Below are 72,089 nucleotides of genomic sequence, written 5' to 3'. Positions count from 1 at the left end.
CACGATACATTTATTTACTACTTGAATGCACTGATCCTAAGGCTGTGGTGGAAAACGTTCAAACGGTTCTCGTTTTGCCCCTTGTATGGCTTGGTCAAATGAGAGAGCTCACACACTGACATCCCACGGAGAACTCATTTTAAACAGCCAAACTGACCTCAGAGTTATGGCTATGGGATGTGGGTAAGGGCTATTATCCTCCATACTAACTACTCCCTTGAAGTGACGGAGGGGGAGACAGGGTGACTGTGAAATCAGATTTCCTCTGCCGCGCTGATACCCCTGCAATCTCATGGTTTACCAAATTATAGTGCTCTTGCATTACTTCATTATCCATGTCCCACAAACACATATGGACCCACATGCACATTTCTTTTTTTATTCTCACACTCGAATGAGTGAAGTAAGAGTTTAGAAGAGGGGAAAGAAAATATACAGTCAGGGAGAATCTGTAGCAATTATATCAACACCTAAAGAGGACTTATTTTATGACTTGTCCTCATTAATTGGTAGGTCTCTAAATATCCCATGAAACTACTCAATTAAAGAAAACTAAATATTTGAAAGCTTCTGCGTATTCAAATATGCTATTGCTCATGTTTGTGTAACTAAGCTTTGGTGAAAACATACCTCGCCAGCCAAGCAGCCCAATGACAGCACAAATGCCAGCAAGCCATCAAGTCGGCAAAGACACACGCTCGCACACACACACACACACACACACACACACTCACACAGCCACAGAGACGTTAGGACAGACGTAACAGGCTCCTGTAGCAAAGGTACATTCTGCTCTTGTGGCGACTTAATAAATAGACATGTTTTCTTCACACTGGAAAACATTGCATCGAGCCAAGCAGCACTCACCACTTTCAATCCTACCCACCCATGAAATGTAATGTTTATGGCAGCAGATATAGACAATTCTGTAGGGACGGGGCTGAAGCGTACACAAGTCAGAACCTTAAAATACCAGCACTATTTGCTATATATACTGTGGAGAAAATACTACCTGAGCAGAGAATGAAGGAGCCCTCCCTTTGTGTGTGTGTGTGTGTGTGTGTGTGTGTGTGTTATTTGTTTACACAGCCAGACCTACCCGACTGTACCTCTTTAATGCATTTAATTGTGCACCACAGGCTAGGTACAATCAATCAAAATTACAAAAAAAATACAAACAAAATGTATCTTATACTCTACTCTAAGTGGTGAGCCACCAGATTTCTGGATTTTAAAATGGAATTTCTTTGGGGGGTTGTTAGAAATGGGAGCCAAATGACACTTTACAGTGTCTCGCCACACTAAGGATTAAATGATTGCCACAGGTGTTAAAGCATCCAGCGATTACACATTTGCATTTTAGGTCTTCCAAGACCCAATGTGGAATCTCCTTGCAAGGTACCTTTCAGCTTCCTCAAAGTGCTCTCCTTCCTCACAGTGGAAAGGACATTGCGTTCTGTTCCAGGACTATTAGGAGAACAGAGTTTCCATCTGTAGCCACACGTTAAGACAATTTTAATGGGGACATTTGCTTTGGATTGGTCATCGTTGTTTTTGTAAGGCTACCTGGTGCCACTGCGAGGCATTGGAAAGCTTTATTAGTGTGTGTTGCTAACCTGCCTAACCAAAGCATCCTACAAGACTTTTATTATTTTTCGTATTCGTATTTGGCAACATCTGATTCAACAGGAGTAAATTAAAAGCTGAAGGGGACGGTGACAGAGCACGTGCAAGCCAACCTCAGGTTGGTCTTTAATAGATGAAGAGAATTCCATCCATCCATTGTCAAACCGCTTATCCTGCACACAGGGTCGCGGGGGGGCTGGAGTCCATCCCAGCCAACTTCGGGCGATAGACAGGGTACACCCTGGATTGGTAGCCAGCCAATCGCAGGGCAACACAGAGACACACAACCATTCACACTCACATTCACACAGCTACGGGCAATTTAGAGTCACCAATTAACCTGATCCCCAGAGCATGTCTTTGGACTGTGGGAGGAAGCCGGAGAACCCGGAGAGAACCCACGCAGACACGGGGAGAACATGCAGACTCCACACAGAAAGGCCACTGGGTGGAATCGAACCCAGGACCTTCTTGCTGTGAGGCAACAGTGCTAACCACCACGCCACCGTGCCACCGTGAAGAGAATTGCTGAATTTAAATAATTATCTGGAATATAATCTGGAATAGTATTGCTACGCCTCCTGCAACCAACTGTGTTTAAAAAAGGAACATTATATTATCTATGGGGCGCTGTTTGTAAAATGTCGCATGTTCTAAAATCCTGCGCAGTTTTGCTACATTTAGCATTATCATTTGAACAAAAAATGTAAATTTGTGCAATAACATTTCCAAGGATAATGTTTGGTAGTAACACAAAGTTGTTAAATAATATAAATGTTAAATGTAAATATTAAATGTTATATCTAAATGTTAAATCTAAATGTTAAATGTAGATCTAAATGTTAAATGTAGATCTAAATGTTAAATATTCACTCTACATATCAACTGAACATTACAATATTTACGGTAATTCACGCCGCGGCAAGACAAGCTGGCAAGTCCGGATGAATGAGCTCTTGTTATAGAGCAGGGGTGTCAAACTCATTTTAGGTAGGGGGCCATACGCTGTCCACATTGAAGTCATGTGGGGGGGGGGAGGGTTCACTGACACGGAACCATCCGCGCCCGTGCCCCCTTCACTGTCAAATTTACATTTAACACTTAACATTGAGATTAAACATTAAGATAGGACATTTAAAATTTACATATAGATTTAACATTTAGATTTACATTTAACATTTATATTATTTAACAACTTTATCCTTGGAAAAGTCATTGCATTAATTTACATGAATTTCTCTCTAAATGTTTGAAAAAGTGACATATGAATATTGTCATGCTTTTTTGTGCATATGATAATGCTAAATGTAGCAAAACTGCACAGGATTTTAGAACGTGCGACATTTTACAAACGGCGCCCCATAATTAACAACACAAGGTAGTGGTGGTTGATGGAAATGCCAATGCTTCAAAAAAGAATGAAAGACTTTTGTATTTAATTTAATAATATTATTTTAAACAACACGTGTGCAATTAATTACAAGATTACCAAAGGTTTCACCAAGAGTGCTCTTGCTTTTTAAACCCCACGGCCCTGTATTTAGGTGATGATTAGTTGACCCGTCTGCCCCCGCTATCCACAGCATCCCCTCAACGGTCCAGGCCGATGAGCAGATGGCTCCGCTTCACCTCCTTCTGGCTCTCGTTCTTCAGGTCGGCAAACACCTGCCTGAAGAAGTGCGGGTTGGAGTTGATCTGGAGCATCTTCACGCTCATCAGGTTGATGATTGAAAGGCAGCGGTAACCGAAGATCTCCTTGGAGCTCTTCACCAGGAAGGGCTTGAGAGGGTAGGAGATCTCGTTGCCCATGTAGGAGTAAGACAGGTAGAGGCAGGTGAGGAGCACGACCTGCAGCTTGTGCTCCGTGGCCACCTCGGAGGAGACCACGTCCCGGCACAGCATGTAGACGACGACCACGTTTGCAGGGGTGATAAACTCCTTGTCCTGCCACCCCTTGAGCAGCAGGGAGCAGTCCACGCTGCGCAGCCACAGCACTGGGTCGGTGGGGGAAAGGTACTTCAGCCTGTAACAGCGCCGGCACAGAAACTCTGAGACAGCGCAGTAGCTCGCTGGTGGAGGCCTGTACAATCACCCTTTTGGGGGCCCCGGGGACTGTGTTGGAGTTGGTCAGAGGGGCCTTCTTGACGGACGTCACCACGTTGTTGGAGGCCTTGGTAAGAGCCGGGGTGCTCTGGTCCTGGGCGAAGGTCGCACGACTGCGACTTCTGGATTTTGTATTACATACTTCGCTTTTCTGTATCCACGTGAGCCGTTGCAAATGGACAGCAGACTTTGCATAGCTTCTGGTAGCGTTTTGGTTGCACTGATTATTCCGATGATGAAATCTCCTGAGCAACAACAAACTTTTGTACAGGTTTAAAGTTAAATCAAGAAACCAATAACACCCCTGTGTCATTAGGGAAAGTGGAAAAGAGTGAGTCCAGATTATGAATCTAAAAGCATTCTTTAACTAGGCACAGGACTATAAAATGTGCAACAACATACCCCTATTTAGCTATATAACATATAAAGGCCTCTGCAGATGAGCACGTTCACACTTATATATTTCAATCATTTTCTGTGTCAATGGAGCTTGGTTCTTGATCCAACCTGAAGAAAGAGGCCAATTCCTTTCAAGTGAACCCATGTTAAACTGGGCCGAGCCCAAAGCCTGATTCTAAACCACTGGAGTCCTGGACATTAAATGAGATCAACTTGTAAAAGCAGGGTAGGGATTAATATGCAGTTTTTTGCTAGTGGAATCAGGTTCATGTCTATTCATCTTTAGATAAGATGTACAAATATATGCAGCAATTTTCCCGAGCTGGCTGTACTTAAAATTATTGTTTTCTTCTTCATCCACAGGTCCAAAGGGGGCCAATGAACAGATCCAGCATGGCCCCATTAAAATGACTTTACGAAAAAGCAACAATGTGGACACACACATGGCTACATGCAGTTTCACATCATTTATATGACTTGTTTTAAACATTAAACATTTAGTTTGCGCACCAGCTCCTCCCCTCCCGGTTACTTGGACAAACAGTCAGGCACAGACCGATGCAGCCCAGCAAGACAAGAGCTGGTAGAATGGTTTTTGAGGATGAGGAGGAGGAGTAGGAGGAGAAAACAAACAATCTGCAGGAAAGCCAAACGGGCTATCACTCTTGACAAAACAGATGTTGGAGGTCCTCTTCCAACTCCATGTCTGATGGCTTCACATGACTTCCAATGAGGCAAAAAAGGTTAAGCGTGCAGGCCATTGGGTTTTATTAAAATAAGGTTGATTTGTTTAGGCAGACAAGGAGGTACCCAAAAAGACAGGAGGAATACAACAATATACAGAGCAGAATGCACATTACATTGATGGAACTGGAATAGTTTATTTTCATTTCTCTTGTTTCCAAAATGTCTCTATCTAGGGGCTCTGGGGCTCTGAGGCGGTTATTGGGCCCAGCTGTGGTTTGAGCTAGATAATAACACAGACACACACAATGACATAATGCAATTGCTAAGAAGGTGTACTGTTTTCTTCTCCATCGTGTTTAGCATGTTACCATGCTTACATATCTTAAGCAGAAAAGAATGTCATTAGATATACAAGTATGCCATCATAAACCAAAGCATTGGAAGTTTGACCTTATAAAGATGCCAGATAAAAAAGACCAAATATGTCAAATTTCATCCTTGGGGGAACTTCAGAGTATATTTGTAGGCCTACCAAGTATCATGGAGGTCAATCCATTGGTTGTCAAGACGTTGTACTCAAAAAAAAAAGATCTCAACCTCATGGTGGGGCAATGGAAAATGTCCGGAGATTACAAAAATCTGTAGGATTTTTCCTCTGGGGACAAAGAATGTATATTTTGGTATATTTATTTATTATTCGGTCAGGGTCATAGTAGTGGTTCACGTTTGAAGTTAAATAAGAATGGTACTAACATGATGAAAAAAACTCCACTGTGCTTCAGAACAACAAACAGTAGACCTGATCACAGCCTAAATACCCACGCAGACAATAAATACTACACAGACTTGTTGAGCTCACGTCATTAGAGACAAGTCAATGTCTCTAATGACCCAAGTAAGTCAATGCAAGCAGCATGTGTGTGAGTAACCAAAGAAGACTATACTGTTAAGTTATAAGGCGCCAGCGTCCGTCAATTAAGGGACTTACTCTCTTCTAAAGTATGGAGGCCTACTACTCCATCACAACTAGAGGGTGGTTAAGTGTGTTTGTGCTTGCGTGTCGGGCACCATAAGCTCAATCATGTGAGCTGGTTTTCAGACATTTCAGGGTAAATATTAGGGATTTCATTTAACGGTAACACTAAGCAACAAATAGAGTAGAACTTCTTTGGGAGTTTCACGCGCCCACTTTCCCTTTAGAAAGCCTACCATTTGAGACTGCAGAATATTGCGTCAGGGTGTGACTATGGCAGACGGTGGAAATCATAAAAAAATAATAAAACTCCCTATGAGGATTCATAAGACGCCAAAGCTAATAGGGCGACCCAATGGGAAGGAGGGTTTCGAGAGAGCTATCCGGTATGAATCTTACTTTGATCCCGTCGTCTTATCCAGCCCTTCCTCTCCCTCTTTCCTTCTCCACTTCTACCTCATAGGCACCTCATCATCTTGTTAGTGGCTTTTATTTGCCCAACATGTGAAAGACGCAATAGCTGCAGGTCAAAAACCCACCGTTTTTTTGCTCTCCTGGCTTCTCATCCGTAAATGCAGAAGAATATGATATTTCAGGGCAAACTTTCTGCAAATTGTGTCTATATTTCTTTCTTCTAGGGGACACTGTTCTCTTTGCCTTCCCTGTGTTTTTTCCACCGTTCACCTTCTGGTATTGTCCTCCCCCCATCAGACTCTATTATCCTTTCTCCTCATCCTTCAACCTCCTCTTCTTTTGCCCTCTCCCATAGGGTCTCATCTTCTATTTTGCATCAGCCATTCATTATTCTCCACACTCCTTGAATAATGCAGTCCTCGCTGCATCTGCTTCATGATCATAAGATCATAATCTCTGTGCTCAGCATATTATATTAGATGCAACCACTGCAGAGGGATCCTTTCCTGGTTTTCCCCTTGTTCAGCGACAGTCATCACTTAAAGTGAAAACAAATATTTAGGGACACATTTCATGCAGGAAACAATGGCTTAACTCCTAAACATCTATCACCGATGCTCCCCAAAAAAATCTAATGCTTAGGGTTGCGCATTTCGGAGACAACATAGTATCGAAGCAGGGCCTATTACAAGAGGTTTCCCGTAATTACAATTAGGCCTTGGCACTCACCGCGGCTGGTATCAAGAGTCACGTGAGGGCTGTCATTGGCAGGGTAATGTTCACCACAGATTGGAGGTTGGAAAACTTGATTGTCCGATGGACCGTGAAGAACAGCGGTCAGTGAAGCGGATAATATCCATCTCTTGGACAAAGACACAGACACACAACAGTGTTTCTGGTGGAAGAACTGTTCATGTGTATGCGAAGACAACCACAAGTGTCATTTCCAACAATTGGATTATTGTGTAGTTGTTTCTGTGTTATTAGGGTGATGTCCATACAACGATGTTCCTCTTATTCTATGAGGAAGCAAATGTTAATTTACCAAAATGGTTTTCCTTGACGTCTCTCAGCTTTCTTCTGCCTTCAGGGGATATAATTATCCTGCGGAAAAGGTTAAAACGGGGATTACAACAGGTATGTGGGGATTGATTACACGTTGCAGTTAATGTCATGAATTAGCCAAATGTGCCGAGAGTGATTAGGTTCATCTTGACTCATATTTGAATGAGAATCAATTTCATTGAACATTATTATAGTAAATTTAGAAACATTTTCCAAATGACTATCAAAAGCAAAATAGATAGTTTTAGTTTAATCACATCTTGTTCACAACTTGTCTGATTGTCTAAGTTATTGTTTCATGCCCAGGTGTATTTATTCCTGGTGATGCAAAAGGTTCCCAGGTCTCAGCAGTTTACTTTGGTGAGTATGTTGTCTCAACCAATAGAAATGATTGCCCAAACGATGAAAATAGGACATACGTTGTGTATTTTTCTCTTAATAGCCTGCTGTGCCTCTGGATATACGCAGTAAAGGAGATGGCGTAAATATAAACGACCTGACGACCTGCTTAAATTTCAATCTCTCCTCTCCTCGTTTTCTGCTTCTATCTCTGCTGCCAAAAGCTCTTTCTACCAATCCAAAATCGAATCTTCATTTTCTAACCCCAAAAAACTCTTCTCGATCTTCTCCAATCTCCTCGAACCCCCTACCCCTCCTCCCTCTCCACCCTTCTTCCGGGAGACTTTGTCAACTACTTCACCAAGAAAATAGCTGACATACGCTCCTCCTTCTCAAACCCACCTCCTACTTCTCGCGTCGCACCGACCTCACCTCTTTCGCCCTCACTTTCCTCTTTCACCGCCCTCTCTCCTAACCAAATTCTTACCCTAGTAACCTCTGCACGTCCGACCACCTGCCCTCTTGACCCCATTCCATCACATCTTCTACAATCTATCGCACCTGACCTTCTTCCGTTCCTCACCTGTCTCATCAACAACGCTCAGTTATCTGGCTGTTTTCCCAATTCTCAGAAGGAGGCAAGAGTCAACCCCCTCCTGAAGAAACCTACCCTCAACCCTTCTGAAGAAAACAACTACAGACCGGTCTCTCTTCTTCCCTTTTTGTCCAAAACCCTTGAACGTGCTATCTTTAATCAACTCTCCTCTTATCTCCACTGTAACAACCTCCTTGACCCCCACCAGTCAGGTTTCAAGGCAGGCCACTCCACAGAGACTGCTCTCCTTGCTGTCTCAGAGCAACTCCACACTGCTAGAGCCGCCTCGCTCTCCTCTGTCCTCATCCTTCTGGACCTCTCTGCTGCATTTGACACGGTCAACCACCAGATCCTTATTTCCTCCCTTCAGGAACTTGGTGTCACAGGCTCTGCTCTCTCTCTTCTCTCGTCCTACCTCGACGGCCGCACCTACCGGGTAACCTGGCGAGGATCTGTGCCGGAACCTTGTCCTCTTACTACTGGAGTTCCTCAGGGTTCCGTGCTGGGTCCCCTCCTGTTTTCGCTTTACACCAACTCTCTTGGCGCTGTCATTCGCTCGCATGGCTTCTCTTACCACAGCTATGCCGATGACACCCAACTAATTCTCTCCTTCCCTCACTCGGACACCCAGGTGGCGGCTCGGATCTCTGCCTGTCTAACTGACATCTCTCAGTGGATGTCCGCCCACCATCTGAAAATCAACCCCGACAAGACTGAACTACTTCTCTTTCCCGGAAAAGATTTGCTTACCCAGGACCTGACAGTCAACTTTGGAAACTCCGTACTAACGCCCACTTTGACCGCTAAGAACCTCGGCATCACACTCGACAGCCAACTCTCCCTGACTCCCAACATCACCGCGACAACGCGATCCTGTAGATACACGCTCTACAACATCAGGAGAATACGTCCCCTTCTCACTCAGAAGGCAGCGCAGGTACTGATTCAGGCTCTTGTCATCTCCCGCCTGGACTACTGCAACTCCCTCCTGGCTGGTCTCCCTGCCACCGCCATTCGACCTCTGCAGCTCATTCAGATTGCAGCAACTCGACTGGTCTTCAACCTTCCGAAATTCTCCCACACTACTCCCCTCCTCCGCTCTCTTCACTGGCTACCGGTGGCCGCCCGCATCCAGTTCAAAACATTGGTGCTCACGTACCATGCTGTGAATGGATCGGGTCCAGCTTACATCCAGGACATGGTCAAACCCTACATCCCAACCCGCAGTCTCCGCTCTGCATCTGCAAAACTACTCGTCCCTCCCTCACTGAGAGCAAAACACTCGACTAGATCTCGACACTTTGCTGTCCTTGCGCCGAAATGGTGGAACGAGCTCTCTGAAGACACCAGGACCGCAGAGAGCCTTCACATCTTCCGCCGCAAACTAAAGACACACCTCTTCAGACTCTACCTCGACTAAAGACTAACAAATTGTAGCACTTAAATTGTACTTGTAACGTCACTCATCTATAGCAAATTGTAAATTGGCTTATTTGAGGAAATTGCACTTTCTTGTTTCTTGTTCTCCTGAGTTTGTACCCTATGGTTGAATGCACTTATTGTACGTCGCTTTGGATAAAAGCGTCCGCTAAATGACATGTAATGTAAAATGTAATGTAAACAAAACCTACGTGAGGGGAGGGAGAACATATTACAGGCTTTAAAACTCAACCTTCAGTAACACCAGGCAGTTATTAACTTCACTGAGAGCAATTAGCTTCTTGTATAGGTCTCTCTCTCTCTCTCTCCCTCCCTCTCTCCCCTATCTGGGTGACTCTGGTCTACAGCTGCTTAGCTCCCAGCATAGTGGGTGAAAAGTCACCCACGAGAGTTGGGATGAGTTGGACAGAGGTGTTAAACACAACGGGGTCGCCACAAAGTGTGGCGAGGGAGGATTTGTTTTCTTACACTAATTTTTCACTTGAGGAAGGATCTGGAGGAAAGGTTGAAAAAGTTTTGTCGGACACCGGGTCACAATAAAGTATCTTTTTTGGGCTTTGTGGTTACCACAGTCCATCACTGGTGCAGCCAGGGCTTGAATTACCCACGGCTCTGGTTTACATAGCATGTTGGTTCCATTGTGATGAATGGAAAGAAATAATTGCCACACTAATATTTTTCTGGAAATGAGACAAGAAGTTATTATATACCCAACCAACACTACAAACGCTATAATTAAGTTCAACTGTGGTGAGCACTGAGTGTCTGAATGGTTAGATATTGTTACCCAAGCAAGGTCCAACCACAAAACAACATTTGAGCTGCCATGATGTAGGAGGACTTGCTCTAGAAACGGTGACACTGCCAGCTCAGGCTTTAAAAGATATTTGAGATGGGTGATGTGTCAAGATACATTTAAATAGCTTATTTTTATAAGATAGTGATGTCACAACAAAGAGAGAGAGTAAGGAAGGAAAGGAAGAGGAAGAAGCTGCACAGTTGTCAAGGTTTGGGTCAGCAGGTTGAGCAGTAATCAAGTTACAATGTGAACACATCTTTGCAGCTGAGTGGCATACATAGCACACACATACAGACACACACACACACACACGGGTACACAATTGCAGGAATGTTTTCCATAATCAGCATCTCCCCACAATCACCAATCACTATCAGTGGCCTCGCAATCACTGTGGCAGCGATCCGGCCAGTCAAATAATAGACAAGTGGTGATGTCCTCAGGATGTGATCATCTGGTTGGCTAATAAGAGGAAGTTTGCAGAGCAGAGGTTGTGGCCTTCAAGAGGACTGTATGCGCCTTTGGACTGGATGGCCGGTGGTGTTTTGCAATGAGAGTGACCAAGGAGAAAAGTATTTTGAGTCCAGGCGTGTTTGATGGACACTTTCACTATTTCAAGTTTGTGCCACAAAATGACATACATGTGAGCGCAAGTGACAAAGCCCTCCAACAGGCATCGACACTATGACGGGAGCAAAGGGGATGTTGTTGTGATAGTGCTAGATCTACAAAGGCTGCATAGAGGGTGTCAGGGATTGCGGGAGGTAGGACTCAGACGCAGAGTTCAAAAAGAAAAGGGACTTTAATAGTCAGTCAAAAGCAAAAACAAAAGGGCAAGGGGCAAAACGGGAGACAGGAACTGCAAACGACGAGAGACAAGGACATGCGTGGCGAAAGACAATGACGCGACAAGTGACAACAGACACACATGGCTTAAATACACTAGGGAGGTGCAGGTGATTGGACACAGGTGGAAACTATTAGACAATCACAGGGGGTGACATGACAAGGTAGGAAGTGAAGTTACCCGGGGACACGAGTGGCAGAAAACTACAAAATATAACATGAAGTGAACCACACCGTGACAGAGGGATCAAGAAAACATGGGACACAGGAGGCCGCTGTTCATTTGTGGTTTCCAACCACCGGTTTATTAGTGCAACCATGACAAAGATGGTCACCTTAGCCAAGTGGCTGCTGTTTTCACATGAACTTTGACATTGCCCTGTGTGGTGGCGGGCGTGGTGTGGCTCGGCTGCAGAGGGGACGGAGAAGGGAGTGGCTCGGGGAACGGTGCCAGGAGATGGCATAATTGGCCTCAGGTGAAACGATCATGTGTGTGTGTTCTGCCTCAAGTAGGGGAGATCCGGCGACAGCGGGGGCTGAGCGAGGTGGGGAGGCTGGAGCCGGTCGTGTATAAATAAAGATTGCATAGTGGAACAGACTGCTGCATTCTCGTCATTCCGAGACCCCCCCATAGAACAAACCTGGCACACCCTGAACTTGACAAAGTTTTTCGTCTAATCAGACCACATGACCTACCTCCTCTTGATCATCCAGATGGTCCTTGGCAAACTTCAGGCCTGGACAGGCCGCTGGCTTGAGCAGGGGGACCTTGCCTGCGCTGCGGGATTTTAATCCATGACGCTGTAGTGTGTTTTACTAATGGTTTTCTTTAAGACTGTGGTCCCAGATCTCTTCAGCTCATTGACCAGGTCCTGCTCTGTAGTTGTGGGCTGATCCCTCACCTTTCTCATGATCATTGATGGCCCACGAGGTGATGTCTTGCATGGAGCCCCAGACCGACGGAGATTAACCATTATCTTGAACTTCTTTCATTTTCTAATAATTGCGGCAACAGTTGTTTTCCTTCTCACTATGCTCCTTGCCTATTGTCCCGTAGCCCATCCCATCCCTTGTGCAGGTCTACAATTGTATCCCTGATGTCCTTGCACAGCTCTCCGGTCTTTTGATTGAGTGTGTGGACAGGTGTCTTTTACACAGTTCAAACAGGTGAAGGTAATACAGGTAATGAGTGGAGAAAAGGAAGGCTTCCCAAAGACAAAATAGGTCAAACTGCTTTCAACTATAATGCCTATAGTGATGATATGTGGAGTGATAAAATATTCTTTTTGGTCAGATGACTTTGAAACAATAATCCCTATTTGTTACTGGTTTTTGAAAACAGGAATGGTATCCTCTGCATACGTCTACATGTCTGTTTGGTATTTGTGAAGTTAGTTGTTTTCCACTTTAACAATTAATCGCCCCCCCAAAAATCAAGTGAAATATGAATCTGGGGCATAAAAATCGAAAAAAGAACTTCTCCTGCTTCCCCAGTAAGTCTTACTTTCTTGCTAAAACAAATCCAATCCTTAATCAAGCTCTTTTTTGAAATATTTGAAATTGTATCGTTGCAACCTATATTTATATTGTGAATCCACTGAGAAAGACCAATAAAGACCCCTGTCATATGTGACAGCAACGCTGGGACCCTTTCTCACATCACACGCTGAGAGGCTCATTAATCAAAGTCAGGCCTCCCTCTTCCACTCCCTTCATCCGCCCATCCCACACTCTCCTCATCCGTCTTTTCCTGCCAGTCTTCTGTCCACGGTTACTTTCACTCACTGTCCTTCAAGCTCCATCATTGTCACCTGTCAAATTTTAATTGTTTGCACTCACTGGAATTAAGGATACAGTGCATATTCCAGTCACCGATCAGTGACTATAGGCAAATACATCTGATGACCTGGAATTTATGGAAATATTAAAATGGAACCCCCATTACTTTTGTTATGTGTGCATTAATACGTGTTTTGTTTTTTAAGAAACAACTGAACCAGTTAGGGACCTTGCTGGTGCCTCCATGTCTAACAGGGTGTTTACCCCACAGCTGTGCTGTCACTCCATCCTGGCGGGTGGAGGACTAATGAGTGGAGAGTGACAGCTACATGCGCTACCCCTGTGTAGCGCCACACAATAAGAGGCCTTTGCCTCACTGAGAAAGGGACAGTAGGCAGGCTGTTTGTATTAATGACGGTTGTTTGATCTGACACCTTTTAAAGCCGCCTGTCGTTCCCGTTATGATATTTGTATTCCGTAGAGGATCAGGGGTAAGGCAAGTGGTCGTTCTGTCTGACAGTCACTTCAACCAGCACACTGCACTCACAATCTGTCTGCCTGCTGGAGGATGCACAGGATGGACATGGACTTGAGTGATCTTTCCCTACTAGTTTTTCCCTATGAGTCTGGATGTATTCTATATATTTCCAATATATTCCAGGGCATCAAGACATTTTTTAACTCGTGTTATGTTTGGATTTAAAATTTGTGGTTTTTAATATATTTTATGGCATTCAATTTTACATTCCTATCAAATGAAAATACTTTTTTGTGTGTAAGCTACACACGCCATGTCCAAGTCTGTGACAGATCTCCGCAGGCCGGCTTTGACCTTGGACCTTCCATTGTCTCATACACAACCACGTGCCTCTCTATGCATCTGTTTCTCTCACTGTCGTGAAGTTAAATAAACCTGCGGTGATGGCCCCTACAATGCCAGATGTCAATCACAATGACTAATGAGCAGTTGATTGTATCATTGGACCTCTAATCGTCAACTGGGGACCTTGAGGAAGAAAGTTCAGGGGGTCTAGAGGCAGAAACAGAGAAAGTGAGTAAGATGGAGAAGAAGAGGAGAAGGGATACACAGACAAAGACATGGGGGAGATAGTATTTGTGTTGAAGAATAAAAGGGGAGTATAATGAGCTGGATAATGAGCCCGGGACATCCCAGCGCAGCATGCTGACGAGAGATGAGAGATCTGGTTTCCACTCAAAACCGCTGGGGGTTTCCTGACTGAGGAAGGGAGAGACGTGAGCGGGGAGGGCTTTGCGTCTCAGAATTCCTTTTCCCTTCTCCTCACATCTCCGCTCCCTTCCTCTAACCTCCCTCTGCATGTCCTGGGCGCTCTCTGGCTGAGTGGCTGTTTTGACAGCTGACCTGCTTCTAGTGGATGCTAGCAGCTACCAGCGGCTATCCTTTGTATACTTCTCACACTGCCACATTTCATTTTTTTATAACTTCTCCTGTTTGTCTTTAGACAGAAAGAACGAGTAATCATGATTGAATATCTCTCCATTCACTACAAACATTCTTGGAGCAAGAACTGCGACAGATTTCTCTCTAAATCCAGCATTTAATTTAGTTTTTTAGGTCATGTTTAGGTTTTACACATAAGGAAGAAAAAAAGATGGGAAGAAAGTGCTGCTTGGGGATTTATTAGTTTGCATGTCAGTCTGTGTTTCACATCACTGTTCAACACAGTTTCCTTCTTCACATGGGACCTGATGCACCTGCAGTTTGGGCACAAATTATTTAGCCTATTGTTTTCTTTTGCCTCTCAGCCTTTGTTTACAGGAGTCAAAGTGTATTCATATTTGTTTCATTGTGCATCTCATGCGCAACAAAGAACTGAAAAGTGAAGCTTTAATGCGTGATCTTTCGGCTGCTGTGCCTTTCTGTAGAAGTAGCTTGTTCTGCCTGTTCCTGTGGATGCTGTACTTTTTTCCCATTTCTCCAAAAGATGGACATTGCTGGTAGGTGTGGGGGATGAATGAATAGGATACATTGGCAAACTGTCAAGGGTCAAGACTGCACCTGGCCACTCACCCAATTCCCGGTGGTATGAGTTATATGAAGAGAAAGGTCTTGATCCTACATTCGATCAGTTAAACATTAGTATGGAAAACCACTGAACATACAGAAGTGAGCTGAAAATAATGAAGAATCTGTTGCTCTTTGGGAAAAGAGAACCTTTGCAGGGGCCAGAACTGTGTAGGAGGTACAAAAAGTTCTTATTTTAAAAGGTTTCCTCATAATAATCCTGCTTTTGAAAAACAAATATTTCGTCTAGGGTTTGATAATATATTACCTTCTTTCGTTCTGACATTATTACCCTTTCTTTCTTGCACGTTGTCAACACGTATTTTCCACATGAACAGATTTATTTTTGAAAGGGTATTTGTGCTGGAATACAAAAGAAAATGAAGGAGAGCAGTTGTACCCAACTTTATGCCGCAGCAGAGTACATGGACAACAACATCCTTTAAAATGACAGTGAGATAAGATTGCTCCTACATGAGTGATGAGGCTCTCCAACGCGGACACGAGGGGGTGGGGTTTCCTATTGGGTAACATCATCTCCTCAGTCCTGCTTTTATTATTCTTCAGTCTGTCAGCCTCACTCACTGTCCACCAATGTTTTTACCAATAGCAGGATAAACCGGAAGTTAACAGTCATGAGGGACAGAAGTGAGGAACAATTAGAGGGAAGTCTGGTGACCGAGTATTCTGGTCCGTCTTGTTGGTGAAGACATAAACGCGATCACAAAATAGCAGTAACTACGCTCCTCATGCAGGTGTCCCACTATGTACTAACATAGTACTAACTATCCTCCAAAGCTTTACCTATCTGAGCCATCAAATATAATTGCAAACATATGCAGGAAAAATCTGTGGTTCAGTAGTATAATAAGGGATGAAATGAAAACAGAGGGAAGAGTTAGCATTGAGGTTCATGTTGTATTTTCTTATGCAATACTGAGCTCCTGCCAAGTGATCTGTTGGGCTACACTAGTCTCCCTACTGAGCTTTATTTGACTTTTATTAAATGCTGTTTGTCCAGCAAAGATTCACTCAGCAGGTCTGTTCTTTTTCACCAAGTGTCCCACTTCACACTCGCACAGTTTCGCAGATTTACACCTGGGAGCATCCCAGTGTAAGCACAGGGCTCCCCTTGAACAGTTGGAAGGTATGCCGAATGCAGCGCACACATAGCTACACAGATGTTTCACTGGCGTGTGTGTGTGCGCTTCTGAGCTGGATGAGGGATTAAGCAACGGTCTGCTAGAAACTCACTTAATAAAATAAAAGGTGATACAGTAATATGTCAATGTTGAGTTTAGAGCTAAAATTGCTGCTACATCCTGCTCAGCTATCTGGTTTAAGCAACCGTGTTTTAGAAAGCTGATTTCATAAAAGTTGAAAGGAAGAAAAGTTGAAAAGAAACCTATTTTTCTGACGTTTTCTAACGTTTTCTTTCTTCGCATAGTTCCAAAATGAATGGACAGGGGACGAACTTTATTGTTTTGATTATGTCTTTTTTGCCTTTATCGGGGTCATCACGAAACCAAAGTCAACCCCTTTCTCTGAGGGGCCGTTTAGGACTTAACTAGCTTAACTTGAGACACACATACTAATGAAACACTCTTATATTCACTTTTGAAACACTCACACATAAATACATACTCTGCAAACCCAAGCACGGCCCTGTGTAAAACATTATGAATACTCCTCTGAAACACTCACACATATGGGTTTTAGCTGGTAGTTGCATGCAGGATCATGAGTCACCCAGAGAGACACAGTTACCTGCAGAGAAACGGAGCGAGAACACGGTACACAAACATTTATAGACGCACCTTATTTGACACATCCACAACTGGTTGGCACAGAGAATCATATTTCAAAGCATATAGTACTGGCAACAATTAAATAGGTTTATTCGTTAATGTCTAATTTGATGTATGAGGAGTTTTTAATCTAAATCGGGTGTACTTTGGGCCAGTAGCTGCTGGGGAAACATGCAAAACTTCGGGCTCTGGTTCCTGGTGGTTTGCTGTGCTTTAAAAGCCGCATTAGCATTAGAAAATGTCTATATTCCCATAAAAAAAACATAAAGTTCACATAAGACTTATTGTTACTTACAAATACGCATCTAGCCTAAGAAATTTCTTTTTCCTGAACTTTCCTTATACTACATTTACACCTTTTTCTGTCCATATTCTTGGTACAGAACAACGTCATGGGCTTACATGAGAGACTTTAATACTTCATAGTCTCTTTGGCAGCAAAATGCAATCCATAATAACTTCTAACACAGTACAGGAAGATGGGAGGCAAACTGCAATCAACAATGGAAAGAGAGCAGCAAAAAAAAGACATGTAAAAGGAAGTGGGAAGATCAGCTGGAGAGCTTGTTGTGAAGTAATTGTCTAGAAAATATTACTTCATTCATGTGCTTTTCAATACGGTTCTCTAGAAAAGTACATTTCCTGATTGAGGTTTCACATGAATGCCAAATTAAGGGGAGCGTTTGGCTCTAATTTAGAGATAGCCTTAAACCCTTTCAACGTGAAAATAATCAATGTACAAGTTAATGTCTTTACCAACCAAAAGACTATGTGATTCATTGATCGCACATTTCCTCCACTCTGATGCTTTTTTGCTGTATATGCTGTATAAGGTTCATTAACTCAGTAAATAGTTAATCAAGAGAGATTGAATTTATTTAGGTAGTTGTACTCTAATAAATGAGAAGGAATACTAATTAAAAAAACAGAAATGATGTGTCAATAATAACAAGAGAGTGGGGACAGGAATACATCAACACTCAATTCAAAGTAAAGCCAGTATGAGAAGAAGTAGGGGAACTATTGAGAAAAGAGTTCCTAATAACCTGTGTTGTGTCTTTAGTGAATATGAAGCTTAGCTTAGCAAAACGACTGTGCGAAGTAATGGGTTCGGGGTGGGGTGGCAGAAAATGACTGTCGGGCCGAATCCCAATCTTCACCTTCACTGACTGCCCCTAACTCCATGATGGTTTAGTTGTGTCCCACTGTCACATCGCCAAGTGTTGAAGAACTCTGTGGAAAACATTTTGAGCCCTTTAGGAACCGTTTCTGACATGGTCATGCTGAACATTTAAAGCAGCTTTGACAGAGTCTCAAAAAGGAGAAGACGAGGAAGAACTGAAGGTAGAGGAAAATGAAGCAGCACACCTGACTGAAGAAAGTCACACAATGCTTGCTAGATGTGTAAAAAATGTTTGGTGTGTATTCCATCTGTTTGATGTCTGTTGAAATCCGTGGTCAGTTGTATTAAACCATTTTTCTCCCCCGCAATGTTTGCGTTGGCTGTGTGTTTTGTGTTTTGGTGGTTGGAGTGGCAACAGAGTGCATCTTCATCGTTCCAAGCACTTGAGAGAGTAAATTACACTCATCAGGGACATCCATTCGAAGTCGTAGTCTGTTTCTAAAGAAAACAGAATTAACCTCCAAATGGTTGGCTGCCATTAGTAATGATTCATAGCAGAGCTTTACTGGGCATTATAAGATGATGCAACATGATGAAAGGTGTGTGTCTGGTGTGTCTATAGCATCTGCTTGCAAAAACACTTCGTGTTCGTCCCACCTCTCTCACTACATGACTGGAAATTCACAGTTCTAGGACCTCATCTCTCATCGTAAAACCGACAAAGAGTGACTACTGCTTTGGCAAAACATCTATGTCATGTTCTTGTTATTCTCATTGCCTTTCTTCCTCTTCACTTCCCCCTCCTTTGCGTTCTTCCATCCCTCTCTTTGAGTTGTTTTATCTGCGATATGAGCTCGTTGTTTCCTCTGAGCCAGAATCCCTCCAGCGCAATGTCCTATTACTGAAAATGAGACACGGGAGTCAGGCTGCAGGAATGCTCCTTTTCCCCAAGACGGCCTATTCGTTACCGTGATGAAGGGTTATGAGGATATGTTCTACTGCATCTGTAGAATCTCTGAACTAACTGTAGAAATCAAACACTGTGTTTGTCCCGGTCCTCAGTGTCGACTGAGGACATAGAAATATAATCAGCCTTCTGGATTGTGAATAAGATATTTTATAGTATTGCTGCACATGAAGTTGGAGAGAAAAACATACCATTGTTTTTTTTAAGTTTAAAAGGGGCATTCCGTATTTCTTTACACATGAGGCCCCCTCAACTCATAATAGAGGCTACTGGTCATCATGTTAAACCAGTTGATATGATGTGTTCTTGTTCTCCTGAGGGAGCTTTGGAAAGAATAATATATGTATATATAAAAAAAATCAAATTAAAATACTGAGTTTAATAAAGACAAGGACCAAGTCGGGGAGGTTAAACATAAGATGCTATCCAGTTGGATAAGGGTTATGGAGCATGAGCTCTAAAAGTTGGAAAATCTTTAAAAACAAGAACACGCAAAAGAAGAAGAAGCACATGCGGACTACACTGTATTCATTCAAATTTCTTAAACTAATGAAAATCTTTCCGGATAGTTAGCTAGAATTGTTTTAGCAACCTGCTGCAGGCACTAATATTGTCACGGTGTAAGGTCCTGGTCCTGGTCCGTGTTTTTCCGTGTCTGCGTTTTTCCCCCCTTGTGTTTTTGGATTTTGGATTTTTTTAAATTACTTTTTGTTGTCAACAACTCTGTGCTTGAGTCCTGCCTCTGCCTACCTGATCGTGACAAATATGGTTGTTATGTTCAAACTTTTTTTTTCTTTTGCCTGTCTTAATGCCTTGCTCCCATTTAGCTAATGTCTCTGGAAGGGCCCCTCCTATGAAAGGCCCAGTCTGCTTTGAAAAATATTTCTCACCTTTGCAAAGGTATAGTTTTTAAGCTGTGGCTGGAGATACCCGTGTATGGGTATAATCTATACCAACGGGCATGTGACACACGAAAGTCAAATCTGGATGGCTTGCTGCATCACGCAGCATAATAATAGATTAATAGATAATAATAGACATGGGTTGTCTATATTCAGTTTGTGGAGTAGGTACTCCTTAAATGTGTGTTCATGAGACCTCAACAAGTTAGCTGTTATCATCAACCATATCCCTTTTTCAATGTGAAGGTAAAAGGTTGCAATATACCACAGGTATCTAGTGCATGTCCTTTAGTTCTGTTGAATCTACAGTGTCTTTGAGAAAAGATCCAATCCTTTGAATTTTAATTGATTAATTTTTTGTTTTTTTGCTGCAAACCCTACTCTGTCTCAATGTCAACTCAGACGAGTCTCATTCTTGTCATCTGTAGAATATCTGGCTTTGTTCCCAGTATCACAAGTCTCTTTGACATGTGTTTAGTTAATCAGAAAATGTGTATATGTGTGTGAGAGTGCTGCAGGGTGTTCCATTGCTGTAAATCATGACTTTGCGATTAGTGGTAAGCCCTTTTTGAAGGTGATAAAGCTGTGGGGTTTGGTCTGTGTGTGTGTGACAGAGACAGAAAACCACTGAGTGCTGCCAGATACTGCTAATGACATCATACAGGTTATCTCCTTGTCAAACAGACGTGCACGTGTCCTAAATGCATGAAGACATTTACGTGAGGAGTATGACTCTTCCCGGCCGTCGCTCCCTCTCGTTCCCGTCTGAGTCCTTGAATCAACTCTGACTCTTTCATGCTGACGGTGGAGCTCATCGCTACATATTGTGTGAAAGCGGTTACTTGTGGTGGCAAATGTGTGGAGAATTAACAGCCCACTCTGTACTTCGTCCTGCAGTATTCTACAGGGTCATTCTAATAGCCACAACCAATTAGCAGGCATACGGAGATAGCAGCTGGCTGTCCGACGTTTAGTGCAAGATGCTCACCATATCGACTTAACGATGATGATGATGTCACTTGTGGTTGCATCTTTTTGAATTGTTGCTGCTGAATCGTTGCTGAGAACACAAAACCTAAATGAATGTAGTTTTAGAGCAGTACTTAAGGGAGACAATGTCATGGGTTTGTCCCTTCAATCGGGAGAGATGCACAGATGTGATGAGGAGTTGTTGTCAAAGATTTAACTCTCTCTGTACGATGTCTTTTTTTCTGCAGCAAGTGAGAAGCGTTCACTTAAAAAACAGCTTGGGTACTTTGAATTGGGATTGAATACTTATCCGTGGTGTGTGTATTAGATATCTTTATAAACACCCTTTTTCCTGGTTCACCTTGTTTTTAGACTGCTTTGAAGTCTACCTATGTGAAAGGGGAACTGAAGTCGTTATGTACGCCTCTAGATGGAACGATAAGTGTGGAAATATTGTAAAAACTGAAATTATGAAAATTATTTTCAGGTGGCTTGAATACGTTTTGCTTTTATCCCACGTCTGCAACAGTTTAATGCTTTGCAGTAACTCCTGTCTGCAACTTCAGACAGGAAGTAGGTAATACACTCACTACAGATAAGCATCTCACACAACCCCATCGCAAAGAACACTTCCAACATTTTGGGAGGTTTCATTTTGAGCTGTGGACATAGCCAACTATCATTAGTCTCCATGCTAAGCTAGGCTAATCAGACCCCAGCTGTGGGCTGAACTCACAAATCAATCATCTCATGCTTATTTTATTTCTTCTAAAACTAAGATATCTACCTAAAGAACCATACTTTCAAAGTGGGGAGATGCTTCATTGTCTTTGATTAAATCAGCCGGCCACACTGTTTTGCCACACCTTTGCAGCACTGTCTTTCTCCTGCTAACTTGTGTATTTGTCAGTGCGCAGCAGCCGGTACTCTCCCTTTACTCACTCGCCCTCCCTGTGTATTGTAGTGCACCAGGCTGTTTGCAGAGTATCAGAGATCACCCTCCCTCACGGCCACCTCCACATCTGGCTGTGTTGTGTTGACCCCCCCGCACAACTCGAGTCGACAGATAAGCCACAGTGATGGATACGCGGTGTCACCATCCACGGCCCTGCCTATCTATTACAGCGGACTGGCAGATTCGTGTGTGTGTTCTCGTTCGTGTTCCTTGGCAGGGATCATGGTTTGTGTGTGTGTGTGTGTGTGTGTGTGGCTGTGAGCTGTGAGCTGTGACTGGAAAGGGAAATTATTAGTGGGAGTAAAAAAGCAGATAGCGATGGAAGATATAGCGAGACAAAGTTGAGAGACAGATGGAGGGAGGTTAAGCCCCGGAGATTAAAAAAAATGTATTTAAAAAAAGGAAGAAATGTCTTTATACAGCAACAACTGTTGGAGGTTTTAATCTTTTTTTCTCGTTTTGTCATTTTTGCTACTCCATTTATTTACAATATATAGTAAATAATATTGACCATTCCTTAACTATCAAGGTAAAAAAAATGCACATTAAATGCCATTAACAGGATATTAAGAATACAGCTGTCATAGTTTGCTCACCTTGTTTGAAATCTTTAGATGTGTAAAGCCAACATGAGCAACAGAGATAGTTCATACTTCAACAGCAGCGTGTATAGTGCGGAAAGGGAGAATCCACAATAAATCTTGCTGCAAATACATCTTAAGTAGCTTCTGTGGACTGAATGTCTTTCTTGGCTTTTCTGTTTGAAGTATGAACTTTGTTAAACTCCTGGCTGCCCATCACAAAGTCATATTAAAGCTTGACTGTGCAAGTTTTGAAAGAAGAAATAACACATTATTCCTCTTACAAATAAAAACATGGGCCTCAAGTGCGTCCTCGTGTGCACGCACAATGTAAACAATACCAGGACCCACTCGTAGTAGAGCGGCTCCAAAGCGCTGCTTCAGGTCTTAAACTCCACGGGGAATCATCAATGCAGGGTCTAATAATGAACTTTGACTGAATCTTCAAAGAGCTTGTTTTGTCTCACCAACGGTTCAAACTCAAAAGAGAAGGGACGTCGCAGATTGTCCCAAATGCTAAAACTAGACTTGTCGCCTTATAACATTTCTATTAATATATCATAAAATAGTAACTCATTTGTTTCCCGTCGATTTAAATCAATCATTGAAGTTTGCATTTTCAAAACATGGAGGGAAGTTGCAGGAGTTTTCAGGCCTGGGATCAAGCGGAGGTTGCTGGTTTTGAAGATTCAGCCAAGTGAATGAAAAGTGTCCCACATGTTCACTCAGCAAGAGCCAGTATGCAGCCAGTGGAAGAGCCTTTTATAATAGTGTTCGCTTATTCCTTAGTTTGTATGTTTAATAGGTTTCTTAATTGGGGCAGCAGATAACGTGAACATAATACACATTTCGTTATTCACCATTTTAACGTTTTAAATGCAGATAACGTTTTGTATCTACATTGTTGGGTTGTTGTGTCTCCACTATTGTTAGCCTGTAATGTTGATATTAATGCTGATGGCATTGAACTTCATTATGTCTTCAAGAAATGTGGCATATTCATCTTTTGGTGCAATTAGGCAATTCCTAACTATCATTAATATATTCAGTAGTGTTTAGAGTATACATCGCAATGTGTATCTTAATGTTGATTCTGACCTTTGTTGCGTGTGCTTACTGACCGGCATGAGAAAAGTAAGGAAATATGGACATACTGTACATATGGTGTCGTGATGCAGCCAGAACAACCTGGAGCTCAACGCTCTAAAGACAGTGGAGATGATTGTGGACTTCTGGAAGTACAGAGTCCCACATTCCCCCATCATCCTTGGTGACTCTCCCGTCACCAATGTGGATTCCTTCCGTTTCCTGGGCTCAATCATAACCCAGGACCTCTATTGAGAGCTGAACATCAGCTCCATCACCAAGAAGGCTCATGTGTAGCCATGTGGTTATGTACTACGTGTGTTTTGAGTAAAAACGGTCAATAAAAGCAGACTTAGAGCACAATACAGCCAACTTTTACACTTTGTTTTGTTGCCCCGCAGCTAAAGAAGGCAAACAAAACGATGTTCCTCAACACTTTTTAACAATGAGTGGATTTTTCAGAATGAGGCTCACAAAGTGTTTTTCATTTGCCCATAGGGCTGGATGGCAAGGGCAATGCAATTAAAGCCATAAATTTGCAACGGCTTCTTGCCTGTGAGCAAGAAAAAAGAAAAACACCACAAAACAGCTACAGTACCTCACATAGTACTTTTGTTTTTTGAACACACACATACAACATTAGAGCTTAAAGCCCCAGCAATTAAAGCACAGTAAGATTTCTCAGTTCAGCGATCCTTTTTTTCTGCTTGTTTATCTCTTTATACCCGCATTCTTCGGCCGTTCTTCATTTTTCAGAGTTGTTAGTCAATATATTCTCTCTCCCTCTCATTGTCTTTCTCCATCTGTCTAGTTTTCTTGGTCTCTTCTAACTCTCGTTCTGTCTTTGTGTGGAAGTTTTGCATTTGAAAAGACCACCCAATGGGTTCACCAGGGGGCAGATTCTCAAAGTTAGTTTAGAATATTAATTGTTTTTCGGGGGTTTTCTCTCCTGGAAAAACTGCCCACACGCCCAGGACGCCCACACGCCTGCTACTTTTATGCAAGTCCCTGCTAAACAGACTGAGCGAGTACCCACTAAATTACTTCGCAAGAGTTCTTAAACATATAGGGTTTTAGCAGTTCTTTATTTGAGTATTGGGTCTCTTTCCAAATTATTGGTATTTTTCTTTGTGAGCTCTATCTAAATAGCCCGCAGTCGTTTTCAGGACTATACAGAATAGTCACACTACATTATTGCTGCTTTTGTGACCTCAATGATTGATGATATAAACATTTTTTCCCAACCCTATCAAATCCCCATGCCTCCAAGTTTCCCCATGCGTCCGTCATGCTCCGTCCCTCCAAAGCCTCACACTACTCAACAATGGTGTGGTCCCTTAATTGTCAGCCGTATCAAGTGAATAAGCGGAATACCCGTCTGATAGGGTATCGTGTGCTGTCACTCAGAGCCTCTGACGTCAAGCTAACATGCCTGTGTGATTAGTTCTGAGTCAAATCCAGCGGAGCTGCTTTGTCACCCGTGCTCAACATTGTTCATTTGGAGTTTGCCGTGATGTAAATTGGATCTATGCAATGTGACCCAGGGGGAGGCGGTTCCAGGCTCAGGCCGCCTTCCTGTCTGGAGCTTTCAATTTAGGACTGTTTTAATATGATTACATATTTACCTCCATATGTATTTTAAGTATTATATCCTTTCATTTCTGTTTTTGCTTAGCTAACTTACACATATAATTTGATCACTTACCTGACAGAGACATGCTAACCCTCTCTGTTGAAATTAGTTTGACTCAATTGATTCATTCGCAAACCCTTTGTTTAGTTCAATATTCTAAAAACTGTTTTTTGAAATCATAACAAATTGACCAGTAACTAATATTGTCGGGAAAACTAATAACATGCGTTGACAGTGAACATTTATTCAAATTGAGCTAACTCTGCTTGGCAGATGTCTTCAATAAAACAAAGAAACACCATCCAGGGGGCAATACTTCTTTCTCAATAGATGTTTTTTTCCAAAGGAGTATAAAAATGATTTAAAGACGATTGGGAAAGGCAAGAGGATACTTCTGGATGGATTTGTATGGGTAACCATGTACAGACTGTTCTTGATTCAAATCTTCAACCTCCCATTACTTTTGATGCAATCATTTTAATCACCTTTCTGAAGGAAGTTATTGTCTCAGTTTGTTTCTACTTCTGGCCGGACTTTCTTGAAACTCATTAGGAAGCTACAGCACGGGCCAAAGAAGAACCCATTAGATCTCTTCTAGGTCTGGGATTGCTGTTTTAGTTCATGAAGTCTGGTGCATAACCGTTAGGATCTCATCTGCATCGTCACAAGGATTTTGTGGGCTTTGCGGCTCACTCTTGCTTGCTCGCTTTCTCTTAGAACTCGTTGGGATCACCGCGTGTTTGGCCGAGGCGGTGCTCATGCCTCTGATGTGACGTGACTTGTCTGCCCGCTATGGAGCACATCTATATAAAACATGTCCTGCGTCTTGTGCTTGTCTCGACTGCTTCCCCTGTCATACGAGCGCTGCGGAGACTGATGGTTTTTTCAGATGAGACCGTGTGCTACTAGCTCCTGACCACAGTCAGCCAACCAACTCCTCACCTTTTTAATATTGTGCTATGTGTATTTCCCTTTCTTGTTTATTCCAATAAATAACCCAATAAATCTCCTTTCTTTTTCATTTGGTATCGGAGGCCATCGGAATCTTAAACTGCACAGGGTACGATTTTGTAGAGAGGGACTGGATTGGTACTGGTACATGAAAAAGAGAAGTCTTTAACTTGTTATTCCTTCACTGTATTGTGACTTTAACTGACGTGTAAGATCTAATGGTAAATGGTAAATGGCCTGTACTTGTATAGCGCTTTTCTAGTCTTCTGACCACTCAAAGCGCTTTAACACTACATGACATCATTCACCCATTCACACCCATTCATACACTGATGACAGGAGAACCATACACAGTGACACCTGCCATCAGTAACTAACATTCACACACTGTAGTCGCAGCTACAGGAGCAATGTTGGGTTAAGTGTCTTGCCCAAGGACACAACGACATGCGGGTTAGCCAGGCCTGGGATCAAACCCACAACCCTCTGATTGGAGGACGACCGTGCTCCCCACTCACCCACAGTCGCCATCTGAATACCCATTTGGGATTTAGTTTTTGGGATCAACCAATATGCAATAACCAAATTAACTGAGAGTACAATCACACATATTTAGATCAGAGCCCGAACACTGAAACTTCCTTTCCTTTCCTTTTGTTGCACGTAAAGGTTGCCAACTGTGTGAAATCACACCTTTCTGAGTGACACAGTTTGTACTTCCCAGAGACGAATTGATACTTCCGTGTTCTTGCAGTCAGCAAACTATATTTTTCTTTCTTTTACATTTTTCATCGCGAGCCAAAAGATAACAAACATTTATCCACCACATTCTGTCAATGTGTTGGCAAACAAGTGGGAACGAGATATCAGAATGCTCTGGACTGACTACCCTGCCTTTAACATCCGACCGCTGTGATGACCCCAAACCCTTTTTTATGTCCTAAATGAGTTGTCATGTGGACATAGCTGTCATTGCCATCAGCAGTCATGAGGGACAAAGTGAGTCTTGGCTGCATCTCCGTCTCCCTTGTTGGACGACTCAACCCTTCGTGAATAGAGTGCTTAAAAGCCACCTCCAAAGAGTATGAAAACATTGCGTTGCCTAACACATAATCCACATCATAGGAAAAACAGTGTTTGGTCCCCCGGCAGCGTGACACCACTCAGCGTTTCCCTCACTTGACCTTTTGTCAGATGGCGAGGACCTGAGGGGCGGGCTCTGGTGTGGAGCAGCTTGTGCCCATTCAGATGTTCAATATCTTATCATTCCTGAAGCTAGGAAGGACATGGGGAGTTGTGTGTTGGTGTTGTCTCTCGTACTTGTTCATTTTAGTTGTGATAACTGCATTGGATGCTCCTTGACACTGTTCCGTAACGTGTGAATCTTACAACGCCCAGACGTTTGCCCTCATACGGATGCACCCTGAGTTACCGAGCCAGTGGAATCACTGTTTCTCTGCACTCCGTAGGAGCCTTGTAAATATGTACTTCCACTTGTAAGGTGTCTGGTTACTGGGGGGTTCCGTTGTGGTTCATGCAGACGATGTTCACCACAAGTTGCTGTTTGATAATCAACTTGATTTGTGAATTGCCAGCAGTGATTGTACTTTCGGCGTCAGGACTCTTCGTCAGACCTCTCTCCTCCCGCTGCCGCATCGCACCTACTCCTTATGTAACATGGAGACAAACAATTCATTCAATCGAATGCAGCTGAGGCCAATTACACCTTCACCTGGCACCGATCCCATACCCACCCCACAATCTACGCCCTCTCCAGCCGAGCCAACCCACGTCCGCCACCACCCCTTTAATCATTACTTCATTTAAGGTTGAAGTGATTAAACTATAAACTATTTTTTATCAATCAGTAACTAACGTCTCTGTTTCCTAAATTGCGCAGTTTTTATTAAAAGTTCCATTAAAAATATTGATAATTTATGATATGATAATTTTAGCTGATTTAATGGTAGTATTTCTAAACTGTAACTACTCACCTTTTGATTTTGTGGAAGTGTTTTGATTATTAAAATAGCCGGTAAAAGGACTCACGGTGAATTAGCCATACGCTAATTGTACTCACTTGTTACACGATTGCCAAAATCACCATCGATGCTGTAGACACATTTGGGACACTGGTTCTAAAATTCAAAATAAGATATCACCCTCTTGTGAAAATCTGAGATCTGGGATTTTGGGCTTCAAACTATGCAATAAAATCTCCTTCGAAAGCATTGAACGTCTCTCGAGTGTGACATTTAGATTCTTTGAAATGTATCAATTAAACTAAAGTTTTAGTAATCACCAAGGAAAATTAGATCCAAGACACCACATGCTCAATGCCTTAAACGCCACGCTTTAGGCCGATGATAGGTAGCGTGTCTGGGTAAGATTATAGCAAGGGTGGGCAAACTACGGCCCGTTGGGCGTTTTGATCCGGCCCGTCGAGTATGAATTAGACATTATAGTAACGACCGCTGTAACACTTCTCCCTTCCCGACTTGAGTAAAAACGAACACACATCAGACCCACAGGACCGCGCCGCCCTGCGCGCTCAGGTTTTCCAAAGCTGAGCGACACAGATTGGCTTTGTGATTTTGCTTTTGCTGCAGACATACTGACACACATGAATGAGCTGAACATGAAGCTACAAGGAAAAGATCAGTTTGTGCATGAAAATGTACACAAACGAGAGCCTTCAAAGCCAAGTTGACTTGGAATTGGAACTCATTGATCTTCAATGTGACGCCGTCTTAACCTGGCTGAATTCTATGCTTCACTAAGCGAAGCCAAGTTTGCAAACAGTGGATGCTGGTTTTGTTTGGCTCTACTTAGGTGGTTGAGCAGACGTTCAGCGTAATGAAAACCAACAAATCACGCCACAGATCCCAGTTAACGGATGAACACCTCAGATCTGTCCTGAGAATTGCCACAACAAAGTTGACACCAAACTATCACGTACTGGCAAAAAAGGGGGACCAACAACACTGTTCCCACTGAAATGCAATGCAAAGTAAAAATGTAAGTTCACTTTACTTTTTAGTTATTGGCTTTTACTTATAATTTATATTGGTTGACATAAACACTCTCTATCCATCTGATACCGGCCGGCCCGTCTGTCAAATTTTAAAAGTCAATGTGGCCCCTGAGCCAAAAGGTTTGCCCACCCCTGGGTTATAGGGACGTTAAATCAAAGCTTACTCAAATTACAACATCTTCCCATGCCTTGTTTAGATTTAAACTATTTAACAAAATGGTTCATTTTGGTTTCAATGGAAAAGTTTGATCCATAACAAATTTAATGAAACTGTAGAACCATATCTTAACATATTTTGTTTGAGAACATTGGAATTCATTTAAAACAGAGGGGAGAAAAAATGATACGTGTTGACTTTTGGAAACTAGTAAAAACAAGCTAACCAGAGTATTCAGGAACTATTATTGGTTAACAGTTTATCTGAAGCTAAAGCATAATGGTAAAATGAGTTGTGAGTTGTGAGGATTTTGTACTGGACATCACTCACTTGCATTCGATGCAAGGTTCCCATCCAACATACTATGCTACTGTTTATTTTAATCTCTTCCTCCCACACAAGGTTTTTGTTTTATCTATGCTCTCTTAAATTCTGATTTATTTCAGTTTTACAGTTTACTTTCTATATCACTGGCACCCCCCGCACTCCCCTCCAGGTCCCCCAGAGCCTCACAAACCCCCTGCTGCAACCAGCTGGGGAGAGAGGGAAGGAGAAAATAAAAGCAAAGGGGGAAAAAATAACAATTCTTCTGGGAAAACAAAAATGTGTCCTGTTTCTTGGCGCTCGCCTCTTAGAACAGGAGTATAAAACACAAAAACTAAGGGTCAACAATGACCCCCCATTTTTTAACCCCAAATCTAGTACTAGCCGTACTTCACGAATTGTGAATGCTTTGGGGTAACCTTTTGCAAGTTCTGAAAAGAAAACTAAAGGGAAACATTGACTGGTTTCAGGTTTTTCAGCCATAAAGTTTTATAAACTCAACTTGAGGATTTCAACTAGAAAATGCTTCCATCTGGCCACAAGGTGTATAAGCACAATGATTAGGTAGATAACAGTGAGATAATAAATACAAAACAAAAATGTGAAGACCTTAATTTAAGCACTTTCTAAACGTTTATACTAATGTATTATATAATCTTCATAGATCTGTATGATTTTAGTTATAAGCAATCATAATCAGCCAATCTGAGGATCCAGGACAGAATTTTACATATGTACAGATTCTAAAGCCCTCTGGTGCAAATTTGGGCTGTATGATTGAATGAATGGAACTAAGTTTAATTCTAGGCATAATGCTTTATAACAATATATCATAAACTATTATGAATTAATACTTTATATTACTTCATCACTGCTAAACTCACTGACATTTATTTTAGAGGATCATGGTTTATTAGAACTCTCATAGATGTAAAGGTGTAAGTCTTATGAAAGCCGTCAGCTTTTTTTTATAACTGATGACATGACTGCTTTCTCCATTAGTACACAATGCTCTGAAGAAGTCTCTTTACGTTTTTGTTTGCTTTGCTTAGTCAGTAGGAGATATTCCAAATTTGTTTGCTGTGTAAATGAATACGCTACTGGCCGGAGCTTTTCGTAAAACAGTACAGTAACAATTTTCCTTTGTTTTTGATAGCATTTTCTCTTTTTTATTGCAAATACATATACAAAAGATTCTTTAAAGACCGTACAAATACAAGGCAAGATCACAGAAAAAGGGAAAGTACTGTGAACAAAAAGGAAATAGAACTTTGAGAGCAAAAGGTCCCTCTGGTGATCGCACAAACAAAAGAACAAGAAACAGAAAAAGTGTATAAAGCTTGTAACTGAGATTTTCCAGTTCCATCAGCCATAGTAAAAGTCCAACTCATAGATAATTCACAAATAACAAGTAATCCGTACACAAATCGTTAGATAATCCCACCCAGACCCTCAGGAAAAAGGCAAATACATTTAGATAACATAAATAAACAGAAAAAGACGATTACAGCGTGTACCATTTAGTCTCAGTACCTCCTGGGTGGGAATTCAAAATTGGAAAAAAGGGGGAAATTATATGCCATCTACATTTGCAAAGAGGACATTAGTTATAATAATAGTATGCAAAATAATAATTACTTTGAAATAAAATTAAAGCTAATAAATAAATAAAGTTTTAAACTGGGTTTAAGGATGAAGGGAATGTTTTGGACACCACCATGGTGGTAGTCTGCAGGGAGGGGGGGGGGTCAAAGGTGACTTCCTGTAGCAGGCTGGACGGTAAGTGTAATCTCAGCTGTGCGCGAACACACTCAGGCATACAAAGAAAGTGTAAAACTCGAAGGCACTGATGGTGGAAAGAGCTGCACCCACCCTACACCCCTCCCCAGGGAAGAGCGGAAAGAAGCAACACATCGAAATCAAACAAACATCTGAATGCGCGCTACCATGAGTGGTGAGCTGCTGAGCCGTGTGACATATAAAGCTTTTTTTCGTCGTATATTTACATGTAGAAATAATTAGCCAGGAACCCCCCATCCTCCCCATTGGTTACTGCCGGCGTGTGAAGAAATCAAACCAAAAATATATCAAGACGCAGTACCTACTGCAATATCAACAATCATTAAGTCCTCACAGAGGATTTTCCTAAGTTTCTCCATCTCTCTAAAAATATATATTTATATATATATATATATAAAAGTTCCTATTAAGATAGAATAGCAAGGCACGACGTGAGCCAATCACAAGCCCTCCTCTTCTTCATTCAAGTGTCTGATTTGATTCATGGAGCAGACCCCCGCAGTAAAGTGTTCTGCTTGTCAGATCTGCGTGGTGGTCTCCGTGGCTCTCAGGGCCTGGTGAGTTGGGTGTAGACCGGAGCCTGCTCCCAGTGCTGCGGGCTGCTCTGCGGGATGGACGGGACCCCCGTGGTGTCGGCTATCGGCGTGTACATGGGCCTCTGGCTGGGGCTACTCATGTAGCTGAAAGTCGAGTACAGCCCTGAGCCTTGCCCCGCCCCCGCGTGGCTGTAGTAGCCGGCGGCCCCGCCCCCTTGGTGGTCGGAGTAGTCGTACTGCTGCGCTCTGGAGATGGCGGCCGGGTAGGCGGAGGAGGGGGGGCTGTAGTGCTGCAGGTTGAAGGGGCTGTTGTAGGCGACGTGTTGCGGGGAACCCTGCTGCTCGGTGTAGTGGCTCGGGCTCAGCTGCTCAGTCTTTATCTGGGTCCGGTGCTCGGCGCCCCCTCCCCCCAGTGGGGTCAGAGTATGCTGCTGCTGTCCCTGCTGGTTTTGGCTTTTCGCCAGCCAAGCCGCGGCGGCCCCCGCCTGCGGGCTCACCGGGCTGCCGCCGCTGATGCTGTAGCTGCCGGTGTAAGCGACCGGCGCGGAGCCGCCGGCGGCGCCCGCTAAGCCGGGGTGCCCGTTGGGCGGAAGGTACTGGTCGAACTCGTTGACGTCGAAGGTCTCGATGTGGGAGATGACGTCGCTGCTCAGCTCGCCGATGTCCACGTCGCGGAAGTCGATGTTGAGCTGGCGGCCGCCGGTGCCGTCGGACAGGGAGCGGATGCCACCCTCTCGCTTTAGGTCCATCTTGCCCGAGCTGACATCAGTCTTTGGGGTGGTGGGAGGAGTAGGGGGGCCCTGGGAGCCTGAAAGTGAAGGAAACATGACACATTAGATACTGCTCTCTATGTTCATTCAGTTTTAGTCATTTTAAAGCAACTGATATGATAATACATTATTTACCTTTTTAAGATTTTTTTAAACATATGGAAATATCCTTTAGAGAAAAGACGGAGCAAGGCATTTAAAAACGCGCTATTCCTGCTCACCTGAGTGCTCACCCGGTGAGTGCACCTCTCCCATGCTGGAGGCTGGGGAGTCCGCCTGCTGGAGAGCTTTGAAGATGGCATTGGGGGAAATGTGCGTCTGCTCACTGCCGTCCTCCGACTCGCTCTGGCCGTTCTTGACGGACTTCCTCCGCCGGGGCTGGTATTTGTAGTCGGGGTGGTCCTTCTTGTGCTGCACCCGGAGCCGTTCGGCTTCCTCCACAAACGGCCGCTTCTCCCCTTCATTCAGAAGTCTGCGCGTAAAAAGCACCAACATATGAATTCATGGATTAAACAAACTGCCATCTACTTGTACTTTATGTGTCATTGCTCGACATTATACAGACGATTTGGTGTGCAGATACAACGGAGGTCGATATAATAAGACACCAACAACTCTCCTTCCATCGTAATGTGTGTGTTACAGCTGAATAGCGCAGCGTGCACACTTACCTCCAGAGTTTCCCCAGAGTTTTGCTGAGCTCTGCGTTGTGCAGGTGAGGATACTGATCAGCCAGCTTCCTGCGCGCAGCCTGAGCCCACACCATGAAAGCATTCATCGGTCTTTTCACGTGAGGCTTGTTCTTAGAGGACCCGTTAACGCGCACTGGCATAGGCACAAGAGTCCAGTCGTAGCCCTTGAGCACCTGGGACACTGCCTCGCGGATGCAAGCGGGAAATTTATCGTCCTCATCCTTCTTAAACTCTCCATCTAGACCGAGTAGCCCGTTCTCAGATGGCCGGGTGTTCTCTGTGTCGGAGCCCGAGCCGGACGGGCACGGAGATCCCGCGGAGTCCTCGGACATGCTCGGGCTCGGGGCGTCGGAGAGACACTTGTCTTGTTCCTCCGTCATCTTCAGGTAAGGGTCGAGGAGATTCATACGAAAAACTGTGTGGTGCCAAATTACGCTTGAAACGAAGGAGTTTCTACTGCTCTCTCGTGAGAGGTAAAACGTCCCTAAATGGACCACCTTTTTCCTGTACAACTTTGATCTTTTAACTTAGAGAACCGCACCGAAAAACGACGACTGGTTATCTTTCGCTCCGGTGCGTAAAACCGATTTGGAGCGAGAGTGTCTTTACGCACGGGTGTCCGATGGACTCCGAGGAGGAGTGGGTTTTCTGCGAGCCGGCCCGCACTTAAAAAGGGTAAAAACAAAAAGAACAAGCCAGCTGGTTAGAGTTCACTCTTAACTCGGTAGGATGAAACGGTAAAGTGCTCCTCTCTGGTCTCCAAGTACAATCCCCAGAACGTGTGAGTGCTTTGAACTGCAAACCTCACGCATGGGATCTTTATAAGACCGCTGCCATGCCGCACAGGAAAGCCCAGATCTGATTGGATAACAGAACGTGACGCCAAACTGAAGGAATTCGATACCGCTTTTTCCCCCACCACTAACCAGCACACAAAACACACACTTTCCCTAAAACACGCACACACGCACACACGAGCCAGTCAGTATGCATAGAGCTTAATCCGGCTTGATTTTCCAATAGATTATAACAACGCTTTATGGTGAAACATTTTTACAACTGCAATTTAATCAGACGAACGGAATACATTAATTAATGCGTCTTCTACTTTTATAGAGGGAACAACTTTTTTGTTTTTACGAGGGGAAATAATGAAATACAAATTAGTTGCTAAAGCATGATAAGTATAATTAAGCCCGAGAGAAAACGATATCATAGAGCCAATGCAATTTTCGTTATTCTGCATCATAAACAGCCAAAAACACTTAATATTGCTACATTTAATTTAATTTTCTTCTGTTTTAAAATGTCCCTCTCCATGCCGGCTCTATACAGTTACCCCCTGTGGTCAATAGGGGGAGACAGCAGTCTAGGAACACGGAAAGTTTTCCCCCTTCCCTTGCTGAGAGTAGGCAAAGGCTGAGGGTGGACGTGTGGGGGGGAGGGGGGGAGAGGGAGCTCCAGCTCGAGCAGACTGCTGCAGAGCAACAGCTGGCGTCTAAAACCAGCTCCTGATTCATATCGCTCATTTGATTTCCAGCAGCAGAGCAGCGACCCGGTGAACAGCGATTTTTGTGCAATTTGGGACATTTTTTTCAAGGTATCATACAGAGGCAAACATTTGATTAAATGTTTTACTGGTATCCTACTATTTTTGTTAACTTTGCAAAAGAACGCACAACACATTTTCAGCATATAACCAGTGGCAGAGGAGCAGCGAGGCCTTTCACTATAGCAAAGGTTCTGCATTCCAAAACTTCACCTATTTCAAAAGTTTAAACCCATGGTGTGAGACATTTCTAAAATAAGACGAAAAAGTCTCCCACATCTGAATAAAACATAAGAGCGCTAATGCCCAAATGTGGGATGTCCTCAACAAGTGGGGAACTGCTCCAAAGACAGTGAATTAGGAAAGATGTGACTCAGGGCAATGTTGTGATTTTTTTGACTTTTTTTTAGGCCTTTTAGTGTCGCAGGTCATTTTAAATACTTTACAAACTTTTGGTAGTGTAATCTGGTAAAATACATAATATTTCTACTTGGAATTAAAAAAATCTTAAAATGCAAACTAACCAGTAGATATAACTTTTGCTGTTTAAATGTATTGGAGTGGTACATGCAATATGTCCCTCCAAAATGTAGAAGTTGCAACAGATAGAGGTAGTCGAGTACATGCACCTTCAAATTGTACACGAGCATAATACTTGAGTAAATGTGCTACTTGGTACTGACAGCTGTATTAATGTGCGTCATCAATGAGTGTATTTTCACCTCTCTGAACACACCGACACACACACGGCCCCTTTGTCCTCCCTCTTCACCCGAACACAGTGCGACTCTCCAATCCCAGTGAGGTGAAGAGCTCTGCTCTCTGATGCTAACCTGCCTGCACACGCCCCCTTCTGATTGTTTATTATGCTTTGTGGAGATGTGGAAATGTAAATCTCAGTTCAGCCTAATGTGGACAACGTGTGCTACCTGAAGTTGCTTTTAATAGCTCACAGATGTCACGTGGAGCTATTTTCACCGCTCCGCCTGCTCGGCTGCTCCGGAGCTAAATACACGGATCCCCTCTCTACCTCCCCCCACCCATCAACAGATAAAACCCTTTTTCTTTCTCTGCATTATGTTGCTTGTTTGTATTCACTGCTTGAACTCTGAATCACACGGTGATGCTTTCTCTCCCACGATCATAGGCCTGTGGTTCCGAAACACTAAAGGCCTAACATGATTGGCCTCGTCCACCCCCCCCGGACAGTTTATTTACACAGGACAGGCTTATTTAAGATTCTCGCTCTGAACACAAATAGGAGGGAGCAGCCTGGCTCTGCGTTAATAGCTCCTGGGACGACGCTGCGGTCGAGTGCGCGCTGCGTACCGCTACACAAGGCCACCGAAACACCATCCGTGGAGCTGCAGGGGCGTGTACCACTCGCAGAGGGGTGGAGTACGCAGGACTGCTGTTGACGGAGTCTAGTCGGGTAGCAGAACTGAGAAAAGACGGTGAAGTAGAATGACAAAGGGGAGGAGAGGGGGTAACAGAAGTGTAGGTGGGTGTAGGAGAAGGAGGGGTGTTTACAATGCCAAGAGAAAACACAAGAATTAGCAGGAAGGATAATATCAGAAAAAGTCTTACTCGACACTGTTATAAAATCATTAAACAGGGCATTTATTAAATAATACTTGCAAGCAAGAGCAATATTTGACAACATAGACAGAGTCTTCAAGGCTTCTTATGGTCTTCTCCAGCGCCAAAATATATAGCTGAAAGATAACATGATGAAACAGGGAAGGCTTTGTGCACGTGTCCAGCCTTGGGCGAGGCATACATCTCTGCACCACAAGACATCGAGCGGTCATCTGGACATCGAACATCTTATCTCCGCTGAAAGGTCAGACGCACATCTCATTGTACAAATGGTACAGATATAATATTGTCTGAAACCCCTTCTGAGCATAACATGACATTATTGCAGTTGTGAGGAGCGGCTGGGGTACCACCTGGGAGCACACCTCAAACACACACAAATATATACACACACACAGACGCACTAACATTGTAACGGCATATGTAACCTTCACTCCCACTCGCCATCTTGTCAAAACTGTAAAAAAGAAACAGATCAATACAGTTGAGCGCACCCCGCCTCCTCCTCCTCTTCCTTCTCCACATGTCATCCCGGGAAGTTAGACTCCAAAAAGGATTTATGTGATAACTTAATGTCCCTCAAATAAGTTTGAAACTTGTCAATGGTTTGTTGGAGATCTGTCTGTGGCTTTAAAGTTGCAGTAGGGTGAATGTGAACCGCTTTCAGATTTCTTTGTTAAAGGGGCTTTGGGATGACGGCCAGAGGCTGGAAAGGTGCGGCAGGCATGCAGACACAGCGAGGTCTTGGGAAACTTCTCATCTTGACTTGGAGATACAGCGTAAAAATTCTGAGCAAACAGTAGGAGTCAACTGCTAAACCCAGTCTCCTTTCTTTTGGAATCTCATTGCGCCTGCTTCGCGTTAGTGAGCTTTGCTGCTCTGGCGAACGGACAATAAGGGTCCAGGTTTCTGATTATTTTTAAAGGTTCAATGTTTAAACAAATGAAAAATTAGTGCATGCAATTAAATTGACTTGAGTTACTCTGGGGTAACCCAATGAAATTACCTTTGGGAGGGTTGGAAGCAATCGGTCTCAAGATATTTTACAATTTTTCTGTTGGTTTTGCGCTGTATTCACGCAGTGACGGCACGATATAGAAACAGGAAAAAAAAACTCCTGGTGTTCTCAAACCATTTTTGCAGCACAATTGACACTTTCCATGCATTCATGGTCCATATCAATTTCAATATGGTCTTTAAAGCATAACTTAATATATAATTCTAATAGTCTAATAGTGTTTATATTCCAAGTTCCAAAGCTCAGCGGGGGTGATACATGAAAATGATTTGGAACAGATGGAACATGTGATAGACACAAAACCTGTTAATATTCAGGCAACATAACTACTTCGCTACTTTGTTACTTGGTGTAAAGAACGATAAAATACATCCATATTCACTGGGTTTCACTCATACAACGAACAAAGGCCTCCTGGGTGAAAGTCCTGTGTTAGTTTGAGCCCCTAATCTCCTTTAATGCCAACGGCCACTAGAGGTAGAATTCATCTTCCTACGAGTCGGTGTAGCAAGCCTGTTCTCATATACCGATATCTATGAGGCCATTAACCCCCATTCAATCCACTGATAACATTTCGTCTTACGATTTGCTGTTTTCAAAAAAACATGTGTTTTGCTTATTTACAACGAGGTGAATCAGATCAAACCATTGCAGGTGCTCCGAGTCGATCTTCCTGTTCCGAGCAAGAAAAACCCAAACATCCATGAAACATCCTGACAAAAAAATGGCAATGAGATCGACAGAGATGATGTCTACGGGTTTATTAAAATCATCATCATGTAGAATCCAGAGTTCCTTAAGTGATCGTATAATGCAACAAATTGTACCTTCATAAACCGCTGCTGTTATTTGTTTGAAGCATAGCAGAGCGGGAGGAGCAGAGCTATTCTATAAATATATGATAGAATCCGACGGAAACGCCTCATCTCGGTGCTCGTAGCTTTCAGAGAGGTGTGATGTGGCGCTTTCAGAAGATCGGGAGTGATTAATAGCCCTCGCGAGGATGTGCGTGTCCGTCCCGCTCTGATCTGAGCGTCTGGGCAGCGGGTGTGTGTTGACTGAACGTCATTCTGCTCCTCGTGCTGTTTGAACAACACTTAGAAAAGACCCAGGCAACTCCAGAGGAGGATTGCTCAGTCTGCTATCCATCAGCGACCCAGCTCATGCTGCCAGACTCTCCCGCTTATGTCTCAAAGTTTCAGTTTCCTTGCTTTTTTTCACTTTTTTTTGGCATTCAAACCATTAGCTCAGCAAAAATCTGGGCAGAAAGTCATCCCGGATAATTGCCTCCAAGTTAGCAAGTCAACGACGGTCCTCGAGACTAAATCCTTCAGAAAACCAACTCGGCCCCCACATGCCCGTACATTTCCCTGCAACCTGAGTTATCGCTGATGAACACAAATGTGCATTTGCTGAGGGTAGCGCGCTGTGCGAGAGGTCGAAGAAGCGAGAGGAAACCTAATCCACACGGGCTGAGTCGGAAAACCCGCAGAGAAGTACCGTTTCCCTCCAAAGATATGGCCTGTGCTAACAGCCCTCACTTTAACAATAACAGTGGTCTCACCCAGCCAGGCCAAGCTAACTAATGACAGATCCACACCTTAATGCTGAGCAGTTGTTTGGGTTTAGGAAAGGGAGGATGTGTGTGTGTATGTGCGTGTGCGCGTGAGTGGAGTGAGTGAGGAGTGGTTTTCTTAGGGGAAAAGAATAGCAGTTGTCAGCGGGGTGGCTCGTGCCACTGGAAAACGCCTCCACCTCCCCCGCTTCCTTCTACCCCGGGACAGACAGCAGCACCGTAATCCGGGCGGAGATCGAGGCAGAAAAACTCTGACGCAGCAAAACACTTCCCTCCGAGCGCGAAAAGACGTCCAGCCGTAACGCAGCACATTTCTGACGCTTATTGGATTGGGCTCAAGGTGGCGGTGAGGGGAGAGGAGGAGGGAGAGGGGCTGGGGGGGGGGGGGGGGGGGGCAGTGTGTTTGTGGTCCTCTTTCTTTCTTTTTTTAATAGTCACAGCCAGTCTCTTTGCCAGCAGGGATCCATTTCCTCTCTGGGCACCTCATCACAGGCAGTGACTCATTGAGTGGTGAAAAAACGAATTACATTGCATCACAGGATGTAGCATTTTACATAAGAAAATATTAATAAATCAAGAATATATATATATATATATGTATATATATATATATATATATATATATATATACATATATATATATACATATCTTTATACTATATGTGGCGTACTGTATATACTTATATACAGTATATCAGTAGTCATTCTTTTGTGTCACGAACGGGTGTCGGCAGAGGCAGGACTCAAACGCAGAGTTCAAACAAAAGACTTTAATAGTCAAAATTCCAACTCATTATTCCAAGGGGGGCAAAAACACAGCCGGGAACTAGGAACACTCAGGCTTGAACATTCAACAATGACGCGACAAGTGACAAGAGACACACATGGCTTAAATACACCGGGAAGGTGCAGGTGATTGGACACAGGTGGAAACAATCATGACACGACAGACAATCACAGGGGATGACAGGACAAGGCAGGAAGTGAAGTTAACCCAGGGGCACCAGAGGCATGAAACTACAAAAAAAAATGCCTGAACCCAAATTGTGACAGAACCCCCCCCCCTCATGGGCCAAATTCCAGATGGTGCTAAAGGGCAGGCGGAACCAGTAGAGAGCAGACAAGGGGCGGGAGGGAGGGGACCAGGAGACGAGGGTCGGGCCATCCAGGGAACTCCGGCGGGCGGCCCGGCGAACGGCCAGTTGGCCGGGGAGCCTATGGGGGTCGGCCCGGAGGTCGGTCAGTTTGCCGGAGTCGCCGGCTGCAGGACACGGGAAGCCGAGGGCGCCGGCTGCAGAACACGGGAAGCCGGAGGCGCCGGCTGCAGAACACGGGAAGCCGGAGGCGCCGGCTGCGGGACACGGGAATCTGGGCACAGGGGCGCCGGGGGCAGGAGTCGTGGAGCTGGATCAGGAGGTTGCTGCAGCCCAGCGCAGAAGGAGGTGCACTGCGGCCCAGCGGGGTCGGGAGGTCGCAGCGGCCCGCGCACGGAAGGTGGTGTGCTGCGGCCCAGTGTGGAGAGAGTAGGTGGCCTGGAGTTTGGCAGCGAGCTCCATCACCCGCTCCCAGTGCGATCCGACACGTATAAATACAAATATTTCACATTGTTTCATTAGCATATACATCAGCATTAGAAGCGATTCAACCTGCTTCCTTACAACTGAAGGGCGTTGCACTCAGCGATCTGTATCCAATGAAACGGTGATGATATCTCGCTGCTTTGGCTGACTGGCCTCTGCTGCGTCCCTCCACTGAAAACCTCCATCCTACTCTAACCACATCCATCCAGATTAAAAGACCGCTGTTGAAGGAAGAAAGACTGAAGTAGATTTAATGACGAGAAGTAGTTATAGCCAATCAGGCAACCTGACAAACAGTGGTTAGAAATGTACTGTACTAAAGTTGAAATAGGTAGTTTTTGCAGGTTTTTAGTCACAAACTAAAGTAATACCCTATCATTCTCATTTACTTAAGTCATTTGGATTCATTCTTTGGGCAACAGTGATGACAGTATAAAATTTAATTTCAATCTTTCTGGGATTTTTTCCTGTTTTGTCTGTCTGTTGTAAATCTCCTCTCCAGGATAAAATGTCACCTACAGTGTGTCTCCAGCACCAGCCACGGAGCAATAGAGCTGGATTCAATATAGCGGGCATGTATATAGTAGTAGAGGTGCTGATGGAAGTGGACTGTAACCGCTGTAGTTTGGCTTCAGGCTTTGATCCGCAAGTGTCACCAAACCAATGCACGGCCGTTAGAGGGATTATTTTAATTCTAAATCTGGCTATTGATATGCTCTGGGGATCAGGTTAATTGGTGACTCTAAATTGCCCGTAGGTGTGTGGATGTGAGTGTGAATGGTTGTGTGTCTCTGTGTAGCCCTGCGATTGGCTGGGGACCAATCCAGGGTGTACCCTGTGTGCAGGATAAGCGGTTTGACAATGGATGGATGGATGTGTGGATGCGAGTGTGAATGGTTATTTGTCTCTGTGTCGGACTGCAATTGACTGCATGGCGACCAATCTAGGGTGTACCCCATCTGTTGGCCGAATTGGGCTGGGATTGACTCCAGCCCCCTTGCGACCCTGTATCCAGGATAAGCCGTTTGAAGATGGATGGATGCATTAGGATATCGCCACTTTCACAAGAAGAGATTTAAGTTCATGAAGACCTGACAAAAATATGTAAATAGCATCTGTCCTCGGCTCTATGGTGCGCAGTTGTTTGTTGTTGTTGTTTGCTGAAACGATTTTAGTGTAAAATGAAGGCAGGTTAATGAAACATTAGGGTTACGACATTACAAACATTCCATTTGCAGTCAAAGAAAAACATTTTAAAAGTGGGGATTATAAGAAGAATGCATTTGTTTTCTTAATTCAAAACTCAAGGGGCTCTTTAGTGCTTGAAGTAATAAACAAACATTTTGAAAATCCAAGATGATCCACACTATTGTTACCGTTTATGATTGTTAGAAATTGTAGAAATTGCCATAATGCTAAATCCAAACTTCTAACCCAATCCAGGGTGTACAAAGTCTCTCGCCCAAAGTTGGTTGGGATAGAGTCCAGCCCTGAATGGAGGAGAAGTGGCTTTGAAGATAACCAACACGTTTACATTTTATTTCACAATGCTGAATATAGTGATTCAATTCTGAGTCGGAGCACAGCATTTTAATAGCATTTGTTTTAGAATCTAAGTCAGTCGAGCCGAGAGCAGATGGTGCACAAATATACCGATGTCCTTCATTTAGCTAATGTTGTCAATATTTGTCTTTGTGACAAAAAGTTGTGGAAAGTCAACCTCACCACCAGTCCTTTTCGCACTCCAACTTGCTTTTTCTATATAAACCAATAAACATGTGGTGTGCTGGCCACATGTTTGACCACATACTAAAACAATGTGAATACAGCATTGCGTCATTTAAGAATGTGTGTGTTAGTATATGTGTGTTAGTGTCTGCGCTTGAGCAAGCACACCGCACAATTAGCCTACAACTTCTTTTCTATGCATTGCGTGTAGGCTGGTCCAAAGCTCTGCCGGTGTGGAACAAGCCAGCTGTGGTTTCAGGTCCAGTCCTGATTCGCCACATCTGGTCTCATCCCCTTTATGAGCTTTCACATTTGTCAGAAGTCGTCCTCCAGTATCATGATCATTTGATTATTAACTAATCTTCTCCGAGCAGAATTGATCGGCCCAAAGCTCTGTGTGATTGTCTCCATGAGGCGCAACTCCGGTAGAAATAAGATTCAGATGGGAGCCAACGACTTCATTGACAGGAAGCACTTGTTGAATTTAACTTTATCCTTTTCAAACCAACAATCCCCTCATGAGGTTTGATTGGAATTTCTCAAATGGTTGGTAAGGGGTCACGGCTGGTGGTGCTTTGCGGAGGTATTGCGGGGCAGATTCTGAATCACAGCCCGCTACATCTGTTTTTACGTCATTTGAACCAGCAGTGAACTGACTTTTTTCAGCATCCTAATATGTTCAATTACTGCCCTCTTATGTACCTTAAATGTTTGCACTTAAATAAGAATAGAATATAATTACTTAGCAAACAGCTTAAGTTGTGCAATACGCAAACATGCAACAAGTCATTGCACTCGGGAGGAAATACCATCGGTTGTCTCTGCTGACTCAGAATGTCCACTCTGAGAGTCTCGGCAAACGCGACTGCCCAGTCGGATCTGTTCAGCCTCCATGAGAACTCGGAGCTGGATTTCTTCTTCTACCGTTTAGGTAGCGCCAGTCTTCTGTGCCCAGACAGGTCATGCCTTTTTTTTTTACAAAGCTACAGTAACCTGTCTCCAGTCCGTGCCGCCTCACCGGTCTACTGTTACACGTGGCGATGGGAAATTGCTCAGTCTGATTTCCTGCCATCAATATCTCAGCATACTCAGGCGTTCACAGAGCGCAGACAGGGATAGTTCCCGGAGAGGAGAGTGGGGCGGGCGTGCAATGAGAGGTCATCTTTTTTAATTTTAAGTGCAAGGCCGGTATTGTTTTTTTTCCTAAAGAAAGTGTAGGAGCACAGTGAGGGGACGGGGGCGGGGTGTAGAGTAAATACACAGAGATTAACTACAAGATTCAATTGTTTTAACTGAATCATAACACGTTTTATTGGCAATTCATTACATTACATTACAGGTCATTTAGCAGACGCTTTTATCCAAAGTCACTTACATTACACTTTAAACCCATGGCTTTTCACATTTTGCCCAGGGAGCAATTAGGGGTTAGGTGTCTTGCTCAGGGACACTTCGACTTGAGACTTCGACTTCGACAATTCAATATTCAGAGGACCAACGGCAGTGCACAACTTTTTGCTATCTCAATAAATAGTGCAGTACAATATTCAATTAAAGTTAAACAAGGTCTATTTCAAGGGTCTCATTCAAAAGTCAGGAACAAAAGAATAATGTTACTTGCGCGATTTAGTGTTTGTTAAGTGTTAGTTGCCTAACAACACACTGTCAAATCAGGAAAAGTCAGTTGGATTGAACAATATGCCCACAATAGTCATTCAGTTTTCAAATTGAGCTGGATTATGGAAAATACATGCCTTCTCTAATAATAATGTTTTTTTTTCATCTTGACTAATTTCAAGTAAAATATGGACCGTTATGAAATTAACTAAACTGAGATTTCCTTTAGCCTTACTTTTATTAATTGAGGTTTAAAGAGATAATATTATGTTCTTGTCATACTTTAAAAAGAGAAAGGTGTATGCAGCAACATTTTTCAGCTCTATTCCCCTTTCCGTTTAAATCATTGTTGAAAAGACTAATTGTATGTTAGGATTCGGATCGTATTGTCATCTTAAGTTCATTTTTTGGTGTCTTATTTTGTATTTTAGTCGGTTTGCTCAGAATCCTCAGAAGTGTTGCACGACTTTTAACTAATTGTAAATGCCTCTAAATAAATGAGACACAACAGTTTTGAACTGGAAGAAGGGACATATAAAAGTCTGCATTCTTGGTGAAAGGCTGTGGTGTCCTTTCGGAGAAGGTCATGTGACGTGTCATGCCGTTGACTCTTTGTCTTTGCCAACTCACTTGAGTTGAGGGTGATGCTTATCATAGTACACACATTGGATTGGATGAGCAGCATACCAGGAGATGATTTTCAATGCATGTAATTTGTTTGTGTGTTTCGAGTGATGTCTGGGTACGAATCAACCATTAATGACCGTCGGTATAGTTATTTCTAGCTGAGCAGTGGAATGTCACTCTATGTGTTTGCTGCTTTCTGAGCTTCTCTGTCCTTTTTTCTGCCGTGCCGTGGCTTTTAGATTACGCAAACATACAGCTGTGACAGTTTGCCCTCATTTCTTCTCACGGCAAAAAAAAACATTGCCTCCATGCCAGATACATTCTGGACCAGTGACCTTACCCATAATTCATGCAAATAGGAAGAATCCGCAGGGCCTTAATTATAAAGGATGGCAAACTCTTTTCTTAAGCTGCCTCAATTTGAAATTGAGGCAGAAAGGATGGATATATTTTCACATCAAATTGTTGCCAAGTGCAGCTTTAAATCCGACCCCGTAAAAGCCAGGAACCTTTCTGAGCCACAGCTTGATCGGCCCTCTTGAACTCGGAGCCACGAGCTGAGCTGCTCATCGCGCCACTGACGCTCGTAATTAAAAATCTCCAGTTACTTCCTCCTTACCTCTGTTGACCCGGCCGGCCTTGTAGGCCCAGAATGTACCCAGGATCAGTGAACCGCCTCTGGGGAGCCACGGCAGGAACTTGGCCCGTGTGCTGGACGCAGACCGGACGACGCTGGGAGTCAACGGGGGAGTTGACTTAAGGGTGAATGGGGTGATTGCCGCAGACGAGCGTGCCAGGAAAACACTAGGCAATCACGATGCCAGCCTCTCACTCGAGTAGGCTGCTGTGTTACATGAGACGGCCCTCTACCTGGGGAGGAAATTGCTGAGGTTTGAACATGACAGAGACGAACTGACACAATACGAAGAAGAAAAAAACGTCAGGAACGCAAGCAATCATATTTCTGTCTCTGGGTTCTCCACGGAAGCAGCACCTCTAACACCCAGGAATGCCGGAATGTCGGCTGACGTCCTCCTCATCAGGTAGATGGAGAGAGGCAGGGTGGACGGGTTGTCGTTTTAGGGTGGAGCTCAGTCATTTGGACCCGTCTGAGGATTCAGCTATTGCCACTTGAAATTCGACAAGGAAAAACACCCAAAAAACCCCTATGTAAATTCAACCCTGATAGAATGACGCCTAAATCTTCCAAGGCGTGTGCGCCAAGGCTAAAGGTAACACTGGCCCCCTGTCAGCGGGACCCCCCTCCTCGACGCGCCGGCCCACTGTGGTGAGTGAGCTGTGGACTAGCAGAGAGCCATACGTACAGTGAGCACTCTGTCTATCTCATAGGCCCATTCAGCCGTGTGGTTTGGCAGGTAAAGCTGCGATGTAGGTGGCTGCGAGTGAAGATATGGGGACCTATGTGTGCCGAGCTTAAGGATTCAATTTACCTCTGCCATTAAGAGTGCGATACACATTGAGTCTCTGTGTGGAAAGGGCCAAAAGTGTTGGCTTATTGCAGCTCACCATGAACCTGCACATGGAATTGTGCGGTGCCTTTATATTTGTCATACAAGTCGAGTGTAAGATTCTAATGAGGAAGTTTAATCTCAAGCTTCTGCGAAATTGAGCGGGAAAGCGCTCGCTACCAGCGAGCTGTGCGAAACCCACCTACACACAAGTACTCCCAAGTGTCGGCGCCACATACATCAGCACTGTTTTATATCAAAGATCTTTATTTTGGCAATCACTGATGTTGGTTTGGAATTATCACTTTTTAATAAACTCATCAGGTTCTGTACATACTATTAATGCACACTTTAAAGCCTTTTGACGCCTGACTTGGTAATACGGGCTTATAGGGAGCCTAGACAACTTCCCTAAGACAACATTAAGCCATGGCACAAACGCTCTTTGTGAGACACACAGAGTGGGCTCTCTTGAAGTCTTTAAGTAGAGGAAGTGATCCCCACCAAAAGGTCAACTAGTAGCTATTGTGTAGGTACTTAAAATACGATATTATGGATGCACAACTCTTGTTTTTCCCTTTTTGACTATCAAGAGGGGAAATAGGCTGATGCTTTTGAAACTGTTGGTTACATTTTGAGTGAAAGATACAACTTAAAACTTCCTAAAGTGTGAGAGGAAAAATGGTTTAAGAGTCCAGCTTATCTTGATTTTAACCATGATCCAGATGTTCATTGTGTCAGGGTTGGGGGTGGAAGGCAGGACTCAAACGCAGACTTTTCCAATACAAAAAGACTTTAATAGTCAAAAGGTCCAAAATCCAAGGGGCAAAAACACTCAGGCATGGAACTATGGGCATCCAAGACAAAAGACAGGACAAGGACATGCGTGGCAAAAGACAATGACTCGACCAGTGACACAGGAGACACACGGCTTAAATACACAAGGAAGGTGCAGGTGATTGGAACACAGGTGGAAACTATTAGACGAACACAGGGGATGACGAGACAAGGCAGGAAGTGAAGTTACCCGGGGACACGAGTGGCAGAAAACTACAAAATAAGACAGGAAGTGAACCACACCGTGACAGTACCCCCCCCTCAAGGACCGACTTCCAGGCGGCTCACACTAGAGCAAAACAAGGGGTGGGGGGGCAGGGAAACCAGAGACGTTGGTCGGACCACCCGGGAAACTCTGGCGGGCGGCCCGGCGGGTGGCCAGACGAGCGGGGAGCCTCTGGTGGTCGGCCCGGCGGGCGGTCACCAAGCCGGCTCCGGAGCGGCGACTGCAGGGCACGGAACGTCTCTAGAATGGCAGGCTCGGGGACACGGGAAACCTCCGGGGTCGGCGGCGGCAGCTCGGGGACACGGAACACCTCCGCGGTTGTTGCCGTCGGCTCGGGGACACGGAACACCTCCACGGTTGTCGCCGTCGGCTCGGGGACACGGAACACCTCCGCGGTTGTCGCCGTCGGCTCGGGGACACGGAACACCTCCGTGGTTGTCGCCGTCGGCTCGGGGACACGGAACACCTCCGCGGTTGTCGGCTCCAGCTCGGGGACACGGAACACCTCCGTAGTCGGCTCCAGCTCGGGGACACGGAACACCTCCGTAGTCAGCTCCAGCTCGGGGACACGGAACACCTCCGTAGTCGGCTCCAGCTCGGGGACACGGAACACCTCCGTAGTCGGCTCCAGCTCGGGGACACGGAACACCTCCGTAGTCGGCTCCAGCTCGGGGACACGGAACACCTCCGCAGTCGGCTCCAGCTCGGGGACACGGAACACCTCCGCAGTCGGCGGCGGCTCAGCCCCCCCCATAACCCACCCCATAGCCCCCCCCTCAAGGGCCGGATCCCAGACGGCCCTCAAATCACCAACGGGAGGGTGGGAGAGGACCATGGGATGGGAGGGAGGGAGCCTGAGTCTCGGAGCGGGGACTGGGGGCGTCGGGGGCATGGAACGTGGGGCCGGTACTGGTCGGGTCGGGGGCATGGAACGTGGGGCCGGTACTGGTCGGGGGCATGGAACGTGGGGCCGGTACTGGTCGGGGGCATGGAACGTGGGGCCGGTACTGGTCGGGTCGGGGGCATGGAACGTGGGGCCGGTACTGGTCGGGTCGGGGGCATGGAACGTGGTGTTGGTACCGGGGGCATGGATCGTGGCGCTGGCTCGGGGGTCGGGGACATGGATCGTGGCACTGGCTCGGGGGTCGGGGGCATGGATCGTGGCACTGGCTCGGGGGTCGGGGGCATGGATCGTGGCACTGGCTCGGGGGTCGGGGGCATGGATCGTGGCACTGGCTCGGGGGTCGGGGGCATGGATCGTGGCACTGGCTCGGGGGTCATGGGCTTGGGTCGGGAGGCCGGGACGGGAATCTGCTGCGGCCCAGCGCGGAACATCTTGCGCTGCGACCGAGCGGGGTCGGGACGTCGCTGCGGCCCAGCGCTGGACGTCTTGCGCTGCGACCGAGCGGGGTCGGGACGTCGCTGCGGCCCAGCGCTGGACATAGTGCGCTGCGGCCGAGCGTGGGGAGCATAGGTGGCTTGTAGTCGGACCGCAAGGTCCATTACCCACTCCCAGTGCGAATCGCCGCCAGACGACCACGAAATGGTCTCCTCCTCTGGGGACCATGTGGGGGGCGGCGGATGGTGACCCAGATGCCTACTGAGGGCTCCAGATGGGGAGACGGAGTAGTACAAGTACCCAGCTGGAACCCCCGGGAGGACCGTTCCCCTACTACGGGCAGCCCGCTGGAGACTCCGTGGACCGCCCATTGCCAGACGGGTTCCCCTGAACTCGTCCAAGGGAAAAAACTCTGCTGAGTCCTTTCTTGGTCGCGTCATTCTGTCAGGGTTGGGGGTGGAAGGCAGGACTCAAACGCAGACTTTTCCAATACAAAAAGACTTTAATAGTCAAAAGGTCCAAAATCCAAGGGGCAAAAACACTCAGGCATGAAACTATGGGCATCCAAGACAAAAGACAGGACAAGGACATGCGTGGCAAAAGACAATGACGCGACCAGTGACACAGGAGACACACGGCTTAAATACACAAGGGAGGTGCAGGTGATTGGAACACAGGTGGAAACTATTAGACGAACACAGGGGATGACGAGACAAGGCAGGAAGTGAAGTTACCCGGGGACACGAGTGGCAGAAAACTACAAAATAAGACAGGAAGTGAACCACACCGTGACACATTGTGTCTGTTAATTAAAGATCCACGATGGCTACGGTAAAAAAGTTTACTGATATATGTTTGATTTTACAACATGTCCTTTAAGAGCATTATCATAAGAATATACCACTATGCATTTGATAGGATGTTACACAACTTTTTTTGTTCTTAATTGTAAACTCGTTCATCGTATTGTTTTTTAGCAGCAGAATTTATTTCATGCTCGAGCTTGAATTTCAACCAATTTGCGCACATTCCATATCTAATTTTGATTAATATATCATAGTAAAGTGCTCAACGTTGGTAATTTATGGGGACGTTGTCACTCTTATCTTATTACTACACCCACAAAAGGTATACGGACAACTTTAAAGTACAAAAAATGTGGCGGTTGTAAGCTGAATCCTTGTCACTGATTGGCTATTGAATCTCATCATAAATTTGATAAATTGTTCTTAAATGCTGACCCCCACATTCCTCTAAAGGAGAAAAAGTCACTTTTAGCAAATAACTTTTCCAGAGGCCTGCACAGAGGCCACTACTGTAATGATGTAAATCTGCCACTGTCACAAGATTTCACTTCTTAAATAAAGGCGCTTTCTATTTATTCCCAGTGTTTACCTTCTTCTCCTTGTGAAAATAAAGTACGAAACCCATCAACCCGGCGGTTAAGTAGAACCCCGATATTGCCTTAGAGCCACGTGTGGCTTCCCCTCCTCTCCTGGCTGTGAGCACTGATGCCGTGCCAGAGAACGGTGCTCTGCTGCGATGTGCTGTTCCATTCTGTTCCTGTGCTGTCCTGTTCCGCGATGCCGGCTCCTCGCTAGGTGCCAAGTGATTTTTATCACTGGGAAAACAGTCTCCTTCCAATCTCAGCCCTCTCAGGAGCATATGAATACACTTTACACTCACACGAAGGAAAACAGGTAACTTGAGACAAGGCAAGGGCAAGAGCTGAGCGCCGCAGGTAAAAGGACTGCAGTGTGTTAGCGTGTGCGCAGTGTGGCATCTGTGTGTGTGTGGGTGTGTGTGTGTTGGACTTGTTCACACTCATGGATCCCCTTTTAATGAACAAGAGTTGTGTCTGCACAGTATATATGCTTCAGTCTTAATGCTGCACGTACAGTTAGCGCTGCGTTTCTGGCACAAAAATACGCACAGCTAAACCTTGCGGCGGAAAATGGAGACGGGCTGGGGACTGCTCGTTTTTATTCCAACCTTTGTTTATTCAGGGAGAGGCAACGGGGCAAATTTGACCTTTTCCAGTGATGTCACATTGCCACACGGGTGCTGTTGTATTGTCAATGTCAACCGCACATGGTGACATCCTCGACACCCCCCAACACCTCGCTCAAAGACAAAGAATGCAGAAGGGAGGGAGGGGAAGGGGTGGGGGGCATTACCTAAATTTCCATCCGATATGATTTCCATGAGGTTATTTTGACAAACAAATGTAATCCTGAACACCTTTTCGAATCGTATTTTCCACTCATTGTCATTGGGCGGGGGAGCGGTAATCTTACCTCCAATATGGAAGCCTGCCCAAGCTATTCCTACTTCCAACGCGTCATGTACCAACGCGCATGCAGTCTGATACCGACACAGCGTGCTTTCAACCGTCATTTTTAGACGCCGAAGTGACCATGTGTGTGTATGCAGAGCCTGTGGGTTGGGAGGTCGGGCTCAAACAAACAAAGAACTTTATTTTTCATGTAAAAAGCATATTTGCCTTTGTTTGTAATATAAATAAAGACTCTCCTCTCAACTCTTTCCTCCTCTCTAGACTCTCTCTGCCCTCTTACGACACGACGGACTGGCAAATCCCCTCCGGCTCCGTGGCTGTCTCAACCGGTCCGTGCCATGAGAGCCACCATGCGAGCGTCGGAAAGGAGATGGCGTAAATATAAACGACCTGACGACCTGCTTGAATTTCAATCTCTCCTCTCCTCGTTCTCTGCCTCTATCTCTTCTGCCAAAAGCTCTTTCTACCAGTCCAAAATTGAATCCTCATTCTCTAACCCCAAAAAACTCTTCTCGATCTTCTCCAATCTCCTCGAACCCCCTACCCCTCCTCCCCCCTCCACCCTTCTTCCGGGAGACTTTGTCAACTACTTCACCAAGAAAAGAGCTGACATACGCTCCTCCTTCTCAAACCCACCACCTACTTCTCGCGTCCCACCGACCTCACCTCTTTCGCCCTCACTTCCCTCTTTCACCGCCCTCTCTCCTAACCAAATTCTTACCCTAGTAACCTCTGCCCGTCCGACCACCTGCCCTCTTGACCCCATTCCATCACATCTTCTACAATCTATCGCACCTGACCTTCTTCCGTTCCTTACCTTTCTCATCAACAACGCTCTGTCATCTGGCTGTTTTCCCAATTCTCTGAAGGAGGCAAGAGTCAACCCTCTCCTGAAGAAACCCACCCTCAACCCTTCTGAAGAAAACAACTACAGACCGGTCTCTCTTCTTCCCTTCTTGTCCAAAACCCTTGAACGTGCTATCTTCAATCAACTCTCCTCTTATCTCCACTGTAACAACCTCCTTGACCCCCACCAGTCAGGTTTCAAGGCAGGCCACTCTACAGAGACTGCTCTCCTTGCTGTCTCTGAGCAACTCCACACTGCTAGAGCCGCCTCTCTCTCCTCTGTCCTCATCCTTCTGGACCTCTCTGCTGCATTTGACACGGTCAACCACCAGTTCCTTATTTCCTCCCTTCAGGAACTTGGTGTCACAGGCTCTGCTCTCTCCCTTCTCTCGTCCTACCTCGATGGCCGCACCTACCGGGTAACCTGGCGAGGATCTGTGTCGGAACCGTGTCCTCTTACTACTGGAGTTCCTCAGGGTTCAGTGCTGGGTCCCCTCCTGTTTTCGCTTTACACCAACTCTCTTGGCGCTGTCATTCGCTCGCATGGCTTCTCTTACCACAGCTATGCCGATGACACCCAACTAATTCTCTCCTTCCCTCACTCGGACACCCAGGTGGCGGCTCGGATCTCTGCCTGTCTAACTGACATCTCTCAGTGGATGTCCGCCCACCATCTGAAAATCAACCCCGACAAGACTGAACTACTTCTCTTTCCCGGAAAAGACTCGCTTACCCAGGACCTGACAGTCAACTTTGGAAACTCTGTGCTAACGCCCACTTCGACTGCTAAGAACCTCGGCGTCACACTCGACAACCAACTCTCCCTGACTCCCAACATCACTGCGACAACGCGATCCTGTAGATACACGCTCTACAACATCAGGAGAATACGTCCCCTTCTCACTCAGAAGGCAGCGCAGGTACTGATTCAGGCTCTTGTCATCTCCCGCCTGGACTACTGCAACTCCCTCCTGGCAGGTCTCCCTGCCACCGCCATTCGACCTCTGCAGCTCATTCAGAATGCAGCAGCTCGACTGGTCTTCAACCTTCCGAAATTCTCCCACACTACTCCACTCCTCCGCTCTCTTCACTGGCTACCGGTGGCCGCCCGCATCCAGTTCAAAACACTGGTGCTCACGTACCATGCTGTGAATGGATCGGGTCCAGCTTACATCCAGGACATGGTCAAACCCTACATCCCAACCCGCACTCTCCGCTCTGCATCTGCAAAACTACTCGTCCCTCCCTCACTGAGAGCAAAACACTCGACTAGGTCTCGACTCTTCGCTGTCCTTGCGCCGAAATGGTGGAACGCGCTCTCTGAAGACATCAGGACCGCAGAGAGCCTTCACATCTTCCGCCGCAAACTAAAGACACACCTCTTCAGACTCTATCTCGACTAAAGACTAACAAATTGGAGCACTTAAATTGTACTTGTGACGTCACTCATCTATAGCAAATTGTAAATTCGCTTATTTGAGGAAATTGCACTTTCTTGTTTCTTGTTCTCCTGAGTTTGTACCCTATGGTTGAATGCACTTATTGTACGTCGCTTTGGATAAAAGCGTCAGCTAAATGACATGTAATGTAATGTAATGTAAATAACTCTTTGCCAGTGTGAAAACATGAAACTGAAATTCCGTGCTTTTGCCACTGCCTTATTATTTCACATAATGATAATTTCCTGACCCTCATATAGATATTTTGTTTAAATTAACCTGAATACTAAGTAATCCTATTTGTTCAAATAAGATTACCCATTGGCATTATTTGATGAGTTGGAAGTGACAATGTGCGCGTGATACGTCACTTAGCTGAAGCTTGGTTAAGTCTCAAGAGTGCATGGAAAAATTGCATTTTCAGTTACATTTTATTTTTTTGTGTCTATTCTAATCAATCATTTAAGTACCTCCCATTCGCACAAGGAATTTTAAATATATCACATTAGAATTTTTAATATGGCTTGATGATGGCTATATTATTTCTCCAATGCAAAAACCTACTGTTATATTTTCTTCATCAGAGTTGATAGTGCAGCTTGAAAAAAACTGACAGACAATACATGACATACACACAGTGCATTATCCTGTTGCTTGGCACTAGAGAGGGTCCAGAAATCTGTACGGACAAATGAATCACAGATTTACATTGCAGAATGGCAAAATCAATCCAAGGAAATCATTTCCATGTTTGTTTTAATCAATTAGATGGAAAGGAGAAGTTTGGAAGGCAGCCACCACTCTAACATGGAAACTTTGTGTCCTAAAACATTGATGGTGGAGTAATAACCACCATAGTTTCTGACCCAAACAAGGCGTGTCAAAGGCCGTCTCCTCATCAACTTGTGTTTATTTAAATTCAGATTTTCTTTTTTACACACACATGTCCATTAATCCCCAGTAATGCGTCTCCATCCCTCCTTCGCCCTATCCTCCCCTCCTTCTTTCACCAGGGCCGTTTATTTTAGATTTTTTGAGGAAAAATCTGCAATGAAATGAAAATAAAGGTAGCTTTACTCTCATAATATTTAGAGTGGAGAGCAATTTATTTTCCTTTTATTAAATGCTGATTAATATGCAGTGTTGGGGAGACAAATATTGCAGGTCTCATTTCCCCAGTATCCTGTGCTGAGCGGCTCAGGCTCGGAGGTGGAACCGGCCCTAAATGGGCTGCAGATATGGAAGTCTGGTTTAAATTAAAGTAAAGAAACTCCTTTTTCACCGTTCCCTTTTTCAGTCTCCTCTTCCGTCAGTGTGTTTTTTTGGCGGGATTAGGTGTGTCTTGTTTTGGGTCCGGCCTTAATGACGATGCTGCGAACATCCAAACCCTCACCGCTCTGGTTAGATTTGCAAGATCTCACACTGTATTTGAATGTATTCATCATGTTGTCTTACATACATTGGGATATGAATGAAAGAGATCCAGGCTGTGAGTCAGTGAGTCTAAAAGGTTTCAAGAGTAAATGGGCAGAAAAGTAAACTTTAATATTTAAAAGTAAAAATTAATATTTTTATTTTTTTACTTTCCTCGGGTACTTGACTTGATTAATTATTGGGAAAAGCCAACTGGCTGCAAACATTGGTTATTTCTCATGTAAAACTCATTCATCAAAAATAGTAAAACCAGACTCTCAATTTAGTCTAATGCATTAGTTTGCCAAGATATTGGCCAATACTCTGCCTTTAATATGAATCCAATTAGTCCATGTCCTACATCATTGTCTCCTTCTTATCGTATGACAAAGATCAGGATATCATTTTACTGCCTTTGGGTTGCTACAACTACAAATCAAAAGCAAAACTCCCTCAGGAGCTGCTCACACACAGATTAGTAGTGTGGGGTTAAGTGAAGAGATTTAGTGTCCCATGATGTTCTGACAGTTGTGTTTAATCCAGGAGAGAATAACAGGAGAGATGGAAGATTAAAGGTGTTGGCAGTCGGTGTAGCACCTCAAATTCATGTCCCATCTAGTATTCGTACCCTTTCAAAATGTCTAAACTCATCAGCTTCAATTGTAGCTACCGTTTCACAAATTAAATAGGTCTTGATGAACACACTGCACATTACCTACCCAGCACAAAAGGGCACACAGACACAGATACTACTAAATTAACATAATAGAGTTTTTAGCCACTAGAACCACAGGTATTTTAATCCAGAGTTTTTGGAGACCACAGTACAGCCGTAAAGAGAGTAACCTAGAGGTAGTTAGTCAAGCTACATCAGTCGTTCAACACTAATGTCCAAATCTTACATTGCCACAATTTACAAGGAGATCTTGTATATATACTGCATGTAAAAATCATACCACCACAGGTCACATCTGTTTTTGGTGAAGAGACAAAAACTCAACAAATCACACAAAAATTGCACTGGTGTTCCTTTGCAAATACACAACACTTGCGCATGCATGGAACACCACAAGATGGGAACCCGGTAGGGAGCTCTGACTCACGTCGTTTGGGTTTGCAACGTAGGTTGGCCCGTCACGTGAAAGGCTGTCCTGGAACAACTGGCTGTTTTAACAGGCCTCTGAGAGATGCCCTCTCATTTCCTCCTGGAAAAGCTGATCAATCACAGCTCTCATCACCTTGGAGTAAGGGAGAAACAGAGTTGTGGGTGGACTGGTCTGGGACAAAGCAAAAGGTGAGATGGGTGAGGAATTGAGGATTCTAACAGTGTTCATGCCTCATCAGACTGATGAGAGGACAGAGGAAATTAAAACAGGGCTTAATGAGCACATTGAAATGACAGCTTATACAGTACAGAATGTACAGAATGTACTGTATTAGCTACGTACTACAGCCATTAGCCCATGTACTAAAATATCCCCGTTTGGAATTTTAAAACTGGGCTGAATCACGGCAGTAAAACCTACAAGTTTCACCTGAAGAATCTCATATGTTCCCTCTGTATAGTGAACAACCGAAATAATAGGAAAGGATTAGACGAAGACAAAAGAAGACATTGAAAAAAATCGGAATTTGGCTCTAAATCGAGATTTCTCCCTCCCTCCCCAATTTGTCTCTGTGAGTGTTTTACAAGAGCTAGATGAATTGCTAAAGGTAACATCCATCCATCAATGGGGAAAGAGGAATGTTGTGCTCTTAGCGGTTCTCCCTCCACCCGGCCGACACTTAAAACAACACATTGTGCCAGCAGCTCTTGATTTCCACTGGTTTAACACCATGTCGTTTTTCAAGCGAGGGCTATCAGAAGCATTTAGACTGAAAGCAGAGCAGACCCCTGTAGCCTACTAGCCCCTGCCTTCTCTGACTCAGACCATACTCAGCTCCAATTTGTCCAGACATGGGCCAGTGTGTTGGTGTGTGGGTGTACTGGGATATTGTTCCATGCAGATGTAACACTGCAGGAAGCACTTTGTTGTACTTTTTTTCACGGTGGGCACTACAACAGAATAGATATCTTGTAAACAGGCACACTGAAATTCTTAATCTGATTAATCAAATAATAGGGATAATGTATCCGTTTATGCTATTTAACAATTTCACCATATGTTTCAGGGCGGCACGGTGGCGTGGTGGTTAGCACTGTTGCCTCACAGCAAGAAGGTCCTGGGTTCGATTCCGCCCAGTGGCCTTTCTGTGTGGAGTCTGCATGTTCTCCCCGTGTCTGCGTGGGTTCTCTCCGGGTTCTCCGGCTTCCTCCCACAGTCCAAAGACATGCTGTGGGGATCAGGTTAATTGGGGACTTTAAATTGCCCGTAGATGTGTGAATGTGAGTGTGAATGGTTGTATGTCTCTGTGTGGCCCTGCGATTGGCTGGCGACCAATCCAGGGTGTACCCTGTCTATCGCCCGAAGTTGGCTGGGATGGACTCCAGCCCCCCCGCGACCCTGTGTGCAGGATAAGCGGTTTGACAATGGATGGATGGACCATATGTTTCAGCTGCTACAACATTAAGCTATCAGGCTGCCATGCTTTTTGACTAATTTTGTATAATTGATTGTTATTTGTGTTTCTCGACAAACGATCAGCCTATTGACTACATGGAAGCTTGGTGAAAAAAACTTTAAAAAAGTGTTTTTACTCTGCTTTTATGTACACGCACATCTCATCTTACACCACTTTGTCATATTGCTTCAACAATTTCTGCGTTTGGTAGGGACTATTTCACAAACCCTTGGGGTGATTGAGTTTCTCGTGTGAATCCCAATGGCCACAAGACTTTCCCTTAGTGTGAACCACAGGTTGACAATATTGTGTCTTTGGATTGGCCATTATAGTCTGATAGCTGCTGATGTGGCTGAAGAATCTTAATCTTTCAGCAGTATGCAGCGGCATCTCCTGAATATTGGCTCTTTTGTAAGGATTCCTGTCTAACCCTGGTGTTTTTTCCCTCTGTTTCCCACATATACTCTCCTGATGTTGATGTCATTCCCATGTTTGTTATTGTTTTGCCATGTGCTTGTGTTTTGGTTTCTGTGTCCCCAGTAGTGTCCTCAGAGTCCCGCCCAGTGCCACGCCTCCTCCATTAACACAACTGTGCCTTCTCGTTATCCCAGCTGACATAAATACTCTAGCTTTCCTCGCTCCAGCTGTCAGTCCATCCGTTAAACCACCCCGGTATCTCGGCGCAGTGAGTTATATTGTTTCAGTCCTGTGTGATTCCGCAATAACTGCTTGTTTTTCACTCTTGCCGTCCAGCGTCGAACCTCGGGTATTCACCTGGCCGAAGAGGTCGCCAGTTCCTTCCACGGAGATCAACTGAGCACCTACCTACCCCTGTGTCGAGCCTTGGGTGTCACACAATCAAGCTGCCCTGCCTGCCTGTCTGCCTCCTAGTCATGCAGCGGGAAAATCACCTTTCTGAGTGATTACGGATCGGTGCGCACGGACGCGTCATCACGTGGCCGATTCGACTTGTTTCCTTTTTTCAGCCACTCACACTTGTGTGACTTGTGTCTCCTGTTGCTTTTTTTGTCCTGCCTGATAAAATAAATTCACCTGTTGGATTAAGAGAAACCTTGGTGGTCCTGCGTGTTGCATTTGGGTCCGTTTGCATATCGTAACATTAACAAGAAAATGTTAAAGAAAGCTTTCCCTCTGGAACCGTTTTTACAAACTATTGTTTCTGTGGTACCTTTAGCCTACAAGATCTTGTGGACAAATGCAATAGATGAGATTCCTTGCATGGCTGTGATGTGCAAGTAGTAGACAAATGTTTTCTACAAAAGCTACAGCTAAGACTTTTACTGTACAATTGGCTTTAAGCTGGCGTTTAGGATCTGTGCATTGTAACCCTTGAGCCAATCTCTCGTTAACTTGCCACCTCCTGTTGAAAAGAAAAGAAAAAAAAATCTGCGAAATGGATCCCCATTATAGCTTCACGTATTATAGCAGACTTTAGTTTCATAAGCTTTTGAAAAGTTTCCCAGGGGTTGCCATAATTTCTGTGGTTTATTTTCGGAACGTTTACTTTTTCTTTCCACCTAAACGATCCGTATGGGCCCTTGAGCTCTTGAACCATCTCAATCCAGTTTCACACTCCTACTTCGGGGCACTTAATGTAGTTGGATAGCACGTTGGTAAAGCCAACGTCAATCCTTAAATATCCACAATCCCAATTCCAATTCTCGCCTCGTAAGATTAATGCAGCTTGATTGACATTCAGTGTGCAACGAGTAATAATAAGCAGGACAGGCCAGGCGGAATGGGGGCCGAGGGCAAGAGCTGAGCTCAAAAACAAGCAGCGCTGGGCCTTGTCTGCCATAACATCTTGTACCCGAGTGTCGTGTTCTGGCAACCAAACATAATTCCTCAGTCTCTATGTCTAGCTGTCATTTCACAAAGCCTTTAGTGGAAATCATATCCGTAAGTGAGAAAACAGAGCAGAGAGAGAGGATGGTGTAAAACATGACTTCCTCCCCGCAGCTTTGCCCACAAGAGCTGTTATGTGTGGTGTTTTCCTTTTGGTCATGCAGATAAATCAGCCCGACGAGGACGATCGCTGTCCCACATCTTACCATTCTGTCTCCATTCCTATTTCCAGCCATAATGCTTTCCTCCCGTCCCCTTCTCGTCGTCTCGCAGTGTTCTTCCTCCTCACATCTTCCGTCTGTTCTTTCCTTCCTACATTACTGCGTCACCTCTTTTGTGCGAGTCTGAGCCGCTGCTCCGACAGCCAGCGTGTAATGCTACACCTCTGACCTGCGAGAGTCAGCAGACTGTTGTTTTAGTCAGAGATTCATTTCTCGAGTCTGCTGTGCTGAGTTTGTCAGAGAGCAAATGAGCTCCGATGAAAACCGAAAAGGGAAATATGGTTAATGCACATGATTCAGCTGAGATACAATAGATGTTTTGACACCTGAATTTGATTTAGTTCTCAACTTTTAAGTTGGGTCAGACTGTTGCCAGCTTTTTGAGACCAGAGCTTATTGACATTGCTCCCTTTACTGCAGCTATATGCGTACTTCACTGCACAATGGGATCAATTAGTAGCTGGATGCATGTGACTTCACAAAGTCGCATTAATGTTATACCTGCACAGTATTTGGCTCATAACAATGGTATGTTCTTATGAGCATACGTACCCCACATGCAGCCAAGACCTGCCTCGTCATCGTCAAGAGGGAATGTCGTAATAAAGTCACATGGGATGGAAAATTAAACATTTCAGCAAATCTCATCTCATCGCTTTACAAATCTTCAATGAAATCTCATGACACGTGGAGCTGAATCCATTCATTCTTCCTGCATTCTGACCTGCGTTGGTTTCCAGCAGCGTGGTGGCCATAGATTTGACCATGGATGTGTAAAGAGAAGTGGATACAATATTGGCGGAAGGTCTCACGTTCGTTCCATTAAAGAAGTGGCGCATGAAGGAAGCTCATTCCCATGACCAGAAGAAAGCCAACCTTTTATAACTTTTAGCACATTCGGTTTAAAATAAGGGCTATTCAAGTTTTTGTACTGGAAGGTTGATTTACCAAAAATGCATTCCATTAAGTTATCTTTCTCAATGTAAATATATAGGGAAACTAGCATTTTTGGCCGAATTGGATCAGGTGGTGGACCAGCGGGATCTAATCTATGTTTGGCAACTACATAAAACTAGCCTCAAAGACCTTTGCTCTTTCTGGGTCTAGTTATGGAGAGTTGCACGTGTTGCTGTTTGGAATTCTCTCACAACCTTCCCCCTTTAGTCTTTCACATAGTGGAAATCTGGGTATCTTTCTCTCGATGATCGGCACTGCAGGGTTAACATGAAATACAGATATGAATAAAAATGGTTATCTTTGTGAGAGAAGCTTTTATATAATTCACTTCTTTCCTTTCCCAATTAATATATTAAAAACATATATCAAGAATCTTGCTGATTGAATTATTAGTGTAATGTATAACGATATTCCTTTATTAGTCCCACAATGGGGAAATTCACCATATCGCAGCAACAAAGTGCACAGTGCATACAAGATACATGGTAAAAATTCATAGTCAGTGCCTTCCTCCTCGTCCAGAACCCCTTTGGATGTTCTTATTCCCCTCGGAGGAAAATGACTCAGCATTTTGTAAACGAGTCAGCTACACTGTCTCCCGGAGTGTTTGTCCCTGTTCACACGCCAATTCCTCCCATCCCAAAAAAATCAAATCTAACTGCAGCTGCACTCTTTCGTAGCTTAAAACCCTGTGACTTCATCTACATTTACAGGTTGTGCCACACTGAATGTTATGTGTTTGTGTTAAGCATCTGTGTTCTCAGCAGTGCCCCCTGCAGAGCACTCTAGCTGAGGCCCAATTGACTCCCTGCCAATCGGATTCCTCTCATCCTGGGCCAGACACTGACTCTGGCCAATCAGAGTCCTAGCTCATTTCCAGAGAGGAAGCGGTGACGGCAATGGTGGGTATCTGTTAGCATATAGGGCAGGGAAAGGGAAAGATTCATTTGAAGCCAAGGACTGAATCTTGTAGAAATAAACAGCCAACGTCTTCATTTATTTTGGCGTTATGGCGAACTGAGCAGTTTTGTACAGAGTGCAATATGTTGTGTTTCAAAAATGCGTAGAATTAGTATTGCAGAGAGTTTAGAAGATCTATGAATATCATGTTGTGTTTTGTTCTCTGTGAAGTCATCAAATGAGTGCAATGCGTTGCTGCTGTGCACCTAAATGCCAGCACCTAAAACTGCATATTCTATAAAAGACACGTTATGAGAAATAATGAATTTTCCCTATGTCTCGTCAAATGCACACAATCGAAATCACACATGCACCACAATCTCACACACCTATCAGACATGTTGTCATCTTCATCAAACACACACTAAGTTCTGAGGATGTGTCACTGGAAGTCGGACTAGGGAAGAAAACACAGCATTTATTTTCTTACGAGGAAGACGAAACACATCAAAACGAAACATTTAGCCATCATAATAAGCCTATATAAGCTTTGGTTCCTTATGCACACAGATTGTTACAGATAACTTACGTGACCGTTGGCTAGCCTGTCTAATTGCTCTGTCCTTTCTCTGTGTGACTCATGTGGATGTTGAGTTCATAGTTGTGATAACCGGGTTTTGTTGTTTCTTTACACTTCCTGTTGCAAGAACCAGATTTAGAATGACTAGAAGACAAAAGGACAGACCACTCTGGAATTGGGACTCATTCCTCCCTGATTGTCTTTGGTCCACTTAGACTCTCCCAATCAACTGCTTAGCTTTGGTGTGAATGCACATGAGTTGGACACACAGGTCCATGTGAGTTATAAGAGACTCAGGCACAGAGACAGACAGTAACCATCCTGGACAGAGTGGATCTGCCCCAGCGTGCCTTGCCAAGATGTAATTGGTTCCGTATTACACAACGCGCATTACACAGTGCAGTCATTTCCTCATGTCTCCCTGTCTTTCTGTCACTAACTGGTTCTCTTTCTCCCATTAGCCCCTCCTTCTTTTGACATTGCCCCTCACCCCCTCGTTGACTTATTCAAAGAATACATTTGAACTGAACCAATTCTGTAAGTGTGATATCTGTTATTTCTAAAAAAGGCGAGTCACTAAAAGGTCTCTCAACACACACGCACACACACTTCTCTCAATGTGTCAAGGCTTATGTCTCTCGCCACCACGGTCTGAGAAACCTATTAAAAAAATAACCGCTTCTCTGTACATCAGGGTACATTTCAGAAAATTCAGCGCGGATATACTGAATGGGCAGTTTCGTATTCAGAGTGCCTTTGCATTAGTTTAGGTTTTTTATGGTTTGGCGTGCGTTTATTTTTCCTCTCCTGCGGCGAGGCACACATGTTATGGAGTAGCTCCCCCTGGCCCATTTGTGTGGTTCTGTTTAGTCCCAAAAATAAAAAAGGGAAATAAAGAACCAAACCGGCTTGGTTATGGTACCAGATGTCTGGATTCTTTTTTAGTTTATCATTTTTGTGGCTTTAAGAAAAAAAGAATGTGAAAAATAACAGGTGATGGCAGAGAAAATTAAAATGACTTCCAGTCCAAGGATTTTTTTTTTTCTTTGGTTCTGCAGAATAAGAGCTCTGGTTTGCGGGTCGTTGTCTGGAGTGTTCAGCAAACCCACGGAATGGCACAATGACAATGAAATTCTGGTGCCAAAGCAGGTGTCTAGGCTCTGGTTTCATGGCATTTGGGGTGGCTCATGGTCTTAAATTCACAGGACCTCGTGCTGGATTAAATTGTTGGTCTCGGTCTGGGGTCGCGGTTATGGGTTGAGCTCTGGGAGGAGATTCTGCCTTGATGCGTTTTGCTCCTCCACCGAATGCTCAGATTTCAGACGCTCTGGAGGCAAATCCAGATCCAAACGTGTGGATCTGCGGGGCGAGATAAGTGAAGGAGAACGGGAGGAAAAGGAGCCTGGAGGTGTGTCAGCAGTTCTGCATGAGGGACCTTGGGCCAAAAAGAGAGACAAATTATATGGACATGATTCAGCAAGAAACAGCAAATGGATGTATGATGGATTGGATGGTGAGGAGGAAATGAGAAGAGAAGGCATCAGTCAGCAGCTACAGTAGATGGAGAAAATGCGTAAGAAGGTGACCAATCCAATGGTTTTAAAAACATACAGACTTTTGCACTTGTAGGTGGAGGTCATGGCCATTCCCTCTGCAGCCTTATTGGAAACCATCCTTCTCATCTTCCAGGTCCTCTCTTGATTTCATGCAAACATAGTTTTTCGAAGGCTCATAATTTGTTCTCTGTTGGTTTTCCTCTCCGACGTGATTTTTTATTCTCACAGTTTGAAATGTTGGCAAACATAGAACTTTTATTGTTTTCCACCACACTCTTTCAACTTTCGACATTGCTACTCATACATATTTCATTATCATATTCAAATTGCAGAACTACCATTCCATCATGTTTTGAGGTAAACGGCACTATCTGCACATACTTTGTAATTTGGAAAGTTGCTTGACTTTAAGGCTCAGTTCCCAAAAGTCTGATTCTTCCTCTTCAACCAGTAAGTCCCCACGACTCGTCTGGCCTGCTAAGACAGACTTTGCGCCTCCTACAGAAAACCTGAGGTGCCCCAGTCTCAAAATTCTTAGGTCGACAACATCATATGGTGTGTCACTTTCTGTGGGATGGCCATATGGACTACAGCGAGGCTTCGGATGTCAGCGGAATTTATTGTCATGAGCTGAGAGGAAACAAAAATGGAAAAAGGTTTTGTTGTTCGGATTTTGTTTTGCTTGAATTAAAAATTCTGATACTTTTGCCCATTCCAAAGTCACTTAGACTAAGGATTACGACTGTATAAAATGTGTATTCAATAGGGGTGATGGAACACTATACTGCTATACTGTACCTCTCGAAGGCAAATGAAGTGTCACTTTAAGGAACACTATAGGCTACTGTACCTCTTGAAAGCAAATTAAGTGTCACTTTAAGGAAGCGTATGAAGAAGATAACCTCTCTTGGCGCCTGGTGTATTGAAGTGCTCCTCTTCTGTCCCTCATAGTGATGGAATGGAGTAACCTAGCTCTCCGAGCTTCAACCACCTGCTGATGTTAGCCAAACAGACGATGGTTCCTTGATTAAAATGTCCCCTGTTGCTGCTCATGAACTTGACCGGGTCAAAAGCTGACGGCATGATCCAATCTGTGTGTGTGTGTGTGTGTGTGTGGCTGGGGTTTGAGGGGATAGGGGGTTAAAGCAACAGAAGTATGGGTGTCAGAGATGCAGCGAGGAAAAGGTGACGTGTTTTTAATTGGATAGAGGAAAAGTGCTTGGAGTTAGGTAGGATGGCGGATGCGTTGCATACAAAAGTGGCCAGTCATACTTTTAGTTTGGTTTGGCAGCAAAGTGCAGTGTCTCTTGAATCCACATTAACGGGTTGAGTGACAAGGAATGTAGAACGGATAAAAGTAGCTGTGGATAATAAGGACGTAGGAGAATACACACGATGGAACTTATAGTTAAGTTTAATGGTCAGTACGTCAGCGATGTTAACTTTTAACACGATGACGTCATGCGCGCGGTGCGAATATACGGTGTTAGCACGCAGCTAACTAGCTAACAGTCTCTACAGAATCGTCTTAGGCTACGTGCTTACCTTTCACGCCAGTCCGTTGTCTGATCGTGAAGTCAGGCTGATCTGGGTCCAACTGTATTACCTCTAGTTTCTCCGGCAAAGGTCGGGTCGGTTCTTCTTGAAAGGACACTGCCGGTGGTCGCCCTCGTTATGTTGTTAAACGGCGCGTCGCGAGACTCGCCCTGACGATTGCCTAGTGTTAGAAATTCATTCATTTATCTTTATCAGTGATTGGCTGCTTCTTTCCGCTTTGGAACTGTTGTGTTTCAAAAATAAAGAATCTCCGGAAGAGTTAAAATCAAAAATATTTTTTGAAAGAAAAGGTGTTGTGCTAAAAAGAACATCGATCAGCTGAAGAGAAGCTGGTCTCTGCAATCAACCAGCCACAGGGCAGCCCATTGACCACCCATAGTGACTTTCTCTTGTCCTTCACCAGCGAACTCCTAGAACAATGGGTGCCAACAGGTATTTATACAGATTAGTAAAGGTGTGAAAGTGAAAGAGTATTGCATGCATTGCGGTTGATTACATTACATACAATCATAACTGTGCATTGGTATTATTCTATTCATTACAGTTATAAAATTACAGTGGCATTACACTATTCTCATTTCATTAATGGTTACATAGTTTCAGAATCATGGCTGTATTGTGGTGTACACTAAATGCATTTTATTAATTACTCATTTATGAACCGGTTCGTAAGTTTATTTCTAATTCTCTACAGGACCGTGCCCGAGCCCAGCTGAGACATGCAGACAAGTGGAGAGGACATGCAAGAAAAGCATATATTTTGCGCAGACATCTTGATTTACAAATGTGTCCTTAAACATTACTTTTGGTTGGAATCCAAATGCACTTAATTAAATGTAATACAGAATATTTCCCTCTCTAGCATCGCCGTTTTGGTTTAACATTAAAATACTTTTTTGTTAGCACGGGATACTGTGATATTCTATATGTATATTATCGCTATTATATATTATATGCACGATATCAGGATCATACTGCACCATCTTTTCATAAAATACATTTCAGTTGAAAACATTCCTCAATTTGAGTCACGGCTTGTCATTAACTTGTCATGGTGGGTCACGCAGCCAGACTACTGCCCAAAATGTACATAGCCAGCCTGGGGGGGGCAGAGAAGTAGGTGTTGAGGAGTTACTGCTTGAGGACGTGTTGCACGCGACTGCTGGGTGGTGGACTTATACTTAGACTCTGACTGTTGTGGCGGGCATTTTATCGCTATGGCTTCCGCGCTGGCGAGTCCTCACCTCACATGAAGCTGTCTATGACCTGTTAAACCCAGTTTATATCCATGTGTGTTGGTCTGTGTGTGTATGTGTGTGAGGTTCATAGGGGTTGGTGCTGCTGTGCACAAGTTTGAAGCGATGCCCAATTATGTAGAAAAACAACAGGTTTTGAATTGTCTTGTCCACAGCGGTGAAACCATAGAGGTATGGTGATGGCTATGTTTAGCAATCTCCCAGTTGGCTGGAAACTAAATAATGTCGAGGCTGTTTTTGGATGTGTTTTTTTTTGTTTGACGCTGCACATTCCTGCTGGATAACAGGTTTTAACTGGTTGTTATTATGCCGGGTTGTGTTTCAAATTCTTCGCCCTGTGTTCAGGACCCGCTCCTCCCTTTGCAGAGTGGAGAATGTGATTAGAAAACACTGCAGAGCCATTCTGGAAATCAAACATCGGTAGAGGTCAACATGCTCATGAAACATACTAAGGACTGAAATGCCTTGTCTCCTTGTTCCTGATGATTTGAGCAAAGTTGGCAAAGCAAACCCTGGTGAGTTTCAGTTTGAATGAAACAGTAGGTATTTTTTCATAGGGTTGACAACTCAGTTTGGAAAAAAAGAGCTTTTGTAGACGCTATTAAAAATCCGTTACTCTGCAATAGCAAATAAAAGAAATCCCTTGACTCAAATAGGATCACTAGCATTAGAGTAGTTTTGTCAGCAAAGCAAAATTGTCTCACACTATTTAATAAAAATAGAAATAAAAAAACAACATCTACCGGAGGGACAACGTTGAATCATATTGTACAACTTAAACGACTTAAAGGTCGGCAGTTTTCTTGGACTTGATACAGAGTAATACTGGACCAGAATCGCTTACATCAATATAAATGAAGTTTGGGCGTAAATTCAGTCAGGAAGACTGGAGAAGCTATGCCTGCCCTAGGGGCTATGTGGGTATGCCATGAACTGAAACGGTGCCATGCCCACCCCAACGCGTCAGGGCTGTCAACGTTAAAAGCTGTTTTCATCTCTGCTGCTGTCAGTTGTCGTTTCAGCAAGCACCAGACGCAACCCTCCACCAACCCTGAGACCTCCATTCAGCAGGGGAATCTGGCATATCGATAGAGTGGAGCAACTTATTCTCTACCACCACCACCAGTATCTGGACTCCCAAAGGGGGGATATGCCTCATCTGATCTAGGCATCCCGGCCCCTGGTCTATCCTACCGCTGGATGGAGTCCAAGCCCCAACACTTTTAATACTTGTGCTTGTGTTAATGAATCACTGTTAAAAGTTTCTCCTTATTGAAATACCTTTACCAATCACAAACGCCTGATGTACATTCATTTTCCTTTGCTTCCTCAATTACTAAGTTGCTAATTAAAGAACTTTTGATTCACTTTTTTTTAATTCAACAGTGCTTGGGAATGAATGCGATCAATGGATGTTTTACAAGTGTGAATCATCACAGCTGATGGTGAATCATCTACCATCAACTGTGAAAGAGCTCCCTTCATGCTCCTTTGCTTTCATGTTCCACTCAGCCGCTGAGACTGGGGCAGACCAGAAGTTGTTTGCAGAGATAGTTTAGAGCCTCTCCTTCTTTAGGCCACTAGACCAGATTTTGGGATAAGAAGAGTTCTGGTTTCCATTTGTGGTCTTTACCGATCACGCTGGGGCTGAATGCACTGTATGCTCAGCTTTATTCTATAAAGTGTCACTAGAGTCTGTGAGTGGAATTGGTCATGGCAAAGTCTCACAGTCACTGAGTGAGATTCATCAGCACTGAAAGAGTGACATCATTTTTTACCCATACATTTAAGTACCCAGCGACACCAGCATGTTAAGCACCAAGATCACTACTAATTACAAAATGAATAGGATATTAGATGAACTCGGTGCCCTCTCAGGTAGTATTAGCATCTCTAATTTTTTGTCAGAAAGGAGAGCACTTCCACAGGAGTTTTGTGGAAGCAGTCCATTTATCAGCATTTAGGTATCTATTTTTGCAATGAATAAACATAAATCTGGGAAATGTGTAAGGTGCGTCAAAACACAAGACAGAAAAAAATTGTGTCTGTCACCAATTGTGTCTCCAATTCATCTCAGTACGTGCTGTGGGGACACTGTCTTTCTCCCAGACACATACACACACACACACACACAACCTTCTCTTCCTGATACCACATTGCTTTAGGTGGTAGTCGCAGTGCCTGCAGCGCTGAGGGGACCACACAGGGAGATGGGTCCGGGCTCAGCAGAAAGGGAAGCACCAGCAGCAGCGTGACTCCGTCGCCCCCGGCTGCTTGTGGTTGTCAGCAGTGTTTGCTTCAGGCGGGAGTAGCTCTTTGTGTGTGTGTTCGCAGGTGTATGGTGATGGCTCTAAGATCAGCAGACAGTGCTCGCTGGGAGTTGTAAACACCGGGTTGGCGTACAGGGCATGATTCAACACCACAGACTACAGGCTGTGTGCACGCTCGTAACCAAAGCTGTTTTTTAACACTTGTCTACCTTCAGAAAATCCCACTTCATTAAAACACTGTTGATACAACATCTCCCTCCACATTCGGCCTTCAAGACGCATCTCCTTGGTGGCCTGTAGTCACTAATCCGTAGCGCTCGAGGTCTGCACAGAGATGGGATTACCGTGGACGCGTGTGCATGCGAGAGCCACAGTCTTACTTTTCAAAGATCTGCGTGTCCGTGTTTACCCAGTTGTAATTGGAGCACAGGTAGGCACAGAGTGTGCCATTTTGTCCTAATCTCCTCCTGGGCAATTTAGCCCAAACCAGCCCACCGCCCGCCCCCAAAAAGACCCTGCTTGACCCTGCACCTTGGTTGCAATTACAAATCCATACAACACACACACACACACACACACTACCAAAGCTGTCCAAATCCATCCTGTGCTAGACAGATACCAGGACCCCCGTGGGCGTGTGTTTCCAGAGGACATGTGACCTTAATTGCTTAAGTCTTAAATTATCTTTAATTGTGCTTCCCTGTGTTGCTTTATGGTAATAGAGGGGCGGGTGGAGGGTGGCAGGGTTCATGTTGAGCTATAGTTACAGCAGGAAACAGGCCAGTGAAAGGCCATGTAGTCACCTCCAGCTGAGTCCACACACAATCACACACGGACAAACTCGTGTTGTGGATTGTATGTATGTACCTGCTGAGCTCTAAAATTTACAAACAGTAATTATTCAGTCACAAGCAATATTTGTTCTATGTCCAATTTGTTCTCACCTACTTTTGTTGAGCTTTATATGTCTTTTCCTTTCTGCCTTCCTTTTTTTAAATGGCATCACACATTATGTTGACTTACTTTTGATTAGGTAGACACAGTCAAGGCGGTCGAACAGGGAGGATGTCCGAGGTTGTGTACTCGTCCAAGTTCTTTAGCTGTCTAGTGGATGATCAGTGGATGAAAATCTCGCTCTGGGCTCCAGCCAGTCAGGACTGAACCATTTCCCAATCTTCATTTTGTTCCACTAGTGCAGATTTGATTGATTTCTACTTAAAAAATCCATTGATAAAGGTCTCTGTTGAGGTTTCTATGCTTGAATGAAGAGCATTTTTAATTTTTCCTAATAGAGGCTGAGTATCCACTGTATCTGAACTGCTGCTTGGTCTCCAGAGTTTGATGTCAACTGAGCAGTGTTTCCCTCCTTGAGAGAGAACATATGTCAGGGCTAAATTAAACTAGTTTTTTCTGACCGGTTGATTGAACCTTAGTTTAAAAGCAGGCGTCAAAGAACAGATGCCACTGTCCAAACTTGAGTTTGCAAAAGGTGACTACCTCGTCTAGGGCGCTGGGAGTAAGCAAAAAGGAGGCTCATGTTGTGAAGCCTCACATATTGTAATAGAAAACATTTATCTTCGCTATTTGGCTCAGCTGACCTTTCAGGGTCAAAAATGTGTCACTCTCATTTAAATTGTTCATTTGAACATTATTTTTGCCAGAAGTTCGCCAAGTGTTTTCCAAAAAGCTGTCTTCCCATAGCTTCTATTGGGATTCCAGAAAACCAACGAGATGATTTCTTGCGCTGATTCAGAGCAAGCGAACCTGCTTTAAATTAGCTGCTAACATTACTGGGACCACAGCTGAAGGGTTAGAGGGATACACTATAACGGCCGTGACCCCTTCACTCGGCAACGTACAGCATGCGTCTGTCCAAATAAAAAGTATTCCCTTCCTTGCTTTGAGCCATCAGTTAGCTGTGATAAATCCATGATGTGAAATCACTAGTTGTTCCTCTCCATATCACACAGGTGGGTTTACTACAGCAGCAGCTGTCCCACTGACAATCCCTCCGTGTCAACACGTCAGCATAACCGCCGCCCGCCTCCCCCCGTCCTTCATCGCGTCTTTTCACTTCAGAGGTCGGGAAGACGTTGGGCGACGACAGTGAGAGGTCAGAGCCTGACCGCCATTAACCTGTCAGAGGTCAGGGTGTAGGCAGGGACCCGACGTGTTCCCTGATGTAAACCCGCTTTCAGCGCTGGCTCAGTGAGGGCTGGATGCATTTGTATTGAGTATGCTGGTATTAGAAAAATTAAAGGGTTTTGAAGGTACAGATGAACAAACCAGGAAACCATGGGGAAACGTGACACTGACGAAAAGAAGCAGAAGGGGTTCACCAGAGGCAGAAATAATTGTAAAATCTGTAAAATTACAAAAAAGCCTGGTCACATCTTTGCTATGTATGTACTTATATACTTATATATATAATTGAACTGATTTGTTGAATTATATTATATTATATATTATATTGAACTTGAAAAGAATCTGGCTACGGTAATTCACAGCAAAATAATACATATAAATATAGGAAGTAATTAAAACAGATATCATTGGGTTGTCGTGGCGCAGGGGTTAGAGAAGGTGTGCTGGGAAGCACAAGGTTGTTGGTTCGAGTCCAGGCTGCCCCATGTTCCATGTCGAAGTGTCCCTGACCAAGACACCTAAACCCTAATTGCTCCCCGGGCAAAAATGTGAAAAAGCCATGGGTTTAAAGTGTAATGTAAGTCGCTTTGGATAAAAGCGTCTGCTAAATGACCTGTAATGTAATGTAAAAACAATAAAATCGAAATAAACATATTTTATGCATTTCTCTCTCTTAAGCAAGTTTTTCAGTGTGTGTAACCCATTTTACATACATTGCAAATATTTACAGCACAACTTTTAAGCACATCTTTGTTTCCTGTTTGATTTTGATTATGATTCTGCCTTACAAACAGGGTTATTATGAAGAGCATTTTCATAATAACCCTCTATGTCTTATATTCTCTACATGCATTGTTTTTACAGTAATATATGTGATGAGGGTGCACATGTAAATGTTTAGAGAGCGATGATACAGCATGCAAATATCGACGATAGAGACAACTTTGCATCCCAGCATATTGGCTGGTAATACTCTCAACAATGACCAAAAATTATGTGTTACAACCCTTCTATAACCTTTACCAGATGTTATTTTGCCACTTCACTTTTCTCATAAATTATATTTCCCAGCTCTCAAACAAAAGGACATAAATGCAGCTATTTACCATTTGTTTTCACAATCGGTGAAGAAGAAAAAAACTACTTCTTGAAGTGTTTACGTAGTATGATTTATTTTATTTGCAGTTGCGGGACGCGTTCCAGCAGCACCGGTAAGAAACACGCCACATACCTGGAGGCCATCAATCTGAGAGCAATTACAGCAAAACCAACGTCAGGCAATATTTGCTGAAATGGTTTATATTGACAAACATACGGGTAGGAGAGGCACTTAATGCAAAAAATAGCATGTTGCCAGGTACATTTCTGTGGCTTTCCAACCTTGCATATGTACATACAGTGTGTGTGTGTGTGTGTGTGTGTGTGTGTGTGTGTGTGTGTTGACACACACTAGATATTTCACAGGCTTGGCATACTTCCCTTACTTATGTGTGGTCTTTCTGTAAACACGTCAGCGAAACTCCTCGACTTGCGTGCACAATAGTACAACTTATTCTTATAAACAGCATCCGCACACACACATAATCCAAGTTAGTAATTAAAAGGATTCATCGAGGGAGATGACCATCGCCTGAATTTGAATGGCAGAGGGAGAAGGAAGAAA

General features: G+C 44.3%; 1 protein-coding gene, 1 long non-coding RNA gene and 1 pseudogene across 5 annotated transcripts; all 3 read right to left on the bottom strand.

The window, feature by feature from the left end:
- Positions 1 to 3,216: 3,216 nt before the first annotated feature.
- On the bottom strand, positions 3,217 to 4,832 carry LOC120819765 (cyclin-dependent kinase 5 activator 1-like; annotated as a pseudogene).
- Positions 4,833 to 30,741: 25,909 nt separating this feature from the next.
- Positions 30,742 to 34,211, bottom strand: LOC120819579 (transcription factor Sox-9-B). Of its 2 annotated transcripts, none has more exons than XM_040177121.2 (3): positions 33,377 to 34,211; positions 32,927 to 33,177; positions 30,742 to 32,743 (listed from the first exon to the last, which is right to left on the bottom strand). In XM_040177121.2, exons 1-3 carry the CDS (start codon positions 33,802 to 33,804, stop codon positions 31,947 to 31,949), a joined length of 1,476 nt encoding a protein of 491 aa, XP_040033055.1. In that variant the 5' UTR covers positions 33,805 to 34,211; the 3' UTR covers positions 30,742 to 31,946. The 2 variants fall into 2 exon arrangements, with proteins under 2 accessions (XP_040033055.1, XP_040033056.1); XM_040177122.2 differs by having other exon boundaries at positions 32,939 to 33,177; positions 33,377 to 34,188.
- A 2,474-nt stretch (positions 34,212 to 36,685) lies between these two features.
- On the bottom strand, positions 36,686 to 59,385 carry LOC120819580 (uncharacterized). 3 transcript variants are annotated; one of them, XR_013467728.1, is made up of 4 exons: positions 59,191 to 59,385; positions 55,660 to 55,794; positions 45,311 to 45,561; positions 39,895 to 40,940 (listed from the first exon to the last, which is right to left on the bottom strand). It is a non-coding gene; the product is annotated as an uncharacterized LOC120819580 (long non-coding RNA). The 3 variants fall into 3 exon arrangements; XR_013467729.1 differs by lacking the exons at positions 39,895 to 40,940; positions 45,311 to 45,561 and adding an exon at positions 36,686 to 36,782; XR_013467727.1 differs by having other exon boundaries at positions 39,895 to 45,561.
- Positions 59,386 to 72,089: the final 12,704 nt, after the last annotated feature.

The sequence above is a fragment of the Gasterosteus aculeatus genome, chromosome 5 (genome assembly GCF_964276395.1).
Source record: "Gasterosteus aculeatus chromosome 5, fGasAcu3.hap1.1, whole genome shotgun sequence".
In the NCBI taxonomy this organism is placed as follows: domain Eukaryota; kingdom Metazoa; phylum Chordata; class Actinopteri; order Perciformes; family Gasterosteidae; genus Gasterosteus; species Gasterosteus aculeatus.
The sequence above is the reverse complement of the archived record's forward strand: the minus strand, read 5'-3'. Positions and strand labels throughout refer to the sequence as shown.

Coding starts and splice junctions, on each gene's coding strand:
- LOC120819579 (XM_040177121.2), bottom strand. CDS start 33,804: ATGAATCTCCTCGACCCTTACCTGAAGATGACGGAGGAACAAGACAAG. Junction 33,178..33,376: donor ACTCTGGGGAAACTCTGGAG/GTAAGTGTGCAC, acceptor TTTTACGCGCAG/ACTTCTGAATGAAGGGGAGA. Junction 32,744..32,926: donor CTCACCGGGTGAGCACTCAG/GTGAGCAGGAAT, acceptor CTTCACTTTCAG/GCTCCCAGGGCCCCCCTACT.